This window comes from Pleurodeles waltl, chromosome 6, assembly GCF_031143425.1.
Source record: "Pleurodeles waltl isolate 20211129_DDA chromosome 6, aPleWal1.hap1.20221129, whole genome shotgun sequence".
Lineage (NCBI taxonomy): Eukaryota > Metazoa > Chordata > Amphibia > Caudata > Salamandridae > Pleurodeles > Pleurodeles waltl.
The window spans coordinates 1,098,920,639-1,098,992,727 of NC_090445.1; positions in this window are offsets into that span (position 1 = coordinate 1,098,920,639).

Sequence of the window (72,089 nt, forward strand, 5' to 3'; positions counted from 1 at the left end):
CATTGCCTTGCCATGGCGGTCTTTGCCCTGTTCAGTGGTGCTTGCCTCTGCTGTCTCTGACCTGTTCAGCGGTGTGTGGCATTACGCTCCCTCAGTGCCCAGTGGGGCTGTGGCTGCCGGGGCCCTCCAGGTCACTGACGCTGGTGGTGGTCTCCTGACCAGTGACGATACTGGTGCCCTCCAGGGCACTGACTCTGCTGACTCTGGCGGTGCTCTCCGGACCAGTGACGATACTGCTGCCCTCCAGGGCACTGACTCTGGCGGTGGTCTCCGGACCAGTGACGACAGTGCTGGCGGTGGCGTCCCGGCCGGCGGGGAGGATGGCGGCCTTCTCCGCCGTGCTACTCTTCCCAGACTTTGGAGACTTCTTCTGCCCCTTCACCGCCTTGATAGGAGTCACAGCTGACTCAGCACTCCCCCCGGGACCCATGTGAGCTATTTTGCCGGCAGGAGTCTTCACCCTCTCCCGTCGGCCACTTTCCAACTTAAGGTGCTTTACAGGGGGTGGACTGGCAGTGCTTTGGCTCCGTGTCACACTGGCTGCCCTGGTGGCCGGTGCACTCCACACTCCTTTAACACGCACCACTGGTACCGGACTTTTTTTGGCTGAGGTGCTACTACGGGACCTATGAATTGGAGGGGTGGGGGTGGTGGTAAAGAGGTCAACGTTGCTGAGAAAGAGTTTCTGACGAACACTGGGATGGGTAGCTGGAGGGGGTCTGGGAGTGGAGGAAGAGGAGGTGGTTGTAGGAGGTGTAACTTTAGGTGATTTGGGTGCAGGTGCAGGTACTGGAGGCTGTCGTGAGGTGGATGGATGTTGGATGTGTGGGTGCCCGCGTTTGTGTACTTTGAGAGGGGGCATCACAGACACACTGGGAGTGGACACAGGGGACGTGTAAATGGTAGTGGGGGTGGTGAGTGCAGGTGAGCGGGGTGTGGTGCTGGGTGTTCTGGTGCAAGTCCTAGTGTCTGTAGATGTAGTGCATGCAGGTGAGAGTGTAGACGACACTGGGAGGGAGGAGGGAGACGACGAGGAGGGGGACACAGTGGAGGCAGTGGATGTTGCTGTGTCTGTATGTGGGTGATGCTTGTGTGAGTGCCTGTGGGTTGTGTGGTGCTTATCTTTGCCTGAGCTACTTTTGGGTGTTGAGGTGTGTGCATGCTTGTCTGATGGTGTGCTTGGGATAGGCTGGGGTACAGGTCTGGGTGGAGGAAGTTGGAGGGGGGAGGCTAGACACAGGGACAATGGCTGCCATCAGTGCTGAGGCCAGAGATTGCAGGGTTCGATGAAGGGCAGCCTGACCAGAATGAATGCCCTCCAGGAATGCATTACCGTGTTGCAACTCCCTTTCTACACCCTGGATGGCATTCACAATGGTAGACTGCCCAACAGTGAGTGACCTGAGGAGGTCAATGGCCTCCTCACTGAGGGCAGCAGAGGTGACAGGGGCAGGGGCTGAGGTGCCGGGGGGGGAAGGTGATGCCCACCCTCCTGGGTGAGCGGGCACAGAGCGAAGGCTGAGGGGCTGCTGGGAGGGCGGTGCTGGTAGGAGGGGTGGCGGCTGTACCTGCAGAAGTGGGGGGCACAGATGGTAACGCCACCACAAGGGAGCTTCCATCGGCGGACGAGTCTGTGTCACTGTTTGGTGATCCGGTGACCGACGTGAAGCTCCCCTCGCCCTCCGTCCCACTTGTGTATTCACAGTCTGTGGTGTGGCCCTCCATGGCCATGTGGGATGCAGCTCCCTCGTGCTCCGGTGCCACTGTACCTCCGCCTGATGATGCTGATGCACAAAAGAACAGGGAGAGCACAAAAAGGGGGGGGAACGACAGAAGAAAGACAGGTTGAGTGCATGGCTTACCGCTACCGTTGGCGGACAATACAAACACAGCAGCCCCCTGCACTACGCCGTGCTCTTGGCCTCTACAGATGCAATTCCTGGGATCTGGCCTACATGGCTATGGTGGACATCTGCACACATAGATGACACAGGGGCATGTATACCTGTTCTTGGCACTCTACAGAGGTGGGGTGGAGTGGCACATGGCCTGCATTACGGAGGGGCCTAGCCTTCGGAACTCGCCCTGGCCTAGGGAAACACACAGCCCTCCTCCCCCACCCAGACCCCTCCACTGCGCGCAAAGTCCGCTGAATGATGTTGTACTCAGCCCCTTGTGTCTGATGTGATGCCCTCAAGCACCCATCCAACTCAGGGTAGGTCACCGCCAGGATCCGGAACATCAGGAGGGTCATGGTGCGACGGGCATCCCTCCCACGTTGGGAGGCCATCCCCAGCTGAGCCTCTGCCGTCTTCTTGCTCCAGCGGCGAATGTCCTCCCATCTTTTACGGCAGTGGGTGCCCCGTCTCTGGTGGACCCCCAGGGTCCGGACATCCTTGGCGATGGCACGCCAAATATCCTTCTTCTGGTGGGCGCTGACCTACATGACATGTACAGGGGAAGAAGAGAAGTCATTACCAACTGCACCGTCGATGTGAGTGGCCCCCATCCCTACCCTTGCCATGTGGCACATGCATTCACAGTCCTTAATGGTCACTGAACTCTGCCCCCTGCCTACTGACATCCAGCCCTCTCCACCCAGCATAGCCCATACAACGTGCTCCCTGTGTACTTACCTGTTGGTCTGGAGGACCGTAGAGTAGCGTGTACTGGGGGAGGACCCCGTCGACTAGCTTCTCCAACTCCTGAGCAGTGAAGGCAGGGGCCCTTTCCCCAGACGCAGCAGCCATTGTCTCTTCCAGACCGAGGTCACAGCAGCACTTGCAGTGTAGGTCCTCTCCTGTCGAAGATCAGGTATCGAGTGATTGAACAGACAGAAAATGGCGGTCACGTCCGCGGCAGTGACGTCCGCGGCGGTGCGTATCATCACCGCCGGCGCACTTCATCATTGGCTCCTGGGACCCATAGGGTCCAATGTTAACCAATGCAGCATTGCGCCGCGGTCTACGACCGCCTACCGCAACGGTGTACAACGCCAGCGCAGATACCGCACATCCCATTGTCCCACTTTAGAGGTCAGGCAGCCGCCATTTCAGGGGCCCACATGGCTTCATTTACTACTGCGTCACACATACCTAGGCCTACACTCCACACACATACAGGAAGAGTTTTGTATTTGGTGTCGTGTTCTGTGTAGCTGTGGGTACATACCTGGGAATTTGTTGACTCTGTTGTCGCTGTTGTCCTTCTTAGGCACCGTCAGCTGGGACAATTGAGGAGATGGCGGAACCCTCCGGTGTACTGACCGCTGGTGGACCTGTTAACAATGGAGGAGCGACATTTGATCATCACCTACAGGTTTGACCGTGCCACAATCCAGGATCTGTGTACCCAGTTGGAGCCAGACCTGATCTCACCAATCCGCCATCCCATAGGAATACCCCCTGAAGTGCAGGTGCTATCAGTGCTCCATTTCCTTGCAAGTGGATCATTTCAAACAACAGTGGCCATGGCATCATGGATGTCCCAGCCTATGTTTTCCAACGTGTTGTCCAGAGTGTTGTCTGCCCTGCTGAAACACGTAAGGAGCTACATCGTTTTCCCTCAGGTGGAGGATTTGGCTACTGTTAAAGGTGACTTCTATGCCCTGGGACATATCCCCAACATCATAGGTGCTACTGATGGGACCCATGTAGCTCTGCCCCCCCTCCACAGGAGTGAACAGGTGTACAGGAACCGGAAGAGTTGTCATTCCATGAATGTACAGATGGTATGTTTGGCAGACCAGTACATCTCCCAGGTAAATGCTATGTTCCCTGGCTCAGTGCATGACGCCTACATCCTGCGGAATAGCAGCATCCCGTATGTGATGGGTCAACTCCAGAGGCACCGTGTGTGGCTATTAGGGGACTCTGGTTACCCCAACCTGTCCTGGCTATTGACCCCAGTGAGGAATCCCAGGACCAGGGCAGAGGAACGCTACAATGAGGCCCATGGGAGGACTAGGGGGGTGATCGAACGCACCTTCGGCCTCCTGAAGGCCGGGTTCTGGTGCCTCCATATGACAGGTGGTTCCCTATTCTACTCACCAAGGAAGGAGTGCCAGATCATCATCGCCTGCTCGATGCTACACAATCTTGCTTTGCGACGCCAGGTGCCTTTTCTGCAGGAGGATGGTCCAGATGACGGTGTTGTGGCAGCTGTGGAGCCTGTGGACAGTGATGAGGAGGAAGCTGAGGAAGAAGACATAGACAACAGGGAGTCAGTCATACAGCAATATTTCCAGTGACACACAGGTGAGAACATTTTTTTTACTATTACATTCACTTTCACACTTCTACCTCTATCCTGTCTGTCAATTAGTAGCAGTATTTGTTAACTGAGTTGTACATTTCCATTACAGTTTCACAGGTGTGGTTACCAACGTGTGTCATCTGCTTGCATCCTTCATGGACTTGTGATGTGTGACATAGGTATGTTGGCATTACATTAGAAAACGCATTTTGTCACTGTCATTCCTAATACACATTTTCAAAATCACAGACTGACTCCAGATTGTTTTGTGGTACAAGGGTGTTTATTGAAGTGCTCAATATTGGAGGGGGTGGCAAAATGGTGATGGGTGATGGTGGAGGAATGTCCATGGCAGAGTCCAGTCTATTAGTCTCACAGGCGCACTGCCCATATGGGCATAGGAAGTGGAGCTGGGGCAGTTCCAATATTGACAGGGTAACAAAGTGAGACAGTGGGAGGACAATCAGGGTGGTCTCATTTCCTGTCGGGGGTCTTGCCATCTTGCTCTGTCCTGTTCCTGGATCTCAGGGACAGCTTGCGGGGTGGTTCTCCGTATGCAGGGGGTGGGGTGCTGGTGTGTTGGTCCTGTGGCGGGGCGTCCTGTCCACTAGCGCCGGCAGAGGTGGTGGGCAGTTCATCGTCCATGCTAGTGTCAGGGGCCCCTTGGAGTGCCACGGTGTCCCTCATGGTCTTTTGTATGTCCTTCAGCACCCCTACGATGGTGCCCAGGGCGGAACTGATGGTTCTGAGCTCCTCCCTGAACCCCAAATACTGTTCGTCCTGCAGGCGCTGGGTCTCCTAAAACTTGGCCAGGACCGTAGCCATCATCTCCTGGGAGTGGTGGTATGCTCCCATGATGGAGGAGAGGGCCTCGTGGAGGGTGGGTTCCCTTGGCCTGTTCGCCCCCTGTCGCACAGCAGCCCTCCCAGTTCCCCTGTGTTCCTGTGCCTCCGTCCCCTGGAACGTGTGCCCACTACCACTGCCCCCAGGTCCCTGTTGTTGTTGGGGTGGTGGGTTACCCTGGGTTCCCTGTAGTGGTGGACACACCGCTGATTGACGTGTCCTGGGTACGGAGGTATGGGCCCGCTGGGTGGTTGCTGTGCTGGTGTTACCAGAGGGTGGAAGGTCAGTGTTGGGCTGTGCCTGTGCAAGGGTAATCGACTGTCCCGAGGCCCACAATGGTCCGGGCTGGTCATCTTGATCCAGTTGGCCAGAGCTGCTGTCGTCACTGGGAGTGGAGATGTCTGGACCCTCCTGTGTGGTGACGTTACGTAGTGGTCCTGCAGGGGTATAAGAGCATGATTATTGCATATGTGTGTGTCATGGTGTGCAATGGGTGGGTGTGCGTGTACCCCAGTGCAAGCATTCCTGTGTGGGGGCTTGTATGATGATGGTTGGGGGGTTGTTATGGGTATGTGCAGTGAGCATGCTTTAGTGCTGGGTGTCCATGCTAGTTGTGTCATGCAGGGCTTGGTGTTGTGATGTGTGGTTTGTGTTATTAGTACATTAGTGAGGAGTTGGAGTGATAGGGGAGGGGGTGAGGGTGGGGGTGTGTGATAGCATGCAGGTAGGGTGGGGGATATGATAGTTAAGATTTGACTTACCAGTGTCCATTGCTCCACCGACTCCTCCGAGGCCCCCTGGATGCATGATGGTCAAGACCTGCTCCTCCCATGTTGTTAGTTGTGGGGGAGGAGGTGGGGGTCCGCCGCCAGTCCGCTGAATCGCAATATTGTGCCTGGAGACCACTGAACGCACCTTCCCCCGTAGGTCGTTCCACCTCTTCCGGATGTCCTCCCGATTTCTTGGATGCTGTCCCACAGCGTTGACTCTGTCAACGATTCTTCGCCATAGCTCCATCTTCCTGGCTATGGAGGTGTGCTGCACCTGTGCTCCAAATAGCTGTGGCTCTACCCGTAGGATTTCCTCCACCATGACCCTGAGCTCCTCCTCGGAAAACCTGGGGTGTATTTGGTGTGACATGGGGTGGTGTAGGTGATGTATGGGGTGGTGTATGTGTTGATGAGTGTGGTGATGTGTGGTGGTGTGGGGTGTTTTGAGTGTGGATGTTGTATGGGTGATGGTGTTGTGTGCCTCTGTGTGGTGGGGTTGTCTATTGCTGTAGTCTCTCTCTGGCCTTCGTCTCTAATTTTTGGTCGTAGGGGTTTGTGGGTGATGTGAGTGTGTATTTTATATTGTGTTGGCTGTGTGGGAGTGGTGTTTGTATGTGTATCAGGTGTGTGTATTTTGAATTGTCCAATGTGGCGGTGTTTTGGAGATGTGTGTGTATTTTGAGTGCGGCGGTGTGTACCGCCAATGGAATACCGTGGATGAAAGACCGCCGCGTGGATTCGTGGGTTGTAATAGCATGGGCGTGTTTCTGTTGGCGTGACGGTGGAGGTTTTGTTATCGGCAGTTTATCACTGACCTTTGGTGTGGCGGACTTGTGTGGGTGTCTGAATTTCGGCGTATTCCGAGATGAGGATCATAATAGCTGTGGCGGAATTCCACGGACGTGGCGGTGTATTGGCGATCTTCTGCACGGCGGTAAGCGCCTTTTACCACCAATTTTGTAATGACCCCCTTAATCTCTTCAGGAAACTCCTTGTGTGCCAAAAATTGACGCACAGCCTGCCAGAAACAATGCACACCTGTTTTGTGACCGAGAAATCACTGCACAGCTGAGCCAGAATGACGCAGCCTGACTTCCTGAGTGAAGAATAGATGCAGCGCCTGTCTTGGGACTAGAAATTCGACGCAATGCCTACTGGATCAAAACAGCCGAACCGTAACGATGCAGCCCGACTTCCCAAGTGAAGAATCAACGCATCACCTGCCGTGCGACAGAAGATTCAACCCATCGTCTACCGGATCGATGCAACTCCTGTAACTTCTTTCAGGACGCCCAAGATTTCCCAGCATCATCCCTGTGTGTCAAAAAGATCCACGCATCGCAGTGAGGAACCAAGACTGTGTGCCGGAAATTGACGCAAAGCCCCTTGCAGTGTGGAAAGAAACGATTGATCATTGGTGCCGCGCCGGAAAATCTGACGCACACCCTATCTTTCCACGCATCTCCTTCTCTGCGGTCTCCGTGCATTTACACAATCCAGGTACTTTGCGTAAACAAGAGACAACTGTTGATTTCTAAGATTTAAGACTCTTTTTAATCATGCAAAAGTGATACCTCAACTTGTGCTTATTGAATCTTTATCAGTATGCATTTAATTTAATCAGATAAATATCTTATATTTTTCTAAACCTGTGTGGTGTATTTCATTGGTGTTTTCACTGTGTTACTGTATGATTTATTGCACAAATACTTTACACATTACCTTTAAAGTTAAGCCTGACTGCTCAGTGCCAAGCTACCAGAGGGTGGGCACAGGATAATTTGGTTTGTGTGTAACTTACCCTGACTAGGATTGTGGTCCCTATTTGGACAAAGGTGTGTACCTCTGCCCACTAGAGACCCCATTTCTAACAGTCACTTTCTAGGAGGATTTTATATATTTTGGAGTGCCTTGTATCCCGCTACACAGTTAAAAAACTATTAATGCAGACTGCTTCCCTAATTCGAGGTTGTGTGACCCAGTGCTGAACGTGTGTGTTATGAGACCTTGCCTACTCTTGGATAGCATGAACTTTCTTGATTTGATCAAAGAAATAATTCTACTGCCCTTTATCAAACAGGTCTTCAAGTTTGCCTAATCAAGCTATCTGCCAATCATTAAATGCCTCCTTGTCCCTTCCAGGACTAAAGTCAGGTTTTCCAATAATTGACATGCAGAGCAATAGCAGGTTTGTTAGGCCAAGCCATAGTCCTGTTTATCTCACACTTGAAGTCTAGCAGAAGTGACTGGTGATTTTTTTCATATAGTTGGATCTGTATTTAAAAGTCAGCCATGGCACTCCCCAAAGGGACCACCAACAGTGTTAGTTTTATGAAGCACAGTGTCTCTCCCTCTCAGCCTTGAATCATTCTATGTTGAACTTAAGGTGCGACACTTGTTTTAAAGGAGAATGTTGGACATGCTAACCCATCCTTCAAGGGTGCCATGTATGTGATCCCCATAGGATCCTCATTTTTTTGCCCTCAAAAGTCAGTGCAAATACACTGCAAGTGCTTGAAACAGGAACAAAGCCCGGAGGCAATTTCATCATCTTTATTGTGGCTGTTCTCCTAGTTATGAAAGGAAAAGGCTGTGTAATTTTGGTTGGTCATTTTTTAATGATTGCATTATTGGGTCCAAATTCACTATGTATTGACCCAATATGGTGAAGATCAGTTGAAGGCCCAGGAATCTAATTGAAGAAGAACTGCATTTGAAGGATGGGTATCGAGTTAGACATGGTAGGTCACTGCTTGGACTATTGACACATATGTCCTGATTATAATTGTAATTTGCACAGTATTGGAATAGAGATAAACGTGCATGCAATTTGACTATTAAATGCAGTAATTTCACTCCAGTCCTGTGCAATTATGAATAAAACCCCACTGAATGTTAATTTTCACTTGAGACTGAGGTTTCCAGTCATAAAATTGCCAGTCTATGGGGTTTACCACATATATTTACCACTTGCTGTGAGAAGGTGGTAAATGTATCTGCTGGCCTCAGGATGGGGTGAGCAATTAGCAAAGTGTAGGAGAGGGGAGGGTAAAGTATTTTTTGACAGAGGGTAGCATTACATGCTCTCCCCATCAGGGAAAATAATGGGACTTAAGCTTAGCTACTGCTGCATTCAGTCTCATGTGATTTCTCTGGTCAGTTTTAACAACATGGAAAAATCGAGTCTGGGTTTTCCAGTCCATGAAAAAGTGGGTGTGGCTACATCTAACGACTTGGAACCAGACATGCAAGAATTTCATGAATTAAGCGGGCAAACACTAGTGCTCCAGACTCCAGGGACAGGTAGTCTTGGATGTCCTTGCGTGACCTCCCCTCATCCAGCTGAGAGACTAGCAAGCCTTAGTCTCTAGCATTAGTCACAGGCAGACATTTTGAAGAGGTTCCCCCCGCACACAACCTGTCTGGCTGCATGACATTTAACAGTTTTGGGGGCCTCAAACTCCTCATCTTATAGTCCATTTCCAGATATCAAATGTAATTTGGATTCTGAGTCTTTGACAATTGTCTTGGTGGTCTGCTTCTTTTTAAGTGGCCTCTCTGCCCTACCCTTTTACAGAAAGCTGTCTGTCACATCAGGAGTGACTCCAAATACTATAGCCCCACAGCGTAGGCCATGGGAATGACTAGAGGTCTCACATCTGGGTGTCAGCCACCATGATATGTGTATCAAAAGGTTGCCCCAGGGCCTCAGCCCCACTCTTTTTGATTCTCTTATCAGCCCCAACTCTTTCTTGAGTTGTATCCAGGGTCCTTTCTCTGAGTCAAAATACACCCTTTGTAATGTGCAGGAGAGCTTGGTTCTCTTTTCTCCAGTCTATGTCCCATTCAGACTCCATGAATACTGCAATCTCCAAATCTGCCTAGGGGGAATCCTCTAATTTCTCTTGCTCCTCCAGTCAGCCCTGGGCCTCCCAAAATGGAACCCAGAATCGTCCTTGTATTGTACCATTCACAGGCACACATATACCTAGCACACACATACACTGCACAGCACTACATAGTAACTTGATGTAGGCCAAGGGTGAGTAAAGCACACAGCAGCGGCACTTACATGAGTGATCCATTAGGCCTCACTCCAGTAACACAGGCAAAAATACCTGTTTACTTTTACTGATCACTACTCAACATGCTGCCATCATAGCGCTCATGCTGCTTAACTCCTTCCAAAGGCAGTAGCCTTTTAGCATTGAGGGTAGCGCATTGGGAGCCCCTCTCTGTCCAATAAGACCACATTCTGTGGAACAGGCCTATGTCACAGCGCACACGCTTGGTTCATGTTTGCCATTGACAGCTAAAATTCAGAACAAGGGGTCGAGAAATTGTTGTATCTTGGGTACTCGGGGCAGGAGTACACTTCCATCACTATGCAAGGGACTTTTATGTATCTACAAAGTGCAAGCTTTGCCACGAGACAATCATCAAGCAGATGGCCATGAATTTAAAAACATAACACAATTACAGTTGGCAAAAGATATACAATCCCTCCTAAAAGACCGGCAAGGATTATCATAGTGCAAATCTTCTACCGCCAGAATATGTCAGCAAGGGTAACCAGCACCAAAACTCTTGCCTTCTCCGGTAATGTGTGAGATTCCCTGGAACAACATATCTGTCTATAGGCTTTAGCAGAGAGCAGTAACAATCCCCAAATGCCTATCTGCTTTAACATAAACTGTTCTCAATAAATAGGCTATGTCTCCTGCCTTTGTAAAAGCCTTTTCATAATACACGGATTAGACTATAGCCTTGATCAATGACTTTTGCAGTGGGGGCACTCAGCTTCTGCTCAATCAATCAAGTCAGACCTACAAAGTAGGTTATTTTATCTCTCAACGTTTTTTAAGTAATATTGGTGAGTAAGGATGGCCTATTAGGTAGTCATAAGCAAGTTAATGGAGCCCTGATGGAAGAAAGAATGTTTCAGACCAGGCAGAGGGCTGGGTACAACTGGAGGGCACTGCTGTGGTTAAATGTGTCACAGAAGAGGTCAGACCGCCTGTGTCAATTATACTAATGAAAAATCAAGCTCTTGAAACTTTTAACGGATGCACAGACTAGCATTACGTCCTCCAAGACTAACTTTGAGTGTACTACACAAGGGTAGGTGCTGAACCAAATAAAACCCTGTGACCTCAGAGTGTGATGAAGCTGATATCCACCCTCACATAATAAAGGAACTGCACTCACATTATTTTGTAAACTAAAAAGGAGTTCTTTACCACAAATATTATTCAAACACCAGTAGGTTGCTCTAGACTTGGGCAGAGACTTATTTGTCATAAGTTAATTTGTTCCATTCTTGACATCGCTAGAGAAGCATACCACTTTAGCTAAGAAACAGCAGTAAATTATGCTTATTTTCAAATGATTGTGGCAGCTGACCTGTTTCATCTGATTTATAGGACTTCTTCGAGGCTGCTGTAGCATCTAGAAAAAGAGTATCTCATACTGAGTTCTAATGTAGAGAATTATAGCAGTCAGCCTGGAAACCATAGTATCTTAGTCCATATCAAAAAGCGATATATAATGTAGTGTGAATTAATAAACTTTATGCCGGTGCACTTAGCAGTTAGCACTGAGGATAAGTGAGTCCAATAGTAGATAACCACACATAAGACAGGTGCAAATAAGCATGTCATGTTCTCGTGAGTCATTAAAGGGGACTGTACTGCACTGAGCACTGCTTTGCTCAAGTGGGGATATCTGCACCTTAGCCTTGAATCATGCAGCATAGACTCTCTAAAGCAAGGGGCAACCATCACAGCTTTACCAGAGGAGGGACACAGACAAAGGAAGGGTGAGTAGTATTTCAAGATAAAGTAGCATAGCACCGGTTGTTTTGTTTTGCCTGTTAGTATCCTGTGTAGTATTCAATTTTCAGTGTATGTAATACAGTATTTTTCTTCTCTAAAGTATAGCACTGTGTTGGGCAATCATTATTGCACTGCTGGGCTGTTGCTAGTTTCAGATTTTGTGCACACCCACTTTACCTCTCTGAGAAGCCTGTCACTGTTCATTGTCCTTATCACTGAGAACCAAGCGCTAAAGGGGTTGTACTTGGCCCAGTTTGCAGAGCCATAGTAGGATGAACAATGGCGCATCAGAGGCAAATGGCCCCATCCCCCACAGCTGAAGACTAAAAGCCCCTGCTTGCCTCATGGCACCCCAAATATCAGTTGATAGCTACCTTTTGAAGTCAACAAAGAAAAAAAATGAATTGCACGAGCTATTCACACATGAAGATGGGAAACTTCTGTTGCACAGGGTATGTATTCTGGGAATTAAGACATATTTACCTTCATGTAGCCATCACAGGTCTGAAAGAACAGTTTTATTGGAAGAGCCAGGTACTACTGTCATTTCGGGGAACATCGAAAAAATACTTTTTGCAACCACAATGAACCAATTTTAAAGTCATGTGATATAAACAATTTGCCTACAGAGCTTTTAATTTTAAGAGTACTGTCTAAGTACAAGGAGGTTTCTTAGTCATCCATACAATCCGTCCTTGAGATTTTACCTCCAAATCTTCAAGAGAGATCATATTTGCCAGGCCTTCAAGACCGAAATAAACTATCAAAAAGCTAAAAATCAAGCATTATGTTAAATTAGAATCTACATTTTTTAAAATTAAGCAATATTAGAAAAAGAAGATAGGTTGTCCCTGAACAAGAGCATAGGGCTAGATGTATCAAGATTTCGGTTAGCGATTTCCAGATTGCGATTTTTAAGAAATCGCAATTTTAGAAATGCAAAAAGCGATGTATCAAAACTGAAAATCGCAAATAGCGATTTCTTAAAATTTGCAAACGCAATTTGCGAGATGCAAATACAGAATCGCAAAAAAAATTGCGATTCGGTAAATGAAATCACAAATAACGAAAACGGCAAACCGGAACAGCCTGATGACATCACAAGCAGGAAGTGAGTCAGTCCATGCTGTTTCCAGGAGCCACACCCAAGGGAGCAGTGAGAGAGACACAGCCCAGCACCAGGGAGTCAGCATTGTGAGGAAGCCAGGAGCAAACTGCAACATGGCCATTGCTGGCAATGGGAAGGAGAAGGGAGACGGGAAGAGGAAGCTGAAATTTAGTGAGAAAGAATTGGCGGTGTTCATTGAGGAGGTTGTTGTGAACCATGATAGACTCTTTGGCAAGAGCTCACTACAAGTACCTGAGGGTGAGAAGTGGAAACTCTGGTCTGACATACAGACAAAAATATGCACAGTGGGTGTTGCGCAGTGCTCTGTGGAGGAGATATGCAAGCGAGGGTACGACTTGCGGTCCCGTGCCAAGGAGAGGGTGACCAGCAGGATTAGGGAGGAAAGGAGCACCAGAGGCAGACCATCCACCCACACACCTTCCACCCCTATGGAAGACCTGGTGGAGTGCACATTGCTGCCAGAAGCTGTCAGTGGTGTAATTGACATCGACACCTCAGGGACACCCAGCACCAGCAAAGGTAAGGCCAGTGATTATGTGTATCCCCACATCTGCATGTACACATGCCCCTTACGAAATAGAACCTAGCTTGGTGCACAATGAAAAGTAGTCCATTTCACATCTTACATGTAACACAACAGTGCCTTCTGGGAGAAGAAGTACACAACCCTAAGGAGAATACACCACATAAATAGCAAGATGGTGGGCAGCCACATAGTGAAACCCCACAAATGATTCAGGATGACACAATTTATTTGTACATATAAAGCAACACTGTGGAAATCTGTGACAAATGCTAGAACTGACATGCTGCACATTATCCTTGCAGAAGACTCGGTCTCTGCTGCTGTAGGATCAGAAAACGTGGGGGAAGCAGAAACACAGCCACAGTCAGACTCAAATGCAAGTGACTCCTACAGTATTGCTCCAACTAGACGCAGGGCAACGGGTGTTGCCACTGCCAGAGTACAACCTGGACTCAGAGGAGATGCCAGAACATGATCCCACACCACCACCAGAGCCGAGTCCCACTGGAAGGCAGCAGTCCATGCACCAGCGCCAGTGCCAGTCTACTCCCCTCAGGAGGCGTCACGATGCAGGCAGACAGGGCACAGAAGAAGGAGTGGGTCCATCAATCTTTGGCAGCCTGGAAGCTTCCATGCTGAAGGTGCAGAGCCTGCAATGCAAACATTTGAAGTCACTCCACAGACAGTTTGTATCTCACAAAAACAATATGGGGTTACAAAACAAGCACTTTGGACCCTGATTGAGGGACACCAAAGAGTTGCTGAGAACACCAAGGAGTTGACACAGGCCAGTGGGGAACTATGCTCAGAGATACAGCAGGAACGTGTCTGCCAGCGCAGGCGCCAGCACCAAAATTTGGCTAAGTTTGACAGCTTCTGTAGATCAGTCAATCGGCTTGCAAGTTCAACATCCCTGATATCATGGCGTGCCGTTGCCACACAGGTGGAGATGGTACATTGCAGTAGGGACATTGCATAGGGACTGGTGCAAATTACCAACGTAGTGGATGCCATGCAAACAGCACGCAGTGCCACAACCAGCGAACTGGGTGTTGGTGACAGTGAGGAGTCCTCTAGCCTCAGCAGTCTGACAGTCCCTGTGATTGATCCGAGGCGTCGCAGTGCCAGACACAGTACTGCAGGTGAACCTGCTACTAGAGGTGCCAGCAAGGGCACTGAGCACTCGAGTGGAGTGGCTGGACAAAAGAAGTGATGTTGAGGGCTACAGGGGACCACCTCAACATGTGTAATTAAGTCATGCTTTGATGCTAATAGTGTGACACTGTTAATAGATCATGTCTGACCATTGTGAAGAGCTATGTCCTACTGACACAATGTTTACCTGAAGTCAAGGTAAGAAAGATGCTAACTATTTGTCATTACTTACGTCAAAAATGGTTGAGTGTGATGTCAGCCCGTCTTTGCCTGCCTTCTGCTTCACTGGTCCTGTCTGCTGGTAGAAGGGGTGGTAAGGAATCATCATCCTCATCTGAGTCTGGCTCCGTGATTGCCACTGGTATGCCCCTGGTGGTTGCTATGTTGTGCAGGATAGCACATGTGGCCACAATTTTGCATGTCGTCTCAGGGATGTACTGTGGTGCACCTCCACTCCTATGGATGCACCTGAAACGGTTCTTCAGCAGCCCAAAAGTGCGCTCCACCACGTTGCGGGTAGCCCAATGTGCAGCATTGTACCTCCTCTTTGCTGGGGTGGTAGGGCTCAGGTAGGGCGTTAGCATATAGGAGCGCACTGCGTAGACACTGTCTCCTGAATGCACAGAGTACATTTGCTGTTTGACGTTATGCTTACATCAATGCATTATTGTGAAGTATAAAATTACCTAGTAGATATCCTTCCCCAAACTCCCCAGCTAGCAGTCTTGTGTGTATCCCGCTGTGGCGAAAGATGTAGGAGTCATGTGTGCTCCCTGCGTATCTGGCCCCAAGATCGGTAATGATGTAGGAGGCATTGTAAATCACCTGTATGTTCATGGAATGATGGTTTTTACGGTTGCAAAACACATACTCGCTGGCCGATGGTGGACAGATTGCTACATGTGTCCCATCAATGGCACCTAGCACATGAGGGAACTGTGCTCTCTGGTAAAAATTAACTTTGGTTTGTTTTACTGCCTGTGGGGTGTTGGGGAATCTGATGTACTGTTGTATTCTGCTCAGCATGGCATTGAGAGATGCATTGAAAAATCTAGAGAGGGCACTCTGTAATATCCCTCCAGCTGCTGCTATGACCCCTTGATAACTCCCTGAGGCTAGTAGGTGCAGAGGGCATGATACCTGCACATGGGTGGGTATGCGATTGGTCCTGTGTGTTGTGCGCTGCAGCATGGGTTGTAGCTCAGCTATCAGATCAAGTATCATGGCTGAGCTAAAACTGTACTTATCATATATTTCCTCCTTAGTCTGGTCAAAAAGGGTCATGCACACTCTGAAAATGCGCTCCTGTCTCCTCCTCTCTCTCATCAAACATGCCAAGATCCTCATTCTCCTTGCCATGACGTAGAGTGCAGCCATTGTGGAAGAGGGGCTGAGGCATTCTGGGCATATTTATATAGGTGGCACCTGGTTACCACCTGGTTTCAGTTCGTGGTAATTTGCATGTGCAAACGGCCATTCTGCGAAAAATCGCAAATTGTGATTTTTTGCTACATTGCGTTGCAAATCCATTTTTGCGTGTTGCAATCTCCATCTCGCAAATAGCGAGACGATTTTGGAAATCGCTATCTGCGATTTGCATATCTGTATCGCAATTAGCGCTTCCCTAACAGCGATTCAGTAAATCATGTCGCTATTTGCGATATGCTGCATGTGACACGCAAAATCGTCTCTCATTCGCAAAAATTCTCAAATTTTGCGATTTCTAGTAATCACACTGCGAATGCATTTCATACATCGTGAAATGCATTTCTGCATTCGCAAACGGACATTCGCACCGCTTGCGAATGCAAAAACCTTTGATACATCTGGCCCTTAGTTTGTAAGTCAGTGGCTTCTCGTCCATATGTTCGTTGGGGCTTTACCCTCATTGTTTCTGCCCCAATGCTATTATGCCTGAAAGTAATAGCCTATTATTCACTACTAATATCATAAACAATGCCAATACTCTCAGAAGCCTAAGGCAGTAAATAAGACTGTGAATGTTTGAGTGAGCTAGAGTAAGAGTGAATGTGAGCAGTGGAAGAGAGAGTGAAGTCGTGAGGGCAACGGAGTTGAGTAAGAATGAGCCTGTGAACTGACACAAGTGAGCATGAGTGAGGGTGTACATACCTCATTTTGATGCTGGCCCTGTCATCCTGGAGGTGGTTATTGGTTTACAAAGTCATAATATAGGGGGTGATTCTAACCCTGGCGGTCGGTGTTAAAGCAGCGGCCAACCCGCCAACAGGCTGGCGGTAAAAAAAATGGGATTCTGAGCCTGGCGGGAACCGCCAACACAGACAGCCACCTTAACACTCCGACCGCCACGGCGGTACAAACAAACAGCGCGGCGGTCACCGCCAACAGACAGGCGGCAGACAATGTACCGCCCACACTATTCCAACTCACCAATACGCCACCTTTTCCGGGGCGGGAGCACCGCCGATAAAAACACGGCGGAAACAGACTACGGACGGGAAAACGCTCACCACTACGCACTCCAGGAGGAAGGAGGACAGCATGGAACCCGAATTAAACATCCTACCTGCTCTCGTCTACCTTCTCATCTACCACGAGTACGAAGTCCGGCGCAGACGACAACGGTGAGTACTGCACCTACGACACACGGTAGGGGGAGGACGAAAGGTTACGGGCACACACATATGCGACCCCCCCCCCCCCACCTATGTACTCACCAATGCAGAGCACCAAGTCACAGTGACACCACCCAAACACCCCTGAAAAATGCTAGGACATAATCATATTTGGAATAAATATTTATGTACCAAAAAGCTCCAGAAAATTATCGTACAACCATGAAAGATATTCACAACAAAACTAATGACATACACATCAGTGTATAACTGAAGTACCAAGTCCTGCACATCCTACGAATTCAGCATGTCCGTGGGCCAAAGTCTTGAGAAATAAGGGCAAAGCCCACACAGGAGACCTGAGTCCTTTGGAGAGAACACTGCAGGGGCATCAGATGTAAAAACTACAGGCACCTCAGGGGGAAGGGAAGGGGGGGGCACCACAGCCACATGAGTCCACGACGCCAGATCCACGAGGAGCCACCATGCCCACTGGACCATCCTGGGGAGTGCAAAGCCACAGTCTCTCAATGTCTCTACAGTGGGTGGGCTGCCCACTGGACCATCCTGGGGAGTGCAAAGCCACAGTCCATCAGGTGGATGACAGTCTCCACTAGTCAAGGAGGAGGCATGGTGGGCACAGTGAACCATAAACGGTGCTTGAGACGGCGGTGCCCAGCGGAGCGGTGCTTGAGATGGCGGTGCCCAGCGGAGCGGTGCTTGGAGGAAGGGCCCAGCGTAGCAGTGCTTGAGACGGCGGTGCCCAGCGTAGCGGTGCTTGAGACGGCGGTGCCCAGCGGAGCGGTGCTTGAGAGGAAGGGCCCAGCGGAGCGGTGCTTGACAGGAAGGGCCCAGCGGAGCGGTGCTTGAGACGGCGATGCCCAGCGGAGCGGTGCTTGAGACGGCGGTGCCCAGCGTAGCGGTGCTTGAGACGGCGGTGCCCAGCGTAGCGGTGCTTGAGAGGAAGGGCCCAGCGGAGCGGTGCTTGAGAGGAAGGGCCCAGCGGAGCGGTGCCCAGCGGAGCGGTGCTTGAGACGGCGGTGCCCAGCGGAGCGGTGCTTGAGAGGAAGGGCCCAGCGGAGCGGTGCTTGAGACGGCGGTGCCCAGCGGAGCGGTGCTTGAGAGGAAGGGCCCAGCGGAGCGGGGCTTGTGATGGCGGGGCCCTGTTCAGCGGTGCTCTTCTCCACGGCGGGGCCCTGTTCAGCGGTGCCTATCTCCACGGCGGGCCCTGTTCAGCGGTGCTCTTCTGCACCGCGGGCCCTGTTCAGCGGTGCTCTACTCCACGGCGGGCCCTGTTCAGCGGTGCTCATCCAGCAGGTCAAGGGAGCCAGACCTGGCCTGGACTCCCTGCTCAGTCGCCCTCGGACCGTGACATTTCTGGACCCTCCTGGCTGGTGTTTTGGCGTTCGGGTCCTGCATGGGGTAAGAGAGTTTGGTTATTGTTTCTGTGTGTGCAATAGCGTGCGTGTTATGGGTGCCCTCGTCCCCCAGTGCAGGCATTCCCTTGAGGGAGGTGTTGTGAGGGTAGTTAGTGGGGGGGGGTAAGTGCGGTGGTCATGCTTGGGTGATGGGTGTCCATGGATTGTGTTGGCATGCAGGAGTTGGTGTTGGGATGGGTGGGTTGTGCTGGTGAGACATTGTCAGGGAGGATGTGTGCTTGGGGGTTGGGGGTGAGGGTGGGGGTGTGGGTTGGCATGCTGGTGGGGTGGGGGGGATCTAGTAGTTGAGATTGGACTTACCAGAGTCCATTCCTCCGGCTACTCCTGCGAGGCCCTGAGGATGCAGGATGTTGAAGACCTCTTGCTCCCATGATGTAAATTCGGGAGGGGTGGGTGGGGGTCCGCCGCCAGTCTTCTGGACCGCGATGTTGTGCCTGGAGACCATCGATCGGACCTTCCCCCGTAGGTCGTTCCATCGTTTGCGGATGTCCTCCCTATTCCTGGGATGCTGTCCCACCACGTTGACCCTGTCCACGATCCGCTGCCATAGCTCCACCTTCCTAGCTATACTGGTGTGCTGCACCAGTGAGCCGAAGAGCTGGGGTTCCACTCTTAGGATTTCCTCCACCATGACCCGGAGTTCTTGGTCCGAAAAGCGTGGGTGCCTTTGGGGTGCCATGGGGTGGTGTGGGTGAGGTGTGGGGTGGTGTATGTGATGATGAGTATGTTGGTGTGTGGTGCTTTGTGCTACTATGTGGTGTGTGTGATGGTGTAGTGTGCCTCAGTGTGTATTGCTATGGATTGTCTGCTGTGTCTCTCTCTCCTTCTCTCAGTAATTGTGGTCGTAGGGGTTTGTGGGTGATGTGGGGGTGTGTTTTATAGTTGATTGATTGTGTGGGAGTGGGTTGTGTATGTGTATCAGGTGTGTGTATTTGTAATTGTCCAATGTGCCTGTGTTTTGGTGCTGTGTGTGTATTTTGACCGCGGCGGTGTGTACCGCCAATGGAATACCGCGTTGGAAAGCCCGCCGCGTTGATTCGTGGGTCGTAATGGCATGGGCGTTTTTCTGTTGGCGTGACGGTGGAGGTTTGGTCATCTCCAGTTTATCGCTGCCCGCTGATGTGGCGGCCTGCAGTGGAGGTCGGATTTTTGGAGGTTTGGCCGTTGTGGGTCAGAATGACCGTGGCGGCTTTCCGCGGCCGCGGCGGTGTTATGGCGGTCTTCTGACCGGCGGTAAGTGCCTTTTACCGCCGAGGTCAGAATGACCCCCATAGTCTTCTCACATGCAATTTTTTGTTTAAGGAGTGCCTATGTCAAAACTGTTACATTGCCAGAATAGAGATTTTTGGCAGATCGGAAACACGTGGCAAAATGCTGGCTCTGGCATGCTTGGTGTAAATCTAGGCATAATGGGCACATGTGTCAACATTTCTAAACATAGGATGTAATACTTGGCTTAAGTGTTACCAATGGCAAAATGTTGGCACTGGCATATCAGACATAATTTGTGGCATAAAGAGCACCCCTGACAAAATGCTGGATCTGGCATGCCAGTTGTAAATCTTACTATATGGGACATTCATGAGAAAATTCTGGCTAACTTACTTGAGATAGTTATCGGCACTAGGGAGGACACCCATGACATACTGGAGAAAGGGGAGTGGGACAGAAAACAATGATAACATTCTGGCCTTGCCATATAAGATTCAATTATGACCCATGGTATAGGGATGACATTAATGCCACAATTCTGGGGCTAGCATAACGTACGTAATTCTTGGCATAAGATGGTGCCTATGGAATATGGGAATGGTCATGACAGAATGCTGGCCATGGCACAATGGAGGCAATTATTGAAGGAGCACCCACTGTACATTTTGAGAAATATTGGCATCAACTCCTGGGAAATGACAAGCTTCGTTGGCTTGGCACAACATGAAAGTACTTGAATATTTAGTGAGTGGCCCTTAGGGTCAATGGTTTTTTAGCACATTGTTGGGATAGTATATTTTAAAATACAGTATTTGGCCCAATTTTGTTTCATACTTTTCTCACTAAAACTGTTTCTTTTTCTCCTACAACACGTCAAAGTCACTTGCAGTATTTCAGAGCAGGCACTACACCCTTCCACACTTTCAAAGATCACTAGCTACCACTGTTGTAAGTGCAGGGACCCAAAGGTTTCCTTTGCAGTCTGCAACTACTGCTGCAGAATGCGCAGGAACACAATACAAAGACCGCCTTGTGCTGATTCCACCTCATGTCTCTTTCTATCACCACTCTACACTTCCTGTCTCTTTTTCTCACATTAGCTTTCTTCTTCAATTTGCCTCCTTGTTGTTCTGCTTCCGCTCTAGCGCTGGGAGACCTTTGGGTAGCCATGCACTTTACAAATTCCTAAACTAAACTTTCAACATTGCCTTTTTCCTTTGTTACTGTATGTTTTTCTTCTTTCTCCCTTTTTCTGTCTTTCTCTGCTCTGATTCAAAGTCTAAAGTCTAATGTTAAAAACAGGTCCTAGTCACAACAAGTGAAGGCAGATACCCATCACTTTCAATTAGCAGCACAAATTAAGGACGGGTCAGATCTTTGATTACTGCATTGCCACAATGAGTGAAGCACAGCAGGTGTGGCATAAAGGTCAGAGAACTACTGAAATCCCAAGAGTTCATCTCCCTCCTCCATCACCAGATCACATTCAAAATCCATGAACAACTGAAGCCTTCTATTCTCCCCAAACAGGTATACTTCATGGTAGGCCCTCTTGCCTTGCATCTCTATTTTAAGGGCCAGATGTACTAACACCAGTAATAACGATTATCAAATAGTGATTTTTTTGAGAATCCTTATTTGGTAATTTCTATTACTCATATAATAAAGGTATACCTGGCCCTTATGTCCTAATTAGTGATTTGTAGTGGGTCGTAAATAGTCCTACCTCGTGAATAATAATGAGGTTGGTGCAATTTGAGACCCACTAGGACTTGCGGCCAGCACAGGGATGGTGGCCTGCTGGGGTCAGCAGACCACCATGTCTGTGCTTGCTTTTAAATAAAGATTTTTTTTTTTTAATTCAGCCCTTTTTCCTTGAAGCAAAACGGGATGGCTTTGGAAAATAATGAAATGTTTAATTTTTTAATAGTAGGCAGTGGTCTGTGGTCCCTTCCCATTTGCGAATGGGTTACCACCAAGTCTGAGGTGGTGGTAAAGTACAAACGTTTTGAGACCGTATTTCGGTAGCAAAACATTAGTACATCCCATTTAGATTCCTTATTTGAAAGGCCTGCCCTGAAAACGCCCTTTCCAAACAGTGGTTAATTTGTAAATAAAAATATGCCGGTGCCCAAAGCTCTCATTTGAAACACACATCTGCTGCAATTAAATGTGCCAGCACAGAATACTAAGCTAGCACAATCCTAAAGCCATCCTGGGCCTCTTTAATCCATTTACAGACACTCCCCGCCATTTAGCTCACTCTTGCATCTTTCTACTTTCTTCCTTTGTGACGCTTTTCTGTCTTTCTTTGATCTGTCTTTCCCATATGTGTATATTGCTCGCAGTAATTGCCTGACACAGAAAAATAAGTGCCAGCCCTCAAAAATAAATGCCGGTGCCCCTGACCGGCAACCACCGGCTCAAATTAAGCACTGCTTTCAAATGGCGTTTCTGCTTTAAGTCGCAAACCCAAACTTGTAATCACAATTTTAGAAAACATTTTTTCAGCTGTGAACGGCTGGAATCGTGACAGGACAAATGTTGTGTACATCTGGTTCCTAGGATGGGCTTCCTGAACCTGCCTAGCTAGGGGCCAGATGTATCAAAGGGTTTCACCCATTCTGTGTCAATGGGAAAATGCTTTGGTACATATGGCCCTAGATCCCCAGAGCCAAAAATCCTCGAACGACTGACATGGTTGATCCAGCAATAAATGTGTAGCACACTAAGAAAGGATGGCAAATCCTAAGAATTCTAAAGTGCAAAGCTTTAAAGACAGTAACTACTCGCCATTACTGGTGTTGGTATAAAAACGTTTAATTGGCTGGGGAGTGTTCATTGAATCTGTTATGGCATTACTGCATGCCTAGCAATTATGAATTCATATAGTAGGCATCACTGCCACAAGCGTTAAAATCTGGAATGGAGCACTGTAAACAATTCAACAATACTCGTCTTTTTATCGGCATGACATGATTAAAGCACCTCACAGCCAATGTTCGAACTAATTCATATGTGGGATCTCCACAGCAAGCACTTTAGCCAATAGAGCTACGTTTTAAGTTCATAGATATGTCATAGTTATGAGCGATGCATTTATATAGGTCTGAAGGCACAAGCCTGCATCAATAAGACCCGTGGCTAAAAGTCTCAGCACGTGGATTTTGCTTAGACTGTAAATTTTACGGCCTGCATTTCCGCCGCGCACGGCGCACCCCTCCCACGTTCTCTCTGCAGTCTATTTCAAGTACCATGAAATGAGCTTGCTTGCATTTTGTATGCATATTTTATTACTGTTTCACACTTGCGTTTTCCTAATTAAGATATATGCGCCAGGGATACGCAAATACAGCTCGCTTGGAAGCCCCGGGCCACGAGGACCTAGATTTCAAGACCCGGCAGCCCCCAGGTTCATTGCTCTCACTCGGCTTCAGAGACCTGACTATGATGAGGGCAGTTATTCACCTGCTTAGAATGTAAACGAGACCTGCCTGCCCAAGCATGACACATTTATATAGAGGTGGTGTGTACAATGACTGCAGGCCATTGCTGAATGGCGAAGGCCTCGATACACATGAAAAGGGCTGTCTTTCTGGCGCTTAAAAAGGAAACCTTTGTTAATTACATTTAGATCAAGCATTGGCAAAACCAATAGGGATTGCTTTCATTTTGAGTTCTAAGACATTTAAAAAGTTCGTTGCAGTGAAAAACAAATAAAAAGCAATTGCTCTCTGTACACATTGCATCTATGAGATGACGAATGTAATGTGTGATATGTTTAGTGTGATGATTCAATGCATTTCTGGATTGTGAAATAGCCCTTTTTGACTTCAATTCCAGCAGTGCATAGGAGATGGACTGATACACCAAACAACCAATAGAATTATGTATGAAAGATATACTCCTCTGGGTGGAGGCACACACTCCTCATTGGCTTTTGGTGGTTAACTACACCCCGTGCATAAACTCTTGCTTATGCACCGCATGAAATTACGAGTTTGTTTTTTTAATACATCCCATAATAATGAGATGCATAAAAAAAAAACATTTCTGCAGGTCAACTCTTAAATTGAACAGGAAAACATACGGGCCCATATTTATACTTTTTGACGCTAAACTGCGCTAACGCAGTTTAGCGTCAAAAAATTTAGCGCCGTCTAACGCCATTCTGAAGCGGCATGCGTGCGCCGTATTTATGGAATGGCGTTAGCCGGCGCTAGCAGACCGGCGCTGCCTGGTGTGCGTGGAAAAAAACCACGTAGACCAGGCAGCGCCGGCGTAGGGGGAAAATGGCGTTAGGGCGTCTTAAAATGGGGCAAGTCAGGTTGAGGCAAAAAAATCGCCTCAACCCGATTTGCGCCATTATTTTCGACGCCCAGACGCCATTTAAATGACTCCTGTCTTAGTAAAGACAGGAGTCATGCCCCCTTGCCCAATGGCCATGCCCAGGGGACTTATGTCCCCTGGGCATGGTCATTGGGCATAGTGGCATGTAGGGGGGCACAAATAAGGCCCCCCTATGCCACCCAAAAAAAATTAAAAAATATAAAAAATTATACTTACCTGAACTTACCTGAATGTCCCTGGGGTGGGTCCCTCCATCCTTGGGTGTCCTCCTGGGGTGGGCAGGGGGGGTCCCTGGGGGCAGGGGAGGGCACCTGTGGGCTCATTTTGAGCCCACAGGCCCCTTAACGCCTACCCTGACCCAGGCGTTAAATAGTGGTGCAAATGCGGGGTTTTTTGACCCGCCACCTCCCGGGCGTGACTTTTGCCCGGGAGTATAAATACGACGCATTTGCGTCGCCGTCATTTTTTTAGACGGGAACGCCTTCCTTGCATCTCATTAACGCAAGGAAGGCGTTCACGCAAAAAAATGACGCTATTTGCCCATACTTTGGCGCTAGACGCGTCTAACGCCAAAGTATAAATATGGCGTTAGTTTTGCGCCGAATTTGCGTCGAAAAAAACGACGCTAATTCGGCGCAAACGGAGTATAAATACGGGCCACGGTATTTACCATGTCATGCACATTTTGGTAGGTGAAACACCAAAATCCTCATGTTATTCCCCATAAACTCATAATAGTTTTTTTTTTTTTATCACACTCAATAAATAATATACCTTGTGTTATAGTTATTTCTCAGGGGCGATAAATAATGCATCAACTTGTAATCAGGCCATTTATGTATTTTAGTGCATTGGTAATAATAGGTAAGGAGTTAGCTAAATTGTCAAGCCAGGCGTAAAAATAAGGGTGAAGATGGAATGTGTGAATTAACGCCTTGCTCATTGTCCCTTAGGTGCACCCCACTGATGTGACTCAATAATCACAAACTGATATGGTATGGGGTTGCTTGTGTTTCTATCTGTAATGTTCACTTTTCTAAGGAACAATGTAAGACACGGACAAAGTCTCATTCCATCTTCATTCTCTCTATGACTGTACACACTGGGTCCAAACGTTCACAAATTGCGTTTGGCACTTGATATGAAAAGATCAGACCAAACTTCTAGGCTAAGTCTCTTCTGGACCTTGGACCTCTGCTCTAATCCTATTACACACAATGCTCATACCTTTGGGTACTACCCTATCAGGAAGAGATGATTTGTTGTTATTAGCGTATGTACACGGAACCAGACTAGATAGGACAGGATGTGTACTTCAGTGACACATTAGAATCCCTATATGGACTTTTATTGGGATTCTTCTTACACTTTCCGATAGGTTTCTCTCTGAGGGAATCTTAGACATGGCAGCCTTAGGGTGGTCTTCCCCCTACTCTTTGCCTGCTTCCACTCAATTTTCTGATCTTGTTTTTGCTGGTTTTAGGGATCTGCACACTTTACCACTCCAGACCAGTGCTAGACATGGTAACATTGGCTCCTACCCAATTTGCATAGTTAATTTACCTCTAAGTCCCTAGTAGAGTGCACTATATGTGCCCAGGAACTGTCAAATAAATGCATCTGGTGGGCTTGCAGCACTAATTGTGCCAAACACATAAGTAGTCCCTTAACCATGTCTCAGGCCTGTCATTACAAGGCCTGTGTGTGCAGTTTCACTGCCACTATGACTTGACATTTAAAAATAATTGCCAAGCCTTAAACTCCCCTTTTATTACATATTAGTTACCCGTAAGCTTGGCCCTAGTTAGCCCATTAGACAGGGTGCTATATAAGTAAAATGCAGGACATGTACATTGCACTTGTAAGTTTTACATGTCCTGGTAGTGAAAATCTCCCAAAGTCGTTTTTCACTATTGTGAATCCTGCTCCTCTTATGGGCCAACTTTGGATATTCCCTTATATACTTTTAAGTGGTAATTTCTGATCGAAAAAGTGGCATTTTATTGTTTGGTATGTTTGAAAGGATAGTGAGAAATAGTGCTTTCTAGCGAAATGGGATTTAACATTACTATTTTAGAAACAACACTTTCAGAAAATAGACATTTCTCTGCACTTATTGCTCTCTGTGCCTTAGAGCCTGTCTTAAATCCAAGACTGGTCTATGTTGGTTGACAGCTCCTTCTTATGCATTCCACCCAGAAAGCTATAAACACAGGGCACTCAGCTGCATCTACATTCATCCGCATACTGATGGGTCTTCCTGGGCAGGAAGGGTGGAGGGGCTCTCACTTACACTTCAAAGGCTAGTGCCCTGACTTCACATAAAGGACTGATAGCACAGATCTCCTAGCAGGCAGGACTGGGTTGAGAGTGAAACTTGTGTGCTTTAAAACCACCCTTTGAAGTTTCCTTAACATCAAAGGCACATTTGGGTATATATACTGTGTGTGTGACGCTCTAAAAATCAGACTTTTCTGGACCTACAACTAAACTCTGTCAGAAGGCCTGGAGTGGTGCCCAAAGGACTCATTTGGACTGCTTTTCTGGAAGTACTGCTCTCCTGTTTGTTGCCCAGCTGCCTGCTGCTTCCTGACTGCTGGAAGACTTTGCCTTCTCACCACAAGTGACCTCCAAGGGCTTGTCAGCTTGCCTCCTGTTAAGAAGTCTCAGGGCCATAAAAGACTTCACCTAGGAGAGAAAATCTGCCATGTCAGAAAAATAAATCCAATGCCTGCAGAATCGATGCTGCGCCTGTCTCTCGGCTGAAAAACGAATGCAACACCTGCAGAATTGAAGCAGCGCTTGTTCTATCATCACAGTGAGTTTGAATTTTTCGTGCATCGTCCTTTAGCAACAATTCATCATCAAACCTCTCATATAGCAAGGAACAAAGACAGTGTGCCTTACCTTGCCTGTGAGGTAAGAATCAACGTATCACCTCTCCCTCACCAGAAAAAGCAACACATTGCTTAATTGTCTGATGCTTCATGTTCTCTGCGGCCCACTTCGTCTTATTTTTGATGCATCCCAGGTATTTTGTACTAAAGAGATATATCTATTGATTCCTATGGATTAAGACTTACTTAAACCTCTGAAAAGTGATATCTTGAATGTTACACATTGGATTTTTGTCATTTTGGTCTTGTTTTATTGAGATAAATAATACCTATTTTTCTAAACTGGTGTGGAGTACTTGTTGTGGTGTTTTCATTGTGTTACTGTATGAGGTATTGCACAAATACCTTGCACATTGATTTCAGTTAAATGTGCCTGCTCTGTACCAAGCTAATGGAGGGTGAGCACAGGATGATTTAGGCTGTGTTGTGACTTACACTGACTAGACTGTGGTCCCTCCTTGAACAGGGTGCATACCTCTGCTAACTAGAGACCCAATTTCTAACACAGAAAGTTTGTGAATTTCCACAGACAAAGGAGGAATAAAATAGGTTGAAGAGATGGGGATAAGGATGGCCCTGTCACGTACTGGTGGGTCACTGCCCATGCCCATCATTAAACACAAACACAGCTTTTCTAAATGGATCCAATCAATATCACACACACTCACCTCACATACTCAGGGTGCTCCAAGGAGGTTACAATTACAGTGGATATTGGATGATACGTTACATGTATTTGTAAAATGCATGTTCACCCTTGGTCATCTCAGTGCTGATGTTCTTAGTTTCCCAACCAAATCGTTCAGAATACTTCAATTCAGTAAAAACAATGTTGTATCCACAATTCCTTAATTCAACGCAACCACCAATCGCAGGTCAGCATCCTATGACGTTGTCCACCAATAGCAGCGCAACACTACACCAACCATCCTATACCAGCGCCATACACTATGACATAGACCTCACTTCTCACTGTAGCCCCCCTCCTTTACAATCTGCAGACATGTTCATTCTGCAATATCAAATCTTTGTCTGCTCCACTAAAATGAATAGATTCAAGCACACAAGAAAATTTGCAAACCCTTCTGATGAAACCTCAACCTGTGGGGCATCATCAAGACCAGTATAGCTTCAATTACTATACCAATCGCCTCACAGTCACACAGAGTAAGTCCCTATCTTAACTATGCCATTGACAACGTCTCACAATGACACAACCTCTGAGCAGACAATATAATATGGTGTCTTCTAAACCTTTTAAGCTATCCTGAGATCTTAGGCCACATCAAACCTGATAACCTTTTCAACCTCTTTATAGATCATCATACTCAGACAACTTTCAATAATATCTTCACAAAGTACCACTCATCAACACAGTCACCACAAACTAAACGAAATTGCCTCAATCTGCAACCCTATACTCACTCATCTGCTGACAGCACAACTCTCCTCCAAATCACCACAATCCCACTGATCTAACAAGTCTGGATATGAGCATCTAAATTGGACACTGGGGACTAACTGTTCTAGAGCCTACTTTCAGTTCTGCTCATTTCAGAAAGAGAACCATCCTCGTCACTGCCATCTGCTCCAGCTCTAGGCCTTAATTCTAGATTCCGGGGTCCGATAAATTTGTATTCTCTGTTCTGAATAGTGAGGAGGCAATACATCAAATTATTAAAATCAACTACAATGTGAGTCGATAGTCGAGCATTCAATTCCAGAGACCAAATTATAGTTCAAAGGGCTTTATTTAGACTCAAAGTCAAACTTACATACATGGGTCTCAAAATCATAGAATAAATGTACATAATAACCAAAGGAGAATCAAAATGTCACGCAATATCAAATTTAACTAACATGTAAAAGGCTACTAATTCAATAGCAATAATGCAGAAAATTTGTATTCTCTGTTCTGAATAATGAGGAGACAATACATCAAATTATTCATTATTTACTCAGTGACACTTCGGCCTTCTGGGTTTTTGGAGTCAACTTTGACACCCTCATGCTATGGAATTTCACAAGAGGTACAGCTGCCAGCACAGGATACCCCTCTCTTCCTCGATAAGCATTCCACTGGGCTTTTCTTTTCATTCCAAACAAAGGGTTTCCTATTAACTCAGTCTCGGATCTTGACACATGCAGCTTTAGAAAAACAACCAAAAAGCAATTGCACATTGAAGATTAAAACACCAAAAAATATATAGGCCCTTCACTGTATCCAGGCTAATTTAACATGAAAACACTTTCAGGTTAAATAAATTCTATATGTATCTTATGTCAAACATATATTGATTATAAGGAATGATATTTCTAAAACACTGTAGCACAAACATTCTTTTTAACAATGATAAAATATGACTACCATTGATGCTTTCACAGTACCAGTTACTATTGACCCTGTAGTTCCTAGGCTCTGGGATAAATATACATTATCTGGCAATACCTAATAGTGTTGCAAGATCAACAAATGTTCCAAATAATTCAGGTACTGGAGAATGTGTTCCTTTGATTCCTACACATACAAGCAGTTCAAGTGCAGCATGTGCAGATATGACGTTGGAAATGTCAGGATGTATTACAATAGGTTCAATTCAGAAAATGCCCACTCATATTACTCCTGTATGAGAACAGCTTTAAATTTGGGGAATGGTGCTTCGGGAAATGATTCTACTCCTAAGATTCCTGTAGTAACTAGATCTACTAGTGCACAGAAGATAGACAAATTGGTACAATTTTTTAATAGAAGTACTTCATCTAAAGAGAGCTCGAGTACAGAAGTGTGTCAGGTAACAATTTCATCAACACTGAGAAGAAGAACGCTGGTTGTAGTTATGTTGGCAGTAGAACTGGATGCAGTGATTGTTCGAAATCTTAACTTAGATCAACTGGAGACTTATCAAGACGATGAGCTTGCATTTATGTGTAGGGACATCACCAAGTGAGCGTGTAAAGTACACAATAAATTGGCAGAATTGGCCCAGAAATATAAGGTTGTCTTAAATCTAAGGCTCTGCAGAGGAGCTATTGAGTGTGGTTAAGTGAAAAATACATTGCTGATATGAGAACCCAAGGGTTGAAGACTCAGATGAAAGATTTAATTTAGAAGATTAGGAAATGGAATGAATTAGATAAATGGGAAACCACATGGGAGAAAAAAGAAGCTTGTAAGGAAACCTTTATGTGAACCACCTCCGGTTGAAAGAGAGGGAATACTTACAACCTTCCTTTTGAGAGAAGAACCTGGTGGAGGTTATGTGCATGTGCCAGGGAGCAGAAATGATCTTGCATCATTTACCAAGGATTTCCCAAAATTGGGAAAGATATGTGAAACTTTGATAGGTCTTGTGAATTGACCTGAATATGCTGTTTGACATTGTTGTTCAGAATGACCTGTGGACTGCACGTAAGATAGCTGTTCGGTGGCCTGAGGAGGAACCGACTAGAAATACATTGACAAAGGGTCCTTCACCACTGGTAATGAAAAAGTATCAGGTTGTCATGACATTCTTGAAAGGGAAAATGCCTCCTCAGGATGTTGATTGGGTCAAAACTGACAGAACGATTAAAGAACCAAAGGTATAAATCCATGTGTACTATGACAGGTTGTTGCAGGCATTCAAACAATACAGTGGTATGGAAATGTTAGAGGCAAAGGATATGGGACATTTTGTGTCAAGGTTTATGACAGGGCTGAGTCCAGAAATAAATATGATGATTCACCAACATTTGATATGCTGGCAGAACAAGTCTATTGATGACATTTTGCATTATGCAAAATATTGCCATGATGAGAAAGAAATGAAGCAGAAAAAGCTAAAGAAAAAACTGATGGTTGCTCAACTGAAAGCCGCTCGAACTCAAGCTGTAAAAGCCCCTAGCTGTAAATAATGCTGGTATGATGCAAGGTGTATAACAGCAACCACAAAATCCCATGAAAGGTAGAGTTTGAGGAGTCCCTATAGATCCAGGTACAGGGATGGATGTAAATAGTTTTAACAAATCAACTCCTTGTCACATCTGCAATAAAGTGGGATATTGGAAGCAGGACTGTCATTTAAATCCAGCTAATCAATCCCAAAATGCTGGATTGTATCTTCTCAGAATAATAATTGCAATCAGATGCAGGGTTTGCAAAGACCTAGAAGTCAGAAGTTTAATGTGCCCCAAGCTCCAATAATACAAGTTCCTCAAACTCCAATGTGTAGCAAAATGCTAGTGATTCACTTCAGAATATGAAGCAGGGTTTGAGAATGAATACAATTCTGATGCAGGATAGTAATCATTTTCAACAATTTTCCCTGTTCAATTTGAATGAAGTCAGCCTGATGATGCCTGAGTGGGGAGGAAGACTGGATACTTGGTGCAGCCTTAGAGGTGGACCACAGTGGACCAGTTTTAGACAGTGAAGATACTCATGCTACCCGTTTTACTTTGAGAACAGAAGAAGTCCCAACACTACCCCTCTCAGGAAAACCAATCCAAGTTATTGGTGTAGAGATTAAACAAATGACTGCTCAAGAAGCTGCGCCATTTAAAGTGAAAATAGGATGTTTTAAGAATAAACAGGTTTAATATATGTGATCACAGTTCAGTGAATCTCTTAGGAGGAGATTTACTTACAAAACTAAATTGTGTTATCTTTTGCACTCCAGCAGGAATAGAAGTGCAAACCCACGATGAGGATGCTGTTGTTGAGCTGATGAAAAATGAGCTGTGTCGGTTAATGCTGCTATTGTTAACACTTGACGATTTGCTCCAGATTTGAGAGAAACTGTCAAACATGAGGTGTGGGATTTTACGGGAAAGGATATCAGACTGATTAAAGGTGTAGAACCTGTCCAGATTTCTGTCAAACCTAATTTTGAATTCCCGAAAACCCCACAACATAATTTGACTTCAGAAACACTTGCTCGGATAACTCCTGTGATTTAATCCATGATACAGCAGGGAATTGTGAAGGAGATAATGGGAATTCCTTGTATCTTTCCCATTATGGGCCTCCAGAAACCAAGTGGCAAATATAGGATTGTACAGGACCTCAGGAACATAAACAACATTGTTGTTCCTTGTTGCCCCGTGGTACTGAATCCAGCTGTAATAATGTTCCAGATTCCTGGTGAGGCTGAGTGGGTCACTGTCATTGATTTTGGTCAGGCCTTCTTTTCAATACCGTTGCATGTGGACAGTCAGTTCCTTTTTGCATTCTGGCTCTGAAGCATGGTCCTAACATGGTGTCATGTCCCACAAAGGTATACTGAATCGCCAACTATTGTTAATAAGATTTTAGAAAACAATTTGGAATCTTTAGTCACGCTTTGAGGCTCAGTCTTGGTCCAATATGTCGACGACCTAAAGGTGGCATCGAATACCCAAGAAGCTTGTAAACAAGACTCTATTGCCTTGCTGAACCACCTGCCTGAGAATGGACACAAGGTGTCACCAGGTAAGTTACAGTATTGTCAAAAAGCAGTCCAATAGCTTGGTCGCATTGAAAAGAGAGTGAGGAAAGTGTCACAAGAGAGGATTTCAGCAATACTGAAAATGAGTCCACCAACTATACAGAGGGAATTTAGGATGTTTTGAGAATGGTGAGCTACTGTAGACAGTGGATACCCAACTTTTCCCTAGTGGCCAAGCCTTTGCAGAGACTTACACACAAGGATGTGTCCTATCTGGTACCATGGGATACCAACAGTCTTGTCATGTTTCAAGAGCTGAGAGAATGTCTCTGTTGTGCCCCGGCTCTGGGGATGCCCAATTATAACAAATCTTTTGCACTTTTCTGCAGTGAGAGGGAGGGCTGTGCTCTCTCGTTTCTAGCTCAAACTCATGGAAATGCTAGGAGACATGTGGCAATTTTTTCCACTACATTAGATCCTGTTGCTTCTGCTTTGCCCAGCTACCTTAAATCAGTAGCTGCAGTCGGCACAAGTACAGAGAGGTGTGAAAATATTGTTATGGGTCACCCACAGACTGGGTATATCCCACACTCCATAGAGATTTGTGGACTAGAACAAGAATGCAGCATTTCACAAGCAGTCGACTTACCCAATACGAGCAGGTGATATTGGCTGCAGAGAATGTAGCTATCAAACATTGTGGGATTTTGAAGCCTGACACTCTGTTGGCAATATCAAATCAGGAAATTGCTGAAGAATGTGAAGGAGACCGCACTTGTCTTGATGTCACTCAACTGTGCACCAAACCAAGGCCACACATCGAAGATGGACCATTACCTCTATTTGATCATGTCCTCTATGTTGAAAGTTCATGCTTTAGAGACAATGGAGGAGATCTGAGAGCAGCCTATACTGTTTGTACCCTTTCTAGAGTTGTTGAAGCTTCTTGACTTCGAGGAATATTCTCTGCCCAAGTAGCTGAATTGATTACTCTTACTAGAGCATGTTGTGCTTCCAATCAATTGAAAGTGGCAATATCTACTGACAGGCAGTATGACGTTGGTGCTCTTCATGACTTTGGACAGCTGTGGTCTCAGCGAGGCTTTAAGATATCTTCTGGATCTCTGATGTGGAACGGCGAGAAAAGTGAGAAACCTCCTCAATGCACTACAATTGCCCGAGCAGGTTGCAGTGGTTAAATGCCCTCAACATCATTCTGGAGATGATTCTGTGACTTATAGCAATAGGTACGCTGACGAGGTAGCAAAATACTGTGCACACGTTTGTACTTTTAATAGGGAATTCACAAACGAAGGAATGGATGAGACTAACTTTAACCTCTTGTTGACAAAAGTTGATACCTGGGATGAAGTGAAGAGGCTTTAGGGGGAGTGTTTGAGGAGGGACAATAAAGTTGGGTCAGAGCAGGTTGTGTCAAGAGAGATGATGACATTTGGGTTTCAATTGATTGACGACCGGTGTTGCCAAATAGTCTGTTACCTCCTATTGATAGACATTTCCATGGTCCAGTTCATATTGGGAGGGATGCCATGGTGAGATTGTTTAGACAGATTTGATTCAACCCTAAATTCAGGTTGATGGCTGAAGCTTTGTGTCAACAGAACAATGTTGGGAAAAGAACTGCAGTCACATTGAGTCACATAGGAAGGTCAGGAGGACCTTTTAACAGGATACAAATGGATTTAATGGAGATGCCCTTGTGCAATGGATTGAGATATGTTTTGGTTGTAGTGTGTGTCATTTCCCATTGGGTTGAGGCTTATCCAACTAGGCAAAATGATAGTCTCGATGTAGTCAAACTGTTACTGAGGGAACGTATTCCTAGGTTTGTATCCCAACCTCTTTGAAATCAGATTGTGGAACTAATTTCAACAATGAGATCTTGAAATTGATGTATATACCGTTGCAAAAGGAACAGTGATTACATTGCAGTTACAGACCTGAGGCTTAGGGTCTTGTGGAGCAGGAGAATGGCATGCAGAAATCCAGACTGGTAAAAGTGTGTGCTTCAACGTCATTGAAATGGTCTGATGCTCTGCCTTTTGTGTTAATGAGGTTGGGGAGTGTTCCTGATCGAAAGACTAGACTGCCGAACATCATCTCATAACGGGTTGGGCGATGAGAGTGCGAGCAATCCCTGCAAATGCACTTGTGAATATTAATGATGATATGGTCCTAGACTATTAAAAAGGACTAGCAGATGTGGTGCATTCGGTGTCTCATCAGGTTAGAGCAGCTGCAACACTTCAGCATCAAGAAAAATACCATGACCTTAATCCAGGCAGTAGAGACTTGTTGATGATCCATGTCAGAAATACATGTTTAAACCTCCCTTTCATGGACGTTACCAGGTGATCCTAGTTACAACGACTCCAGTAGAGTGTTGAGGTCTCCCCAACTGGATACAAGCTTCTAACACTCGCAGAGCTGAGTGTCTCCTCAACACAAGAGTGCCTCTTCTAGAAGAACCAGTGGTGTAAGAAAGACAACAAGAGCAGGACAGACCGACCGTCGGGGACCGAATTGAGCCACACACAGTACGTGATCAGGCTAAAGGGGGTCTTGGACAAGTCACATCTGAGACCGAAACAGAGACAAATAAACCTTGCCTTGTGGCAAATTAGTAAAAGTGTGTGCTTCAGCATCATTGAAATGGTCTGAAGCTCTGCCTCTTGTGTTAATGAGTTTGCGAAGTGTACCTGGTCGAAAGATTGTACTGTCCCACCATCAGACCATAAAAGGTTGGGTGATGAGAGTGCTAGCAATCCCTGCGAATGCACTTGTGACTATTACTGATAATATGGTCCTAGACTAATGAAAAGGACTAGCTGAAGTGGTGTGTTCCGTGTCTCATCAGGTTGAAGCAGCCGCAACACTTCAGCATTGTGAAAAATTCCATTACCTTAATCCAGGTGATTGGGTCTTGTTGAAGATACATGTCAGAAATACGTGTTTAGAACCTCCCTTTCACTAACTTTACTGGGTGATGCTAGTTATGACGACTCCTGTAGAGTGTGGAGGTCTCCCCAACTAGATACACGCTTCCCACACTCGCAGAGTGGAGTGTCCCTTGACATAACAGCGCCTCTTCTAGAAGAGCCAGTGGTGTGAGAGAGACCAGAAGAGCAGGACAGACCGACTGTTGAGGATTGAATTGAGCCAGAAACAGCACTTCATCATGCTGAAGGGGGTCTTGAACAGGTCACATCTGAGACCGAAACAGAGACAAATGAGCCTTGCCCTGTGGCGAATGAGTCAGACTCAGAATCAGACCCCGAAGGAGGAACTAGTGCTGGAAGAAAGTGAGTGGAAACTGTTGGCCTAGAAGGAAGGAACAAGGGAAAGTGAGTTTGTCAAAAAAAGTGCACAACAAACAATTGCTTAAGAAACTGAAAGTTCTCATCTGAGTGAATGAATCGACGTAGATGTGGCACTAAGAAGATCAAAGAGAACAAGAGTGCATAGTTGTAGATATTATTTGCAGAGTGGACTTACTTTGTAAATGACACAGTCACAGAAAAAGAGTTCTGGGAATGTTGGAATGAACATACTGGTTTGGCCGAACCTCCATGAACTGAACATTGTGGTTGAGTTGTATTTTAAATTTTTGCAGCCCTCAATGAACACGGTTTGTGTAAATATTAGAGACATTTTTGTTGATTAGGACAGAGAAGGTGGAAGATTTCCTAGACCTCAGTGAAAGAAGAAAGAGGGTTGTCATTTATAAGAACACAGAGTATGGCTAGGAAAGTCTCATGAACATTGTTTCTTAATGAACTTTGAACTCTGTTGCTGTCCACATTGGTAGAAGATATATTTTGCTGCTGCAGTAGTGACATGTGGTACTTTGATAATAGATCTGATTTTAAAGATGCATATTAGAAGATCTGATTTTAAAGATGTGAAATGAGAAAAAAAGAGTAGATACATGATAGGTGCCTTTTTGCTTATTTCCCTTGTAGTACTAATAGTGTTGCTAATAGGATCATTTTCCTCTACACATTTTGAAGAGAAGAAGCTATTTCCTAGTGTTCCCCCACAAACTTGTAGTCCTAAAGATAATAATGTCTATATGTTAGATGATTAGGCATTACACTTAGTTGAGTCTAGAGTAGATTATTCCGATATTGTATGTTTTAAGCTGTTGTATGAGTATGTAAACACAATGAATGCTAGAGACTGCTATGTCTGTATGCAGTTACCTGCTGCTGTGTCAAAAGGCATTGTATATCTTCACATCCTGTTGATAACTTGTATTTTTGTAGTTTACTACTGAGTATGTTTTACAACAAACAAAGCTTTCAATATCATTTTTTGAATTATGACTTAGGGGGTCATTCTGACCCTGGCGGTCCAAGACCGCCAGGGCCACGAATGACGGAAGCACCGCCAACAGGCTGGCGGTGCTTCCAAGCCCATTCTGACCGCGGCGGTAAAGCCGCAGTCAGAAAACCGGGACCGGCGGTTTCCCGCTGGTTTTCCCCCGGCTGGGCGAATCCACCAGGGCAGCGCTGCAAGCAGCGCTGCCCTGGGGATTCTGACCCCCTTCCCGCCAGCCTGTTTCTGGCGGTTTTCACCGCCAGGAAGAGGCTGGTGGGAATGGGTGTCCTGGGGCCCCCTAACAGGGCCCCATTAAGCTTTTCACTGTCTGCTTAGCAGACAGTGAAAAGCGCGAAGGGTGCAACTGCACCCGTCGCACGCCCGCAACACCGCCGGCTCCATTCGGAGCCGGCTTCAGTGTTGCAGGCCTCCTTCCCGCTGGGCCGGCGGGCGCTAACATGGTTAGTGCCCGCCGGCCCTGCGGGAAGGTCAGAATGGGGGCAGCGCTATTTTGGGCGCGTGGCGGCCAAGTGGCGGTTCCCGCCAGGCGGGCGGCAACCGCTGCCCGCCTGAGTCAGAATGAGCCCCTTAGTATTGCCAGAGGTTCCTCTGTTTGAGCACTTGAATAATAACCTGTATTTCAAAGGTGCAGAGGTTGCAGAAAAATACTTTGTGTCATTAACGCCATTAGTCACTGTATATGCACATAGACACAAATTGACCTGTTGAATGACTGAAATAGAATAAAAAGTTTCTGAATATAGTGGGAGGAACATTTTAAAGAACCCATGTGGAAGATGATATTCAGAACTAGACGAGCAGCTAGTACTGCAGATATAGTGGGAGATATTTTTGGTGCATTGATTACAAGTGGGGAGTAATTTAGAATGGTCTGAAGATTAGAAAGCTGTCTACAATAGTGGATAAACTGGCTAGTAACACAGCAAAGTCTTTGTTTTTGGTAAATACTGAGATTGTTGCAATAAGAACAACGCTTTTTCAAAATCAGCTTGCATTAGATTTGCTGCTCGCAAAAGAGGGCAGCGTCTGTCGGATGCTGAAGGGTCAACAATGCTGTATCTTTATTCTGTACATAAGTAAGGATTTGGAGAACTATATCCAGAATATTTCAGGGTTGATGAAGGATTTGAAGGTGATGGAAGCAACTGGTGCATGAGAAGCAACTGGAAATTGATTTTTGGCTATAGGGAGGTGGTTTGGGAATTTGGGAAGTGGAATTGTAGGTTTTCTGTTGAGACCATTGTTGATTATTTCAATAGTGGCAGTAGTTTTGTTGACTGGCTACAAAATCTTCCAGAGAAGGTAGATCCAAAGAGGACAGAAGAGAAAGAGAGCAGAAGTTGCATTGGAGGATAGTCAGTGTAAATATTATGATGATGTGAAACGTTTTGAGGAGTCAAGGCTAAAACTGTTCAAACCAACCAAGTTTTAGGGAGTCTCTTTCAAGACTGAAAGGGATTTATGATGACTCTAAAATTCATTAGAGGGAAGGTTGAGAGAGCATAACCTGGCTGTGCCATTACGCCTCTTAAAACGTGAAATAAAAGAGGGGTGGTTTTCTGCTTAATTAAAGAAATGTTTTCTTTTAAAGTGGTGCACAGGGAATTATGTGAGTAAATTGCACAGATGAATGCAATCTTTCATGTATGTCGTATTTTATCATCGTTTGAAAGAATGTCTTTATTAAAGTGTTTTAGAAATATTATTCTTGATAATCAATATAAGAGATGTAAATAATGTTTTTAACCTAAAAGTGTATTCATGTTTAATTAACCTGGCCACAGTGAACGTCCATATATGTTTCTATGTTTTAACCTTCAATGTGCAATTGCTTTTTGAATGTTTTTCTGAAGCTGCAGGTGTCACGATATGAGACCGAGTTAATAAGGAGCTCATTGTTTGGAATGATAAGAAAATCCCAGTGGAATGCTTATCGAGAATGAGAGGAGTGTCCTGGGCTGGCAGCTGCAACTCTTGTGAAATTCCAGAGTGTGAGGGTGTACCAAGGTCGACACTCAAAACCCAAAAGCCTGAAGTGTCAATTAGCAAATTGTAACTTGTGGCTATGTTTTTAAACTGGAAAAGGTATTTGCCAGTGAGATCATTCTTGGAAGAATCAAGATTTAAGTGTGGTTTAGTTAGCATTAAGCTTCAGATTCCCTCCCGCCATTAGCCGATAGAAGACCCTACTTACATACCTCTCTTGACCTCTAAATTCTATGTGGCTTCATACCGCCATACTGCTCTTAATGGAATCTTCTCTAGAAGTTTTGTCGTGCTGATGACTTTCCCAAGCCTATAGAATATTAGCATAGTTAGGATTTTAGATTAAATGGTTGGGCTGGAAAACTTGGATTAGAACTCCATGCATCAATACTTTTTCCTCATTTTCTGCATTATCGCTTTTTAATTAGTGGCTTTTTACATGTTAGTTACATTTCATATTGTGAGACGTTTTGATTCTCCTTTGGTTATTATGTACATTTATATAATGATTTTGAGATTTGTATATGTAAGTTTGACTTTGAGTCTAAATAAAGAACTTTGAACTGTATGGTGGTCTCTGGAAATGAATGTGTAACTATTGAGTTACACTGTAATTGATTTGAATAATTTGATACATTGTCTCCTCACCCTTCGGAATAGGGAAGAAAAATTAATCAGACCCCTGAATCTAGAATTAGGGCTCACAGCTAGAGCAATGGCATCTGGTGCTAGCAGTTCTAAACTACCATTCTTACAGGGAAGCATTAAAAGGCTGCAGCACATTTGTAAATAATATTTCAAATACTCAAAAAATTGCTTTCTTTCTTTTCATTTTCACCCACAACTGCATGATTATTTGTACCCATGCCATTACTACAAAAGCATTAGGGATTGTCCGAAACATGAGGTGTATTTGTAAGAATCATTCTTTCCAATGCAAATCTTAAATATCTAAATGATGGGCAGGGGCGTAGCTTGGTCAGTAAGATTACTGGAGTGTGAGCTTCAGATTTTCTGACAATCAGGCTGGCATATGATGTTTAAATACATTGTACGAGAAGCAGGGTGCATGAAAGGGCCCTACGGGCAGTGGAAGGGAGAGGAATGCAGATTGGTAGGGGTACTAAGAGAGAAACCACAATCTTCTGTAAAATAATCAATATTCTTTAGGACTTTCGGAACAGAGTGGGATAGAGTGTGTGCATTTTTTTCTGTGTATATGCAAAAATTCCTGGTGAAATCCAACAGACATTTCACCATACCCGAAGGAACGCACCTGTACCCAGCTATTTTCCAGACAATAGCTTTATCTTTTATTGGGTTGAGAGTAAAATCAATTGATTATTGCCAAAAAAGATATTTAGAGCAGGGTATTTCAGGCAGTATTGCTAAGGGTTCAGGCACCAATATAATGAAAATTGGCCAATAGAGCAAATTATGCCAAGTGTCAATATAAATACATAACGTACAGGTAATTATTGACAAAATATTCTGAAAAGTCCCTTATTTCACGAAAAGCTCAAAAGCATCTTGCTTTAGTGTCTGGTTGTACCCTCTTCAGCCATGGGAATTCAGGCAACACACTTTCACTGCCTGGAGAGGCTTTCCCCGTCACCATCTTTTGCCACGCTATACCAGGGGCATTCAACTGAACCCCAGTTTGCTTTTGTAATTAATTCTTCAAACAAGACTTCTAAAAGAGAACATCAGAATACCTGAGCCCCAGCAATTGAATAATTCCCTATTCAATGATTGTATTACCCACCCCATTCTCCCACAAATCTACAATCTTGAGGTTACTGTTTTCTCGAGTACCACCAAAACTCTTGATAGTTCATTATATATGTGTTGAAACATTACTTTACGCAACCAACCCCTGATCTGCTCAGCTACCCATGCTAAAGAGCTGCTTTAGCAGTAGCCTACCAGCAAACAGACTGTTTGCTTGCATCTAGTGCTTAGTACAACTAATTAATTATCTCACATGCAAAAAATGCTGTTTCTTTCCACAAACTCACCTCTTTGAAAGTGAAGTTTTCCCCCTACAATCTAGCAATAGCCAATCTCAACTTGCTCATCAATTAATCCCAAACACCATCTGTATGAATGCACATACCAATCACTAATAACCACACCTAATCCCTATCAACTACTCTACCACATAGAAAATGGAGTAAATGCATGGAATTGTTTCTTTTAGAGCACAGGACCAATCATAATAACCAACAATAACCAAAAATCACTAACCATGGGCTCAAGAGCAGCGTTCTGCCCAGCATAAAGTGCGTCAATGTCTTGTCAGTATTAGTAAGTGCTATATAAATGCAATTACAATGCCAAACAATACAATACAGCTGTAAAAGAGCTGCAGGACATGGTTTTTGTTCTTGTAGACATCTGCACTGATGACTGATCACAAAAGAAAGATGTTGCAGACTGTTTCTGATTGAAAATCATAGGCATGAGCACCTGACTAAGGGCCATATTTATACTTTTTTGTGCCGCATTTGCCTCATTTTTTGATGAAAAAGCGGTGCAAACTTACAAAATACAATTATATTATGTAAGTTTGCGCCGCTTTTGCATCAAAGAATGACGCAAATGCATCGCAGAAAAAGTATGAATATGGGCCTAAATGTCATAGAACAGATGTCTGACTTTCGGCCACTAGGCTCCCGGCAGAAGTGACCTCGACTGTGCACATTCTGGGGGCATGTGGGTGCAAACCATAGGTGTGAGTTGCAGAGGTACTCCGAGTCTCCATACTGTAGAGTCAAGCTGGGGTAGAATATAGTCCCAGGCACACAAATAAAAGTGCCACACATTTAAGAACTGGGTCGTAAAAAGTGACTCACAAATGTAATTAGAGCAACTCTTGACTTTTTAGGATATACAGTCTGGGTGGTTTATAAGGGGTGGGAAACCACACCACTCAAAGACCTCCGAGTAAGTATTTGTGATTGCTGCAGGCACTATCTTGGGTAATAATTCATAAATGGTGCAGTTAAATTGACTATGTTTCTCCCATATCAAAAACTATAAAAACATCGACACATTCCTGTTGTTCACCCTCAAAGTGTGATTGATCCATCCACGCTACATGCAATGTGACAAAGCATCCAAAGTCTACATATTACTGCTTGACTACTGCAGCCTAGTCTTTATTTAACGTTTTCTGAAACATTTGCCCACACAAGACTTCAAACTCGACTCACACACTGCAACAATCTGGCCTACTCACTGACCTGTTAGCTGGCTCATCTGGCACTGCCAGAGTGTCCTATATGCCATTCTGCCCTGGTCAGTCATAAATGTCATAAATGTAGAAACGCTTATTTGGGACTTGGCCTACCATGCCGAAGTTCGAACATTTTGGCATGTATTTCCAAAGCACTTGGGAGAGTGCTTCGTTGCCTTTCAACTAGGCTAGATGAAGAACATGATCATAGCAACCCTTGCATAGTCTGATGAGTAGGCTGCAGTTATCAGTATCCTATAACAAACTACTTTATGGAGCAGACTGTCTGATCCTCTCATTGTTTTTTAAAGTTTTGACCTGTTTCTCACCTGCAGGGAGATCTTCTCACAATATTGAAACAAGCACTGGCAAAACCAATCAGTCTGGCCCTCGCTGTCATGCTTTCAGCTTTGTCATCGCTTGTTTTGACATGGATTTTGTGAAAGTTTATTGTTGGGGAGCTGCTGGGCTTTCAGCAGCATAAATAAAGGACACTATGGGGGTCATTCTGACCGCAGCGGTTTGGCCGCAGTCAGATGCGGAAAACCGGCGGGAGTCTCCCGCCAGTTTTCCGCTGCCCAAATGAATCCTCCATGGCGGCGCAGCTCGCTGCACCGCCATGGAGGATTCTGACACCCCATACCGCCATCCTGTTCCTGGCGGTTCGCCTGCCAGGAACAGGATGGCGGTATGGGGTGTCGTGGGGCCCCAGGGGGCCCCTGCAGTGCCCATGCCAATGGCATGGGCACTGCAGGGGCCCCCGTAAGAGGGCCCCACTTTGTATTTCAGTGTCTGCTTTGCAGACACTGAAATACGCGACGGGTGCCACTGCACCCGTCGCACCTTCCCACTCCGCCGGCTCAATTCTGAGCCGGCGTCCTCGTGGGAAGGGGGTTTTGCACTGGGCTGGCGGGCGGCCTTTTGGCGGTCGCCCGCCAGCCCAGTGCAAAACCCAAAATATCCTCAGCGGTCTTTCGACCGCGGAGCGGTATTTTGGAGGGGGGAACTCTGGCGGGCGGCCTCCGCCGCCCGCCAGGTTGAGAATCACCCCCTATATCTAAAACCAAAAATACCTTTTTGGTCTAAAAAGCACACATTGCCATAGTAGTCTCTGACGCTAAAGGAAACTACAGGAAACTACAGAAGGCTGTTACTTACAATAAAGTCAGTCAGTAGCTGAAGTGGATTGACTCATTCCCCCATGTTTTATGCTGTGGTAGGCAAAATTAAAAGGTGAATGGCAAGATTACAGAAAAATCAGTGAAGCAAGCTTGATGAAAACCCCTATAAGTAAGTATATTATATATGATTTTAGTAAAATAAAAATATCTAGGATAACACCAGATCTACAAATTGCACAATTTTCCTTCTTACTGCTTGCTAATGCAAGATGCTTTTCAGCAAAAAGGGCCAAAAAGGTAAAATGTCTTAATTATCATTACTTTTGCTGCTCCCCATTGACCTAAGAGAGGTTTGGGTGAAATTGCGAAAATGTTCTTTCATGAAATAGATGCCATTGCCTCAAAAATGAATGCTGTTTATTTATGTTATGTATAACATACTTGAGCAGTATCGTGTATACAAATAATATGCAAGGGCATAATTTCCTTAGAAAAATGAATGCAAGATACCAACAGGGATCTTTTGTGCTTGAACTAGTCTCCAATTGGCAGAAAACTATTTGGACTAATGTGCCTTTCTAATGGGAAAAATGTGACATATGATATACACATTTTGTGATATTTTGTAAGGGAAGTTAAAGTTTTGCCTTGGAACTCTAAATTCACAAGTCATCTATTATCTCAGCTGTAGCTAACCTTTTAGCTCAGATGTAGTTAATGTGGTATCTGAGATATAGCTGACCCTCCAACTCCATTTTAATGTTCATCACAAAGTGTAGAGAAACTAGGTGGTGCTCAGAGCTGAGCAGAGACAATTGAGCACTGGATATTGATGGGCAGGTGGGAGAGTAGTCTATGGATTTTAAGAGTGAGTAGAGAAACCAAGTGGAGCGCTGAGCAGAGAGTATTGAGCATAGGATATTGATGGGCAGATGGAAGTCTAGTCTATGAATCTTAAGAGGCACGCCTAATAACTTGAACATCTGAAATGATCAAATTACCCACATTCCTGTTGCTGGAGTGAGGTCACCTGTAGATCACACTTTGCCCTCAATTCCAGTGACTTGAGCACAATAATTCTGCAGGTATTGATGAGAGTAACACAGGCCCACTCATTTCAAAGCAAGATTTTCATTTTTGTTTGTCCCTCACCTCTTGCAGTGGTGACAGTGCCAAAATAAGAAAACACTCTAAGAACCAATTACATTATTATAGGAGAACAATCTAAATTTCCTCCCCAAGCGCCCCACAACCCACACAGTCTTTTCTTGAAAGGATCCTCATGAGGAGGAAGGAGATCACTGAGCAGAAAGAACATGAGCTAGATTAGGTAACCCAGACTTCCCTGTCAGGACCATGCTTCCCAAGAAGGATCACAGTAACATGAAATTCCATACTGTGACTCACACAAGCGAGCAGTTGTAGCCAATAGGTCTCACCTTTAGACTTTACAAGTATTTAGCCATACAGGTTATTACATTGGCAGATTAAACATACCCTAGCTGACATTGTGCAACTACTGGTTACCCCCTAGAAGGGGGTCACCAAAACACAAGAGTGTTCAAACAGTCATAGTGTAATAAGGATAACACGTTGGCATGAATCATGGTCATAATTGCAATAAAGAGAGATCAATAAAACATATACAATTATCATGTAAACCCAAAAAAAACCTTTATCAGAAATAAACTTTGTGTTTGTGCATTCCTTCATACATTTGGCATTAGACTATAATGCTCAGAACAACCCCTAGAGGACACCACAATAAAAATAGCATTTGGAAGAAACATGGGGGGTCATTCCAACCTTGGCCCCCAGGCAGAAACCGCCATGCGGCCGCACTCATGCGGCCCCCATTCCGACATTCCAGCTGGGCCGGCGGGAATGAGGCCGCAACACAGGAGCTGGCTCCGAATGGAGCCGGCGGTGTTGCGGCTGTGCGACGGGTGCAGTTGCACCCGTCGCGCTTTTCACAGTCTGCTATCCAGAAAGTGAAAAGCTGGCCGGGGCCCTGTTAGGGGGCCCCTGCACTGCCCATGCCAGTGGCATGGGCAGTGCAGGGGCCCCCAGGGGCCCCAGGACACCCCTTACCGCCAGCCTCTTCCTGGCGGTGAAAACCGCCAGAAACAGGCTGGCGGTAAGGGGGTCATAATCCCCAGGGCAGCGCTGCCCTGGCGGAATATCCCAGCCGGGGCAAAAACGGCAAAAAACCACCGGCCCCGGCGGTGCGACCGCGGCTTTACCGCCACGGTCAGAATAGGGATGAAAGCATCGCCAGCCTGTTGGCGGTGCTTTCTGTCATTATAGCCCTGGCGGTCTCGGACCGCCAGGGTCAGAATGACCCCCATGGTCATGTAATCATATAGTCAGCCCCTAGAGGGCATAACCACATGAAAAGAGAATGGAAGAAAGCCAGAGGGCACAGTGAATTGCATGTTTTCAGGCATATCAGGCCTACTAGAATATTATTACAAATAAGGCCCGTAAAACACAAAGTACTCCCAGTTGTAAAACAGCAATTTCAGCCAATGAGACAGCTTAATAAGGTACTCAATGGCGGGAGAGGTTATTATTTTGGATTCCCCAAGAAACCGAGGGTGTGGACCCAGACAGCTAGACAGAAAGAACATGTGTTGAATGTTTTAATAGTGGTCCCATTGTCCTAGGACCACCACATGGTGAGTTATGGGCAAAAATGTTTTATAGAAGGAATGCCCCGAAGAGCATTATGGGGCGAGTTTCTGAGTGCAGTGAATATTGTAGTACCTTTACATTAATGCTCAAAATTAGCACCTCGAGATTACCCCAATAAAAATAGCATTTTTAAGAAAAATGGTCATGTAATCATAAAGTCAGCCCCTAGAGACAGAAAGGGCACATCGTTCTGAACGTTTTGGAGGTGATCCCATTGTCGTAGGACCATCACGGGCTGAGCTATGGGAAAAAAAAAATTTGAACAAGAAATGTCCCACAAAACAGTATGAGGCAAGTTCCTGAGTGCAGTGAATATTGTAGTACTGGCTGTCTTGCTGTGCCGGGAGAGCCGTGTTGAAGATGTAAGTGTTTTTTCTGTTGAAAATATGCCAGTTTGTATATTTTTCAACTGCTAAACTTGTACGTAAGTGTTACTAATATAAATCGTTCCTTTGATCGAATTTGCACTATATGAAACTTCACAACAAAAAAAATTAAAATCCTTCAGCTTGCAGTCTTTAGGCACAGACACCATAAAGAAACAATGACATGCCCAAAAACAAGGAAGAGGAGGAAATAGCAGAAGGCCATGGAGCGTGAAGTGGAGAGGCAAAACAAAAAGGTAGTGCACCACACTAAGTTATATGGCCGATCGTGCAATAATCCATGTAACAGGGTCAGTCTTCAAGGCGGTAACAAAACAGCCTCAAGGTGGGACAAGCATAAAGCATTTACCTTTGAAATCAATGGAATTTTGAAAGGCAGGCCAAGGAATGAATTAAAGTTATTGGCATGAGATGGGAGTGGGTAAAGCCCACAGAGTGCATTACAATATGTCGAGAGAGCAGTACATGCAAATCTGTAATGGTACAGTAGATAATTCCCACCTATACAGGATGTCTTCAGATACACAATGTTAAATAATCACCAAAATCTGGAAACAACACAGTGCAAACCTAGAGACGTTTTGAGAAACAGTGGGATAGATTGGATAATGACTGCACAGACACTCTCATAGCAAATCACAATTTTACAATTGTTGTACCATGTGAGTGCTTTCACAAAATTTTAAGAAATCTACTCTAAAGTAATAGTAATGACAAAGCTTCCATCCAAGGTTTAGCCAATAGTAATTAGACTCAAACAGTAAAAGAGGTCCATGAGTGTAATAGCAATGTGCAGAATATTATGAGCTGCTTGGCACTGCATCTTAGTGGGCTACAGTGCCAATAATTCCACATTGGATCTGTTAGATAAGGCCCTAGCAGTGCAATAGTCCACTAAAGGTAAGGTGGGACACCAAGTGGGGGTACCTTGCTATACAATAAATCATTCTGTCAGTGAGCTGACCGTGAAAGCAGTCCCTGGTTTATACGCTCTGATTCCAGTCATGCAAATTCAGTCCACCAATGTGTATTTGGTTTTCCCCAATGATTTGAGTTCAAAATAGTTTAAGCAGTTTACTTTTGTTATGTATGACTCTCATAGAGAGCCTTTAGAGTTTTCTCCAGATTCTAAATCTGGGAACTCACAGCTATGTCTATTGTGAAACTTGACATATTTTGCTTTGGTTTCCTCGACTTTTTGCTTTCTGCCATCTTGTTTTGACTGTGTGCAGAACTTCATTTTTACTGGCTTTAGGACTCTGTGCACGTTTTCACTGCTGACCAGTGCTAAAGTGCATGTGTTCTGTGTCTAAAATGTAACACATTTGGGGGGTTATTCTAACTTTGGAGGAGTGTTAATCCGTCCCAAAAGTGACGGTAAAGTGACGGATATACCACCAGCCGTATTACGAGTTCCATAGGATATAATGGACTCGTAATACGGCTGGTGGTAAATCCGTCACTTTTCCGTCACTTTTGGGACGGATTAACACCTCCTCCAAAGTTAGAATAACCCCCTTGGTCTCCCATAGATTGGAACATTTGATTTACTGAGATGTCCGTAGTAAAGTGCACTATGTGTGCCCAAGGCCTGTAAATCAAGTATTACTAGTGGGCCTGCAGCACTGATTGCGCCACCCCAAACATATCTGAGGCCTGCCACTGCAGAGCATGTGTGTGCAGTTTTAAACTGCCATTTCAACCTGGCTACTGTACCCACTTGCAAGACCCAAATCTTCCTTTTTATTACAAATGTCACCTCAAAGGTAGGCACTAGTTAGCCCTAATGGCAGGGTGAAGTGTATTTAAAAAGTTGGGCATGTACTTTTAAGTTGAACTTTTCCACATAATGAAAAAAACTTAAATTCAATTTTCACTATTGCAAAAACTATCTCTCCCATAGCCTAACAGTGGGGATACCTTAAAAAATCTTGGGAAAAGATAGAAAAATGGAGTTTGGTGTCTCTGGACTCACAAATTTAAAACACATGTTTTGGTAAAGTTGTTTTTTGAATTTCAGGTCTGAAAATGCCACAGAAAGTTGGAATTTTCTTACTTTAACCATTCTGTGCCTTAGCCTGAATCTAAATACGTCTGGGTTTAGGTGACAGCTACACTTGTGCATTGTCTCTAGACAGCCACAACACAGGAAGGGTTGGGTGTGACAGAGGATACATCTGCATTCATCTGCATAGTGATAGCATTCCTGGGCATAGAGAGGTAGTACACACTTACATCGGATTACGTTGTGTGCTGCCCTCACTCAAATGGCTGATTTGCCCCTTTCTGGTAGTCTGGAACCAGGGCTGGGTTGAAAGCGTTGCTTGTGCACTTCAGAGAGTTCCTTTGAAGTCATCCCTACATCAAAGACCTTTTTGGGGTATACGTTCTTGACCTCTGACACCATATATTCTGCCAGGAAGAGAGATTGCTATGCTGCCAGGAGGGATTGCCACTTTGCTATTTGCTTTGCTGTGTTGGCCTGCTGGCTGCTGTCTCTTGCCTGTGAGTGAGAGGACTGGACTTAATTCTCTACATCCTGCAATCTAAAGTGTCTCCGTGGGCCTGACTGAGCTTGCCTCCTGTTTCTCAAGTCTCTGGGACATCAAAGGCTTCACCTGCCTCTTGCAACCAGTCCCTGGACTATTGTGCTGTGAGTCCTGCTCTGCCAAGTGGGCAAGATACAGTCCTGGGCCCTTGTAGGTGAGTGTTGTGTTGCAACTCAAGAAACCGATGCATCAACACTGGCACATAATTTGGAACCAAAGCATCAAACCCACCGTGCCGAATGGGTCCGGAGCATCCCACTGCAGAAACACCTCACCATTGCCTTGCCGCCTGTGTGATGCAATGACTCTGACTTTCAACACAGCCTCGACTTGGCCAACCCAGCACCAACACATCGGAACCAGCACCCGTTGCTTGTGGACATAAATGCATCAAGGGCATTGCCCGGCAGGAAATGATGCATCGCCTACAAAAAGTGACGTATCCACTCATTTGGATCAACGCATCATCCCCAAGCACTGACACAACCAAGGTACTGCCAGTGGGTCTGCATGACTCGTGTACACAGCCCGTGCTCCATCGCAGTCAGACTGAACAGTTAGATATGCCCCAGTACACTGTGACCAGCCATCCCTGGTTGGGGTATTGACTTCTAAGTGCTGCATTATGATTTAATTTTGAAAATTCATAACTTGACATGTGTATGTTGGATTTTTATAATTTTGGTCTTATTTTACTCAGATAGGTATTGCCATTTTTTCTAAATTGGTGTGGAAACTTTTTTGGTGCTTTCACTGTGTTACTGTGTGTGTGCACCTATACTTATCACATTGCCTCTTTAGTTTAACCTGACTGGTCTGTGCCAAGCTACCAGAGGATGAGCACAGGTGAACTTTTAGGGGCTGATTTAAGTGCCCCTAGTGCCATCCTAACAACACATTATGGTCATTTTTATACGCTATTGTGTCGTTAGATGACCAAAAACGGGGCACCATATTTACAAAGTGGCACAATGCATGCAATGCGACACTTTGTACCCTTTGCGCTACATTATGCTGGTGCCAGGCATAATGTATGCAAAGCGGGGAGTTCCACCATTGGGGGGGGCAAAAAATGGCACAAAGAAAGAGATTTCTTTGTTTCATTTTTTTTGGCACTTTTAAAGCCTTCTTAGAGCAAGCTTTTAAAGGAGGTACGCCATTGTTTATAATGGGCCTCAATGGGCTTAGTAGGAATAGCATACAAAAAAATGGAATCTAATCCTGCACTGCCATCCTTAACTACCACCATGGAGTGCTATATCTTAGATGCTGTGCACACTTGGTGACGTTAGGGGTTGCTAAGAGGCACAAACAAAAGTGCAGTTACACTGTATGCAGCGCAACTTTTCTTAAATCAGGCCCTTAGTTTGTATATTGCTTACCCTGACTAGGATTGTGGTAAGGGTGACCACCGATCAGTAATTTTCACGGACTGCCAGAAACTTAGCCCTACCATCCATTGTCCGTGACAAAAGAATTAACTGACAGCATTTGTCCATAATTTAAGCCTTTAAACTAAAGGACAAAATGTAATTTGGACAGATTAGTTTCCCCATCTGGATTGATAGGCAGGGAGTCTCCTGTGCTTTGAGGGAGGGAGGGGCAGACAGATAAGAAAGTGCCTTCTTGCCAGGGTGTCTCCTTCCCTAAAAAAAGGCAAATGTGCGCAACTGGTAAATTTGCAAATGCAAAGGGGCTTGGAAGCCTGTATTGACTTTAATCAAAGGAGTCACTTGAAGGTTTCTGAGGGCAAAGATATTTTCTTTTAGAGAGGTACTGTGAGGGTGTTCCAAGCTGAGCCATGTAGTGTGTGGTTTTAATGGACAGTTTAAAAAAATGTTTGCCCTAGGTATAATCTGCACAATATTGAAATCTGCATTTTAGAAGAGCTATTTTTATTTAACCTAAATGTATTTAGGCATTTCATTTTGTAGCAGCCTATATTATGATGTGTGTAATGCATGTTTAAAATAAGGACTTACACATTCACAGTGCTTTCATGGACCTGGGTACCTCATAGTACTAACAAACATTGGCAAAGCTAATAGGTCTCATCTATGCAAGAGTTATTGACTTTGCCAATGTGTTTTAGTAATGTTATACATCAGAGTGGCTGCTGTTCAGCATGACTAAATGTTAGTGGCATACAGGAGAGTGACTAAGAGTGTCGAAGATTGGAATGGTGTAGAGTGTTGCAGAGTGAAGTGCCAGAGAGTGTCATGGTTAGAAGTGTCATACAGTATTGTTGAGTCACGTAGAGTGGCATACAGTGGGGTGGTATACAGTGGAGCTGACTGATGTTGTGTGCATTGATGTAGAGTGTTGCAGAATATAGTAGTGTAGAGTGAAGTGGCATTGTGTGCAGCAGCATAGAATTCAGTGGCGTAAAATATAGTGTCATAGAATGTCGAGGCATAGATTAGAGTGGTGCATAGTAGAGTGCAGTGGTGCAGAGTGGAATGGTACAGGGTAGAGTGGCATAGAGTGCAGTGGTGTAGAGTAGAGTGGCATAAAATAGAGTGGCAGAGTGTGCAGTAATCTAGAGTGGTGTATAGTGCAGTAGCGTAGAGTGCAGCATAAACTAGAGTGGCATAGAGTGTAGTGGAGTAGAATGGTGCAGAGAAGAGTAGTGTAGAATGGTGCAGTGCAGAGTATAGTGTTGTAGAGTGCAGTGGTGTAGAATGCAGTGATACAGAGTAGACAGGCATAGATTGCAGTGGCATAGAGTGTCGTGCTACAGAGTGTATTGGTGTAGAATGCAGTAGTGCAGAGTAGAGTGATGTAGAGTACAGTGGTGAAGAGTGCAATATTGCAATATTGCAGAGTAGTGTGTCAGTGCAGTGGTGTAGAGTAGAGTGGCATAGGAACAATGATGTAGAGTACATTGGTGCAGAGTACAGGTCAGTGGGGTAGAGTGCAGTTGTTTAGAGTGCATTGGTATAGAGTGCAATGGTTTGGGTTGCAGTGGCATAGAGTGGCATGGGGCAGAATAGAGTGACATACAGTGCAGTGGTGTAGAGTGGTGCAGAGTGGAGCAGTGTAGAGCAGTGCAGTACAGAGTAGAGTATAGTGCTGTAGAGTGCAGTGGTGTAGAGTGAAGTGATGCAGAGTTTGGAGAGTGCAGTGGCATAGAGTGCAGTGGTGTAGAGTGTATTGAATAGAATGCAGTAGTACAGAGCAGAGTGGGGTAGAGTAGAGTGGTGTAGAGTACTGTGGCAGAGAGTGCAATGTTGCACAGTAGAGTGTCAGTACTTTAGCACTGAGTAGAGTGGTACAGAGTAGAGTAGAGAGGTGTAGTGTGAAGTGGCATAGAGTGCAGTGGCACAGAGTGGAGTGGAGAAGAGTGGAGAAGAGTGCAGTGTCCCAGAGTGCAATGGCATGGTGTAAAGTGGAGTGGTGCAGAGTAGGGTGCACTGGTTTGGAGTGGCGCAGAGTAGAATGGAGCATGCATGGTGTGGTAACACACTGCCAATACAGGCAACATGTTTTTGATTGAAATGACGATTACATTTGCACCGACTGCAGTTTTTCAAATAAAACTATACAGTGCACATACAATGATGTGTGGAAATTGCATCATGTAATGTAATGATTTGTTTTAATCATATAAAGGTATTTGTTTCCAGCACAGTTCAGAATTAACAAAAGTGTGTTTCATTTGTACTCCTAATTCTGATTATCTGAACCCTTTGCACAGTTTATTTAAATGTTGTCACGTGATAGAAAAAACTCTTTCCTACCCCCAGTATCCAGCAAAATTGTTGTATAAATCCTCTAACTTTGAAGTCAGAGAAAGAAAAGTAAACACTAAGTTCCCACTGAAGACAGAGCCTGACATTTGACCTTGCTCTCTGAATATGCAACAAATGTGATGAGATTAGAATAAGATTTACAGGCCTGTTTACAGGAAGGGAGCACTCTGAGGGATATGAGCTACAAACCACAAAGCCAATGGCAACCAATAGGTGAAAAGCATTACCAAAGAACCTCTATGAATGTACTTAAAGAGATAGCTGTGGGATACTTTGTGGGAAAAGTCCACTATTTTATTCCAGTCCGTATCTTGCAGAGGTTTGGCCCCATCAATCTCCCAGGTAGTATGATGAGAAGACCAGGAGTGGTCTCCATGTTGCAAGAAAGGTTTGTACACCCATCTTATCAGTTTGCCACCATTCCCTATGGTACAGAGCTTCTGACACACCTCATGTAGGGTTAGTGCTAGGTGACAGACATGAAATAGGGCATTTAATGATTGTTTAAGGTGGTTGTAAGTGAAACGTTGACTGGGGTGAAGATGGCAGTCTGCCACAAGGGTTTGAAAATTTAGTAGCTTGCCGTTTGGAAACAAATCCCCCACTTTTAAGATGCCTGTAGCATGCCACTGATGGAGTTGCTCTGAGCACAGCCGTCCTGTGTGAGTTGGAAGGCTTAGCAAAGGTAGTGCAGGAGCATAGGGTTTCTTCGTGTGAGTGAGTTTACAGGTTCTAGCAAGGTAAGAAAAAGCTGTGCATGATAATCCCAGATGGTGTTCTGTAGAATGATCAGTGGAAAACAATGAGCAGTGGAGTAAGCCCTCCTTAAAAGTCTTTACGGATAAACCCATCTCATGCAGAGGGACGGCAGACAGCCAGTGAGCCACCCATTGGACATGTGCAGCTAAATAATAGTGTTGTATGTCCAGAAAGCCTAATCCATCCGTAGCTTTAGAGTGGAAAGAGCTGCCTGACAGCGCTCCATTGACCAAACCAGATGTGTGGCATGTCTGAACAAGGAATGAAGGTGGAGCAGGGAAGGTCTGCAAAATAATACTATCATCAGGGTAGCTTCACTAGTGCCACGCAGCTCACTACAGAAAGAGGAAGAGAAGACCAAAAAGCAAACTGGGCTTGGAGGGTCTGTGATGCCCTGTTGAGATTTCCATCCTGCAAATCAGTGGGGAAATGATAGATATTGATCCCTAGGTATTGAAAGGTAACTGGTTCCCAGTTCAATCTGAGGTCTAATTGTATATAAAGGGAAAACAGGGCCAAATGTTAAAGAAACACTGATTATATTTTAAAATCTTTCTCATGTCCTTACATTTTGTTTGTGTAATTTACAAATATTTTGAAGATTCTATGTGTACTTGACACTTAGGGATAACCCAGATCACTGGGTTGGCTTTTGCTTAACCTTTCAGGGGGTCTGACCTCTGCTTGCCCTTTACAAGCACGAACAGCAGACCATTTCAGCAGAAGAGTTTTCCAGGGTTGCTGCTGCTTGTTCAACTACTTGACATTGCCTCTTCTGTTTCTCCCCTGTCTGCAGGGACAACTCCCCAAGTATGCAATACCTTCCGATAGTCTTGATGAACCCATCTTGTCTGATTTTAGGTATTGTCCCACCTTGTTCTTCTCTTCCTTATTTATCCAGTTCTAGCAACAACCCTTTGAATCAGTTGTCATGGATCTCCCATTATATCTCTATTTTATCGTCCTCTTTTATTATAATTTATTAGAGGTCCACGCTCCCAGTTTTAAGATAAATGGACATACATTCTAATGCTGTGAGACTACAGACAAAATGTGGGCACCTCACATACTAACATTAGATGTGAGACTGTCGCCCACACCATCTACTCTGCCTCAGTACATTTTGTTTTGCTTGAAAGTCCATGGGAGGTTGAGGTGAGCCAGATGTTTTTGTTCAACTTTCTTAATCTAGCATAAGGTTACTTACCTTAATGTTTCCCAACCTGTTTGCCATGGGTTTTAAAATGTTTAGAAACATAATCAAAATGTTGCTGTTACTTTCTTTCCAAGAAAGATTAGGTAGATTTGGGTAGTGGTGATGGCCTTGACAAGGTGCTGAAGAGCATTAATTTACTACTGAACTAGGACGCAATGTGACACCTGAATGTTGCATATCAGGAAGCAATCACAAAAAGACCACAGTGCATAAATGGTGCTATGTAACATAAATGCATTGATCACATAATGGGGTATGACCTCTCTTTGCTGTGTCTGTAAAACTGACGTTTGTTCTTGAATTTTGACCCCTTTAAGAATGTGGAATTCCTATCGTCTCACACATGGCACATATTGTTTGGGGTCAAGGGAAAAAGTTTTCATGTTTATTTTGTTTTTGGGATGAGTAGGCCCAACCCCTACAACACAAACACTTTGGCTGACAGTTTAGAAAGAAGGGAACTGTCTGTAGTTGAAGTAACAATATGTGTGCCCATAAGCTGAGGCTGTTCAACCTTGTATTTATTGAGGTTCATTGATGAAAAGCCTTCATTATCAGGGTGAGCGCTGTAAATGACCGTTTTAAGGTCTACACTGCACTACTGACAGTGGTTCTAGTAAAAAAACAAAGTGTACACATGTTTGAAATGTTTAACAATATGAGGCTAAATATAATGCTCCCAGGATGCTCTCTGATTAGATTCAAATATTTACAGAAGCTTGTAAGCAATAGTCATGATTCTTTGCTTTCAAAATAAAATGTTCAGAAAGAAATGCAAGTAGAAAAAAAAGTTTCGCTCCTACTCAATTTTAGGTGCTTTCTTTGAAGAGTCATTTAGTAACATGTGTTGATGCATGCCAGTATTTCAAAAAAATATTCCTAATGGAAAATCAGAGTAACCATTTTCAACAAGATTATGGGAGTCATGAAATTAACAAGCACTGGCAAAGCCAACCGATCCCACATTTTTTGTGAGTCTTTTGGTTTGCTCAATGCGTGTCTTGTTTTGACTTGGCTTTTATAACACTTTATTGTTGTAGGGGCTGCCAGGCCCTCACCCTTGTAACAAACACTGGCAAAAATAAAAATAAAATGTTTTTGCTCTTAAAAAGACAAAAATGCCACCAGTGGCTTAATAAAGGCCCTGCAGCCTCTTTCCAATGTCCCCGTTCAGCACAGCACATGCCCTGAGTGAGTCTGGAGGGGTGGCCCTCCATGTTCTTTGGAGGGGGCCTCCTTCAGTTTTGTTACACCTCTTCTTGTCACAGTAGTTCCTGGCACTGAACAAAACAACTTTGTGTGCCAAAAGGCTCCTTGTGGAAGAGCAGAATGTGATCACTCACAGTAAAGCCAGCCGATAGATGGAGAGAGAAATGGAAGTTTAATAAAAACAAAATGTCTTTGTTAATGCCAGACCTAATTAGGGACCCAATTCTTAAGGAAAGTCACAAATGTGCAGCCATGGTATATGTCTTTGAATTAGTGGCTTTCATGAATCCACAAGGACTTACAGAATTAGATCAAGAAATCAAACTCCTAGAAAATATTTGTGAACTGTATTTTTGCACAAGCAAATATGCATGGATACATTTGCTTATGTGAAAACCTATTGAATGTTTACTAGTTCACTTTACCTCCATCCACTTTTTTCCCAACCCTGGAAGAACTTCTACTGGTGCTATTGTCAAGAATAAACTTCCAAATGTTCCCATTATGGGAAAAGGTTATAGAAGAGCTGGTGAAAATCCTAACAACTGCAAGTTAGTAGGTTTGCAGACTCAAAGTCATTCCAGCCCTGGAACTATTGCTTACTGCTTCCTCCAGCCCCAGTATGTAGATCTACTGAAATGTGGCAACATAAGGACACTGCTATAATAGGGATTGAAATTGCAAGTATTTAAGCCCTACTATAGTAGTAGCTGTGGCATAAACAGAGAGGCCATTATCAGTGCTGCCATAATTTGTTGCCGCACTGCATGGCACCAAAAGGACAAGTAGATTTTTTTACAGGACAAGTAGTTTTAAGAAGCAACCTGTCCCATGGACAAGCAGATACATTTTTTAATTCTACACCCCTGCCTTTGTCCTGAATTTTTTTACCGTCCTGCCAGAATTTGCATCCATGCCAGGTGGTCACCCTAATTGTGGTCCCTACTTGGACAGAGTGCAGACCTCTGCCCACTAGAGACCCAATGTCTAACAACTATCAACAGTTGATAACAAAACTTGTTTTTTCACATTTGGACCAGACAGGAGAGTCCAATCCATATGTGGCACCCCATTAGTTTGCTGCCCCTGTGTAGCATTTGAAAGCAGGGGTAGATGATTTTGTGGGCCATACATCACATAAAATTATAGATGGGTAAAAAAAAGTGAATTACAGGCATTTTTTCACCTCTGAGTCCTACGTGATATCAAATGGACATCTCGAGCATCGCTATCGTTGTCTATTTGATGTCACTCAGAACCCCTCAGTCAAAAATATCCCTGCAATTCACTGTTACCCATTGATAATTCTATATATAAACTTTACTGCAAAATTGTTTCTCATAGACAAGACCCTGAGACCCTCCTAACCCCAGTCAACATAAAAAAACGATATATATGTATATGTTCCTTGAGCAATTTATGGTTTAATTGGATTTAATTTGCTAATTTTTGCATCATTTCATCTCAGTGAGGTGTGTTGGTTGGTGGAGGGTTAATCTCAATTCAGATAATAATAGAAGTTACTAGCCATATCAGCATTACATGTAATGCATTGTGGTTGTTAACCTTCCTGAGATGTCACCTCGAAAAACAGGTGAAATATGATAGAAAAGCGCCCTGAAATGAGGAATTACTGTGAGAATCAGATGCGAAAACATCAATTCTCAGTTTTTCAAGTTAAGTACATTGGTACCCCTGCACCTCGGAATAATTGATCTCTGTAGGACTGGTAATTTCGAGGTGATGAATACAAATGTGATAATTCTGTGTAATATAGCACGGAGAAGGTTGTATTTTCTACCAGGTACGAAAGTGCCATTACTCCTGACAAACTCTAACCATTTGGTCAACAGTAGTTGCCTTGTACCCTAAACCTCTTGGGTTCAAGAACAAAGTCAATGACATTTATTAAAAATTAATTGTCACATAATTTCATATTCTTTACCAAAACGTTTTGCTCCAGTCAAGTGCATATATATTACCTATGTGTAAGAAAAAAAAATCCATGGCAGAAAATGTATTGAAATTCTAGCTGAAGACCAGAGATTAACTATGAAAGAGCAAAAAAAAAAATTCAAATATTTATTATTTTTACATTTGCTTCATGATTTATCAGTTTGGAGTTTACAATTTCGATCCCACTCTCATAAGTTTATGTTAATGTCTAATAAAGCTTTGGTAAACCAATAGGTCTTGCATTTCCTACTTATTTCCTTTGCCAATGTCTTTGATGATGTTATACAGCATTGGCAAAAAGAATTGCTTTTGAAAAGGAAAATAACATGACTTGTACGTGTGCATGCAACATGGTATGTGTGCGTAGGTGTCATGAGACTATGACACTGCAGTCAGTACATGTGTGTGTGCGCATACATCATAGAACGGTCACTAATGTGTTTAATTTATTATACATCAGTTCAAGATGGTAATGTCAAGTTGAATGGTACATTAAAAAATAAAATAATTTAAAGATGCGCAATAGGGCATTTGCAAAAAGGAGTGGCCGGGTAGCAAATGGTAGGTTGTAGGCCTGTCAAAAAATCTAACAAGTAACTTTCTTTTAATGAACCATGTGACTGGGGGAGCAATAGAGGAGGGCTTGAGGGAGGAGTCAACATGGGGTAACAAAGGCCAGTGGGTGGGAAGCACAGAAGCATTTGAGTCAGGGTGATGGGCAAGTAAAAAATACAAAAGCAAAAGAAAATGCAGGGAGGGAAGGGGAAACAATGGAAGAGCTGAGGATGGGGAAGAGGGAGAGGTGCACAAGGTTGATGGGGATGTAGGGGAAAGCAGCACACAAGGGAGAGAACAAGAAAACACAAGCACTTTGCATGTGCATTAAAAGCTAAAGAAAAAAGTAATTCCTTGAATATGTGCAGTAGAAGGATACAAATCATCCAATCAAAAGAGTATTAAAGCAAATATGCTACCGGGGATAGACCAAGAAGAGGATGGAAAGCCATTAAATAAGCAGTAAGTAAAAGAGGTGACAAGAAAGCAACCGTTGGGAAGCAGTAGGTTGAGCATACACTCACTGGAAAGCCTGGTATTGTCCACAATAGGTAATTCAACACATTGAACCTGTAACTTGGGCAATGACGAATCATCTTTGAATTATTTCCGTAAATGTAGTGCGATATACATGGACACATTATAAAATGAAAATAAAACTACTGAAACCGATTTGTTAACTTTTCCTTTGTGTTTTCAATATCAAACTCGTTGGTACTTAGTGCATTTTGATATGCTATGAAGCCCTTAAAAACCTTCAGTTTTGTAAAAATCACGACAGTTACTTTTTTCAGTTATTTCATGACTTCCAGAACATAATTCATTTCACTGCCACAGTTACTGCGCTGGTAATAATAGTCCCATCAAGTATTTATCCTTGCAATAAGCATACCCCATCAGTCAACTACTGTTGCAAAAAACAGACGGTTTCACCAACTAGTAGGGAAAAATGTTGTTTTCTAATTTTTATAAATAAATGACGTACACATTTGTATTTTCCTTTCTCTGCATGTGCATTGTTCCACTTAAAAGCATTTTGCGTTTGTATAGTTTTTATGATCATTTCGCTTTTTTATGGTCATTTTCAAGCCCTGAGGGAGTGGTAGCAATTAAAATCCCCTAGTCTATCATTTTAATTTCAAGCGTGTTTGAGGAAGTGACCTGCCACGTGACTGCTCCCTCGCCAGCCCTGCCACTCTCTCCTATGCTATGACATACTTAAAGTTTTCTTGATAGGTCAGCCCGCGCCAGGCTAAGCCAACAAGTCATCTGCCCACATAATGATCTGTATTTCGTTATGATGGAGATGTGATGGATTCATTTGAGATTTTAAAAACACTAGTCATATTTAGATATTCAATGGATGTTTTCTCCAACGTCTATTGGGTAAGAACAACGGTTGCTGCCGGACTTTCCTGGTGATTATTGAAGAGATTAGACGTCATTGTGCCCCCCTTTACGTGCACGCGGACTAGACCTTGCTCTTGTACCATATTACTCTACATGTTTGTAGTTTTATATTTCACGAACTTTCACGAATGTATTAGAGCGCCTTATGTGAAGGCCAGTTACATTACACAATGTCAAATTACTATTGATATTTTGTAGTCGCTGGGAGATTAGTGATTTGCACAGGACGACAGGATGCTGAGTCGACGCCGAGAAAGGAATCTGATTTCTGAGTTCCAAAGCCGACAATTCTGTCCTTAACGCCACATTTTCTCGCACTTCTCCTTGGTTCCCGTTGCCTTCTTCTTCGGAAGCCCGCTGCCTAATTTGAACTGGTGGCTTCACTTGAAACTCACAGTACTGATTTTTGGTAACCACCAGTTATTTTAACTTAACAGACTTTAATTCAGAGTAATATAAAAACACAAATGTGGGAAATAAATAAAAGATAAAGAGGGAACAATGGTGACAAAAGGAAAAGCAGGGATGAAAGATATCGTGCATGAGTGAACGTGTCTGGTTGTGGATTAAAGGTGGAATCAATACTGTGAAGCCTTACTATTTGCAAGTCGACGTTCGACAGTGCCGGCCGCAGCTTTCTGAGAAAAACTGTGGGCACCAGCACCTACCCCTTTACAAATTAAGCACTGTGGAAGCCGGCTGTGATCAGTACCCTCTGTCTAGGCGTGGGTCCGGAAGCCATGGCAGCTTGGCTGTCACAGATGGTGAACGCTTGTCCCGGCGGCGTGGGATGTGGTTCCTTGATATAAAGCTGTTCTGAGTTGTAGCTATGGAGTGCAGAGCGCCTGAGTCCACTGAGCCCCTGAAGCCTCGGGGGTCAGCAGAGCCATAGATCTTCGAAAGTACCTGAGGCTACTGGTGTATTGATAGTAGTGAAACAGCCACCATTGTAGAGGAGCTCAATGGTTTACGCGATGGCATTCATGATCATTCCAACTTTCAATAAAATTCTATACTCTTCTTGAAACTTAAGGTCACACAGTCCTCCCAGCAGGGGAGCACTAGCACCAAGAAAAGTACAGAAGGGACTCTTCATTCGAAACAACACAATTTCTCAAGACCAAGAGCGGTCTGCACAAGAGCGTATGAACAAGCAGGGAAGAACGAAGTGCAATGTAGCTGAGCCCAAATAAGATCTAGAAGTAGATCTCCAATTCACCATGCTGTTCCCAAACATGCAGTCCCATCTGCCTATGAAACGATTTCGGATTCTCAAAGGGGGATATTTCACATAAAATTGTGTGTTTTAGCATCAAGAAACATCAGGCTGGTCATCTTTATCAGGGTCAACATACAGGCCCTTTAGATGGTACACAAGCAGTTGTTTATTTTCATTCACGAGCAGGAAAAATCCACACGCACCTGCAAATTACCGCTGGATACCTCAATTCAGGCAAATTCAGTATCTCAGTCCTAGGGGTAAATACAAGGAAAATCATCTTAAACTGGGCTCAGCTACGGAAAAATCCATGCCCAGGCATGGGTTACCTATGACATTCACAATAATGCTGTTTCTTCCTCTTTAAATTTTAGAATTACCTAAAAAAAAAAAAATCATCAAACTGTAAGCATCTTCCCTCAATTTCACTTGGCCAACCGTTTACTCATCTTCTATATTGCTGGTTTTGGGTCAACATTAGATAATTTTGATTTCCAAGAATTTTGAAGTCAGGCAAAAATTATGGCCCTCATTACAACCCTAGCGGTTGGTGTTAAAGCGGCGGTAATACTGCCAACAGGCCAGCAGTAAAAAAAAAAACTTGGGATTACGACCAGGCCTACCGCCATGGTTTTCGTACCAAACTTACCGCCATGAAAACCATGGCAGTAGGCACTATCAGTGCCAGGGAATCCCTTCCTTGGCACTGATAGGGGTCTCATCTGCCCCCTTCCCCATCCCCAGAGTCCTCCCCAACCCTCCCTCTCCTGCCTCCCCCTTACATATACACACCCATACGCGCTCCCATATACACACATGCACACACGTATACCCACCACCACCCATGCATGCACACATACATACCCACACACGCAACACGCACCAACATACCTTGTCACACACCTGCATTCACAACACACAACACTCACAATCACTCAATCATGCATGCACCCAACGCGATTTACACCCGCATGCACGCATACCAAAACATACACACCCCCCCACATACACACAACACCCTCCACCCGCCTCTCCGGTTGGATAACCAGACTTACCTGCTTGTAGGGGTCCTTTGGCTGGAGACGGTCCCCAGCGCTGCTATCAGCAGCAGCGTTCGCCAGCAAAGCACCGCCAGGCCATTTCATTGGTCATTATACGGTCGGCGGTGTTTTGCTGGTGTGGCGGTGCTGCCGTCAGCAGCGCCGCCTTACCGCCGTACGCAGCCATGACCGTCTGTGGTGTTCCGCCAGCATTCTGGCGGAATACCGTCGGCGGTCATGATACGCGTAGACGGTTGGTAGCCACGGCGGCGGTATGTTGACGGCCGTCACCATGGCGGTAGGCGGTCAATACCGACAATGTTGCAATGCGGGCCTATGTCTTCAGGAACAATGACTACTGAACCCAGTGACCAAACAAGGGCACAATACCTACCTTCTATACTGCAAGAAAGGAACTGAGGGGACTTCCTTTGAGTGGCCTATTGGTACGTGTTTTTGTCCCTTTGTTATGTGAACCCCGCCTTCTTTCATAGGACACTCAAAGGCCAAGATTTATGTTAAAGAGGTGCAATGCGGTGCTTGTGCCTTAAACCATCCATAATGGTGATTTAGCACTTCTGTGTGCACTGCAAAATGCAGCACACATAGAAGTACCAAAGCATCATTTTGAATGATTGTTTATGTGCAGAAAGGCATTCCTTCACAGTTAAGAGAAAATAAACGAGAACAGAGCGTGCAATGATTCATGAAAAAGCATTTTTTATTTCTCTGTTTACTATACAGCATTGAAATGTGCCATTGAGAAAGCAGATAGGTCACAAAGACAAGACCTACTGGCTTTTCCAAGGACTGATATTAATGTCTCTTCAAATCTGTTAATTTGTAAGCGGACTGCAAAGCCAGCTGCTCCCATATGTTATGTGACTGAGGAGGAAAGATCCAGAACAACGCATCCGGAACCACACCTGCATTGTTCACACAAGCGGAACAACGCTTGCCTGAACAACGTAGGCATTTTTCTCTGCCTTAACCACGCATGTGCTGAACAACGCACATGCATGGTTAAGGCAGAGAAAAAGGAAGATCTATCGGGAGAGGATGCTGTCAGGTAAGTGGGGCTGGGGCAGGGTTTGGTGTAGTTTTTAGGGGTGGGGGCAGGGGGTGTCGGGTTGGGGTGGTTAGGGTATTTTTTTTTTAAGGGGCGGGGCTGGGGGCGTCGGTACTATGGTTTTTAGGGCAGGGGTGGGGGTTCGGGTTATTTAGTTTTTAGGGGCAGGGGTGGGTGGTCAGGGTAATTTTGTATTTGGGGGGTCGGATTTTTAGGGGCTGGGGTCGGTGTAATTTTGAATATAGGGCGGGGGTCGGATTTTTAGGGGCAGGGTGGGGGTCAGGGTAATTTTGTATTTGGGGGTTGGGGTAATTATGTGTTTAGGGTGGGTGGCTTTTTTAGGGATCGGGTTGGGGTAATTTTGTATTCAGGGCAGGTAGGGGGGTCAGGTTTTTAGGGGCTAGTGGGGGGTTGGGGTAATTTTGTATTCAGGGCAGGTGGGGGGGGTTTTAGAGGCAGGGATGAAGGGTTGGGGTAATTTTGTATCTAGGGCAGTTGTGGTGCGGATTATTAAGGGTGGGGGTGGGGGGTAGGGGTAATTTTGTATTTAGGGCGGCGGCGGATTGTTAGGGGTGGGGGCCGGGGTAATTTTTTATTTAGGGGGTGGGGTGGTCATGTTTTTAGGGGCAAAGTGGGGGGTTGGGGTCATTTTGATTTCGAGGGGTTGGGTAGTTTTATTTTTGGGGGGTTGGTGGTCGGTTTTAGGGCTCAGGGTGTGTGGGGATTATCAGGGTAGTTTTTAAGGGTGGGGGATCGGGGTACTTCTGTTTTTAGGGTGGGGGTGGCATGCGACAACCACCATGCCGTTTCCAAACATGTCTTTACTAGGCATGCCTTTACAATGAAAACATTTTGTAAAGGCATGCGTGGAAACAACGCAGTCGTTGTTCCAACCACGTTGTTCAAGCATGCATGGTTGCCACATGTGTGGGTCCATCATTCAACCCACAATATAGCCCCTGAAGGAAGCAAGCTAAACGGTAGTTAATCCGTTTAGTGTGGGTGTCAGCCACTGGCCAACGCACACACTACCTCCCTGGTGCGGGTGGCGACCAGTGGCAGACACCAGGGAGGGGGTTAAAAAATCCTAGGGTGCATCGCACCCGAGGATTTTTTTTTTTTTTTTTGAAAACCCAGGAGACACGGAAGACCTTCCGTGTCACCCCCTGCCCCTCAACCCGCCCCTTTGTGACGTCAAAGTTGTTTGCGGCCGCTTCCTGCTCCGATGGGGAAAATGGCCCCAAACGGCCTTCCCGACGCTCGGGAAGGCCTCATGTGAAAGGGGAGACTCTCCCCTTTCACAAGAGGCCTTACTGAACGTGTTTCCTGGCCCTCGATCACAGCACAGCTGCAATCGAGGGCCATGAAACATCACTAGACACCAGGGATTTCACTTGGTGGGGGTCGGCCCCCTCAGAAAACGGGCCACCCATCCAACCCTTCAGGGGCATATTTTTTCACTTGAAGGTAGGTGTCACCTGGGGGGTCGCAATTGAGCTCGATCGTGCCCCCCTGGGCTACTTTGTTTTTACTGTTGACAAAGATGCGTCCAGGCTTGACAAGCCTTGTAGAATGGCTTTGTAAATAAATCTTGTCATTATTCAGCAATTGTTGGGAGTGCCGTTTTTCTACAATTCAAATTGAGATATTTAAATATGGGTTGTGCGCCCATAATGGTGCACCAGCTCCGTAAGGCCAGCGTTGGAAGAACAGCAGGAGCAGTTGAAAAAAAATAAATATATATATATATATATATATATATATATATATATATATATATACATACATATCTTTTTTGTCAATGCATGTGTGGTTTCCCTGGGGGCTGGGATCGGCCCCCAGGAAAACCAGACCCGCATATAAAAGTGATCTCTGTATATATATATATATATATATATATATATATATATATATGTATATATATATATATATATATATATATATATACATATATTTGCCACCAGTTGTCTTGCAGTTGCAGCTTGCTTCTTCAAAGCAATGCACACACTTCAACTGATGCATTTCAACTGTAGCTTTTAGGCAGCAATAAAAAAGTCAAGTAAGTCTTGTGATTATGTTTCTGCTACAAAAGGATCAGACTAGGTCAGTCTAGTGGCAGTTTTAGTGCCATAAAGAAGCGCAGAATGTTTATATGCCTACTGCAAAGAGAAAATCTGTATTTTATGTAAATAGCTGTGTACATTGGTAAAGTCAGCCAATACATGAGCTATAATACAAATGAAATGTATGTGCGGGGGTGGGGGATGGCTACGGAGAGATGAAGGGCACTTTTGCTGGGTGGTAATGAGGGAATCCGAGGAGGAGGACATGGGAGTGGGAGCACCAATAAAGATTGTTGGACTGGGCGCAGGAGGTGCTAAAGACTGACAAATGGTATGTACAAGGTGTTTTTTGAGTGTCTTGAAAGAACGTGCTGATTGAGGGAAGAAGCGCAGGTAAGGTGACCTCTACTGTGGCACGTATCACACACACACCAGCAATTTTGTGACTGTCTACGTAGGTTAGTGTTTTAGAGCAACAGTTTAGCCAGTAGCAGAGATGGCATCTCGTTGGATGACTGCTGCTGACGCCCTCACTCGGATTATAGAGGACAGCTCTGACATAGGATCAGAGACTGAGACAGCAGTTACTGAGACAGCATCTGAGGGATAGGACAACGGCGCAGACTCTGGTAGTGATTTTTCAGTCGGAGGAGTCCCAGTCGATAACTCCTCTTCCAGTAATTATGACAGAGGTGATGAGGATAGTACTGCTGTCCCTTCGCAAGCACAGTCTGTGCAACGGGGCAAAAGTGGGTTAGCCCAACCCAGAGCGCAGGTGAATGCGGTGGCAAGCATAGAGAGAGAGTGTTCTCTTGGGAACTCCCCAATTTAGTTCAGCTCCAAATTCCACCGCCCAAATCGTATTGTGGAGACATCAAAATTATCTAGCACAAAACAAATTGGTTTTGTAAGGCAGGCACCTGTGTTTTGGGTCCTGGGCTCGGCGGCCATATAAGGAAACATACTAAACCCAAACATTTCTGGAAACTAGACATCCGAGGGAGTCCACAGAGGTGTGACTTGTGTGCATGACCCCAAAGTTTTCTTACCCAGAATACCCTGCAAAGCTGAAATGTTGAATACAAACTCTATTTTTCTTGCATTTCTGTCACACAAACTACAGGAATATGCTGAGATGTACAAAATTCCTACCACCCAGTGATTCCTCACCTGTCTTGATAAAAATACTGCCCCACTTGAGTGCTTGTACCTAGTGTCTGCGTCAGGAATGGATCACCCCAGGGTCAACAGTTGCCTCATGTTACGACCAACATTGACCGCTGTGTGATCTATTCCTGTTGCGGGCACTAGGCCTACCCACACAAGTGAGGTACCATTTTTATCATGAGACTTGGTGGAGCGCTGGGTGGAAATTTGTGGCTCCTCTCAGATTCCAGAACTTTCTGTCACCGAACTGTGAGGAAAAAGTATTTTTGGGCCAAATTGTGAGGTTTGCAAAGGATTCTGGGTAACAAAACCTGGGGAGAGCCCCACAAGTCAGCCCATCCTGGATTCTCCTAGGTGTCTAGTTTTCAAAAATGCACAGGTTTGGTAAGTTTCCCTAGGTGCCGGCAGAGCTGGAGGCCAAAATCTACAGCTAACCACTTTGCAAAAAACACGTCAGATTTCAATGTAAAAATGTGATGTGTCCATGTTGCCTTTCCTGTCGCGAGCATTAGGCTTACCCACGCAAGTGAGGTACTATTTTTATTGGGAGACTTGAGGGAATACAGAATAGCACATCAAGTTTTATTGCCCCTTGTCTTTCTCTACATTTTTTCTTCCAAATGTAAGACAGTGTGTAAAAAAGATGTCTATTTGAGAAATGGCCTGTAATTCACATGCTAGTATGGGCACCCCGGAATTCAGAGATGTGCAAATAACCACTGCTTCTCAACACCTTATCTTATGCCCATTTTGGAAATACAGAGGTTTTCTTGATACCTATTTTTCACTCTTTACATTTCACCAAATGAATTGCTGTATACCCAGTATAGAATGAAAACCCATTGCAAGTTGCAGCTCATTTATTGGCTCTGGGTACCTAGGGATCTTGATGAACCTACAAGCCCTATATATTCCTGCAACCAGAAGAGTCCAGCAAAGGTAACGGTATATTGCTTTCCAAAATCTGACATTACAGGAAAAAGTTACAGAGTAAAACGTGGAGAAAAATGGCTGATTTTTTAGCTCAATTTCAAAAAAATTTTTTTTTAGCTGTTATTTTCTGTAGGAAAACCTTGTAGGATCTACACAAATGACCCCTTGCTGAATTTATAATTTTGTCTACTTTTCAGAAATGTTTAGCTGTCCGGGATCCAGCATTGGTTTCACACCCATTCCTGTCACTAACTGGAAGGAGGATGAAAGCACCAAAAATAGTAAAAACAGGGTATGTCCCAGTAAAATGCCAAAATTGTGTTGAAAAATGTGCTTTTCTGATTCAAGTCTGCCTGTTCCCGAAAGCTGGGATGATGGTGATTTTAGCACCACAAACCCTTTGTTGATGCCATTTTCAAGGGAAAAACACAAGCCTTCTTCAGCAGCCCCTTTTTCCCATTTTTAAAAAAAAAACGAAATTTTAGCTGTATTTTGGCTAATTTCTTGGTCTCCTCCAGTGGAACCCACAAACTCTTGGTACCTTTAGAATCCCTAGGATGGTGGAAAAAAAAGGACGCAAATTTGGCATGGATAGCTTATGTGGACAAAAAGTTATGATGGCCTAAGCGCAAACTACCCCAAATAGTCAAAAAAGGGCTCAGCGGGGGGTGGGGGGCTAGCAGCTAAGAAGTTAAAGAAACAACTCTGGGTCAAAAAAGAATGCTGTAAAACAAATATCTACAATTCACCATGAAACATTGTTTCCAAAAGGTGGATACTGCCGGTTTCATAGTAGAGAGGACGCAACAGAGATCGTCTACTCGGGATTCCACGACAGAATTGGGAACATTCGGAAATGATGTGAAGGGCATTCTCAATGCCTTGTTTAATAAAGAACAATGTTTAAAGCGTATTTAAGCCTAAAATTCCCCATTGCACAATAAAATCAATGTTCCTCAAAGCATTCTTCTCTGCACACTCTAGGAAATGTGCAGAAGGTTTCTCATGCAGGTGCGCACACGCATCACAACACACATGCAGCGGAATGACGCTGTTGTATTTTTCTTTGTTTTCACTTTATCTTTCTAGACTCTAGAGTGCGAACGCCACTAGGATCTGTTAACAAAACGTTTGTTTCCCGCTAAAGACAATTTTTTTTTTTAAAAGGACCGCAGGCCTGGGAGGGTAAAAAGGAGAAAAAAATGAGTGTAGGGGAAAGGGAAAATCGGCATGCGCGGGAGATAGCAACACAACGATGGGAGAGAGACCATTGTGGGGGGAGAATTGCCCAGTGGGGTTGGGGGCATGAGGAGAAGCACTGGAGAGATCGAGCAGCACTCATAGGTGACAGCAACACAGCGAGTGCTTGGAGAAGCACTAGAAAGAAACACGGAGCACGATGAGGCATTTGAGGAAACACGCATGTTCTGTTTGATAAGCTCGACCTAAAAATGAAACTACATCCAGTGCTTTAAATGGGCCGGTACTCTCCGGTACTGAGTACCGGCACTTTTTTTATTTTAAGAAGGAGGGTATCGCCACTTCTCAATAAAAACGTAATACTTTTAATTGGAGAGTACCGGCACTTCTCAGAAACAAGCAGGTACTCTGGTTGAGAGTACCTGCACTTCTATTTTTCCATTTCAAGCACTGTCTAAATCACATAAAAAGGCTCTACGAATGCGCAGACGAAATCTAAGTGTAATGGCAAAGCCCTTTCCTTTGTTCCAACGGGAATTCACGAACGTTTTCTAAGAACCCACCTTTAAACCTACGTATGTCGCAGGTTTCCATGTGTGCTAACGGACCACACCAACACACATAACAGGACTAACTCAGAAGTTTGCAAAATCGATTCTGAATTGCGGAAAGGCAGCTCTGCTGTGTAATTGCACTTTTGTTTTTTTCTCCTCACAGAAAACATTTTTAGGTCTTGTGTGACAGCTGTTACAAGACCTCGTGTTCAACCTAAAAATTAACTTTTAGAAGTACTTCAAAGAGAGGATTGGCTCTGCCCACATGTTGGTGGACAGGAGAAAATGTTCTGCTTGGGAAGAAGTTGTATGCTTCCACAGAAAAAGCACTTCCCCACTGTGCAGCTGTGGTTATTTTGTTTGTTTATCCACCTATCTGAGTGGCAGCATGGCTGTTTACACACATACTCCCATACACCTAAATAATTTACACTGTTTGTTTATCTCTGACAACAGCACAGTTGGGTGAGGGGAATCATGAGGAATATTTAGCTGGTTTACAATCCCAGCACCCTCACCTTTCCATCATTAACTTTAGACTTCATAGTGCAGTTTTGTGTCTCAGAGCTGCTTGTCAGGATCTTGTAATAAAAATAAATAAATAAATAAATATAAATCCAAACGAATACATAGAGAGCTTTAGGGTCATCCCTCTGCTGCCACCAGACTGTCTGTGGATCATTTACACTGTTTCCATCCATGACAGCTCAATGCAAGGGGTAATGGTTCAGTCCATATCAATCTTTGGCTCTCTTGCACTGTGAACAACAGAATTTTCTAATCATATGTGGGCACCCATCTAATTATGTGTGTACTTCAGTGTCAGGGTTGACTGGCCAATGATTTAGTTTTCAATGTTTTTCTTTTATAGTTTACCTTCATTTCTCCTGTTTTTTTTTTTTTTTTTTTAAAGCGGAGACTACAGCTCTCCAGGTAGTTCTAACCGATTGCTTGCTTGCCGCCAGTTTCATCTGCAGTGGCCACTTTCTCCAAACCAGGTGACCGTAATGCAATTTGTGGTCCATAGTGTATAATTATTTTATCATTTTAAGATGCCAACTTGTTTGGTCTGAATGTGGCAGCCATGCTAGAACATTAAAACTTTGAGAGAATATGTACAATACTTTTTCAAGATGAACATCCCTTTCTATGTTTAGTTATTAGAAGCACATGCCTACCCTGTTTGGATGGAAGCATGTTTTATTTTTTCTACTTACAATCTGTTAATTTATCTTGCATATGTTGAGTTTTTGGGTGTTTTATTGGGGGTCTATCAAAATGTGAAAAAGCAAACATGAGTCGGTGGGTGCATGAATAGGTGCATGAGTGGAAAACGAGTAACAGCGTGCATGTATGATAAATTGATGAGCACCTAAACCCAGCAGTAGAAGTGCATTAAAAAAGTATGGGAACTGCGATGCTGCATGCAGTAGGGGAACGGGCAATGAGAATAGGATGGGGTCAAAGGTGTTGCTAAAAAATTAAAATATTCTGTAAGGTTTTTTGGTCTTTCATCGTCAGGTAGTTACATATAAAAAACATGCAGATGAAATTAAAAAGAAAGTTAAACGTTATTATTCATTGGAAAATGCACTATAGTACACTATGAAACCTCTATTAATTAATGCATTGCAGAGGTCTGGGTTTAACCAAAGAGCCACAGAATTATTTCTTGATTGGTGCAGTGGAGAAAAGTGACATATATGTTTAGTGTTACAAGGTCACAGCCTGTGACAGAAAGCACTGTGAATATGCAATTCTTTATCCTAAACTTGCATTACACACAGTATAAGACCTACTGCACTGCTACAAAATGCGCAAAATGTTTAAGATAAAATGGTGTTTCCAAAATATACAGTTTAGTAATACTGAAAGTGTATGCAGTGCAATCTTTTGCATTACTGTCCCTTCAACACCTTCAGATGTAGTAAGCACAACATAAATACAATTACAATAAAAAGCATACACTTCACATGCCAGTTAACTCTTTGTACAACCACTCAAAAACAATAAATGTCTGCCATCACAATGCTTTGCGTGATTAGGTCATTTAAAGCCAGTATAGCTCCAAAGCATAATTTACATTTGCAGATTAACTTTTGCAGGAGTGCAGGTACCATGCCAGGAAGGCTTCTTTAACTGTCTGCCCAGCTTCGTATTCACCCCACAGGAGACTCACTGAATGACACTTATGCTGAGGCATTTAGACTGATGGAATTGACTATCGCCACACGGTTGTCTTTTTAAAAAAAGTAGGGGAATGGTGTTTAATAAATCATAAAAGCATGGGAAGGTTGTGCCCCTTTGACTCCGCCCCCTTTGACCACTGCCTAAACCTATCAATGACCTAAAAGGCACTTTCATTCATATGCAAGGCCCATAAGCAGTGCCAATTCTTGTTTCCCACTGATAAACCCCTTCCCTAGCCTATCCATTAAGTTTGGGGTTGTTCTGCTTCCTTCCAACTTGGAAGTAGGATTATTGCAGCACTCTGCTGGACAAAATCTCTGACCATTTGCTTCGTGGGAAAAGTTTGGAGAAGATTCTGTTATATCAGCAAGCTCTTACGTTAATGTGTTATCAACAATGTAAACCATGCTTAGATCCACTCACTCCCTACTTCTTGTATGGGATTTACTACTATGTAAATGTACAAAGTTCTGAGGTACGATTACTCAACAGTAAATGTCTTTAAATTTAGGTTTATTACTGAAAGTGACGTTGTTTATGGGCCAAGTGTCTCTAAATACGGTTCAAAGTGCCACATCTCCTCCGAGTAGAGACATTATTGAATAAATGAGTCACATAATCTAATTGATTGACGGACAGCATTCGCTGAAACTGACCTATGACCGATGTTTTAACTGAGCCATGTCATGTTCCTAAATCTGCATTTCCTCTGTCTCGACTTTAGGCATTTCAAGCGAACTTTAAAAAGGCATGGTTTCAGTGACAACGTATCCCCCTCCTACCCTGCACCCCCATCGCCCAGTCTAGGCCCGTGCCACCCGTCGTTCCCACCTTAATCCTGAGCAATCACTGAGCGACCCGCAATGATTAAAACCAGACCTCAGTAGACTCCCAGCTAAACCGGCTGCGGTCAGCAGTAAGCACCTTCCACACACTAACAGACACACACACCACCCTGGGGGCGAGTAGACAGCAGGCCAAGGGGATTTGGTGCTTTCAGTCTGCATTGAGGGATTATTGGATTTGCCTTTCCTATCCTGTTAGCGAAGGGTT